At 38.5% G+C, this 72,089-nt stretch overlaps 2 protein-coding genes across 2 annotated transcripts; one reads left to right on the top strand and one right to left on the bottom strand.

Moving 5' to 3' along the window:
* Positions 1 to 13,333: 13,333 nt before the first annotated feature.
* LOC134224923 (sialin-like) lies at positions 13,334 to 71,361 on the bottom strand. The gene is made up of 5 exons (XM_062704580.1): positions 71,016 to 71,361; positions 51,854 to 51,959; positions 14,014 to 15,141; positions 13,715 to 13,956; positions 13,334 to 13,646 (listed from the first exon to the last, which is right to left on the bottom strand). Exons 2-5 carry the CDS (start codon positions 51,879 to 51,881, stop codon positions 13,452 to 13,454), a joined length of 1,593 nt encoding a protein of 530 aa, XP_062560564.1. The 5' UTR covers positions 51,882 to 51,959; positions 71,016 to 71,361; the 3' UTR covers positions 13,334 to 13,451.
* LOC134220421 (uncharacterized) lies at positions 48,770 to 51,818 on the top strand. Its single transcript, XM_062699481.1, has 5 exons — positions 48,770 to 48,931; positions 49,011 to 49,228; positions 49,292 to 49,525; positions 49,698 to 51,091; positions 51,153 to 51,818. Exons 1-5 carry the CDS (start codon positions 48,886 to 48,888, stop codon positions 51,238 to 51,240), a joined length of 1,980 nt encoding a protein of 659 aa, XP_062555465.1. The 5' UTR covers positions 48,770 to 48,885; the 3' UTR covers positions 51,241 to 51,818.
* Positions 71,362 to 72,089: the final 728 nt, after the last annotated feature.

Below are 72,089 nucleotides of genomic sequence, written 5' to 3'. Positions count from 1 at the left end.
TCATGTTAAAACGTAGTACTACGGTTTATTAAATACATCGCCGTGTCGATCACCTTCCTATTTTTTTTCTGCTGCTCTTCGCTGTTTAACATACATATATCTATACGTACTTTTCCACAGATATTGTGATTCATATAATTAGCAGGTTTATAATGTAATTTGGTTCAATATGGGGCAATCAGAGTTTTTTCCAAACAAGATTTCTTTCAGCATTTGCTAGGACGTGATTAGGAAATATTTCGATTTTTTAAGTGTGATTTGCTTTCATCTAAGAGACTGTAGTTAGTTTTGAATCATTTTCGGAATTTGTGCAACCATGATGGATGTCACTCCGTGTAATCCCACGTAAAATTTATCATAACTACTTTTTAAAGGAAAATCGTATTAAAAAAATTAGATACGGTGGACCCGAAAAAACAGTTTTAGCGTCTATTTTCTTGAATTCAAATTATTTTCAATAACTGTTTTAGCATCGCTTTACGGTCTTTGTATAGGAAATTGCATGGGTAGCTTCTTTCTCACTGCACAGAAATTTGAAAACAATGGCACTAATTGTCAAAATTGACGTTTCCTGGCTTTGTTGTTTTCTAACTTTCAAGAAGTTAGAAAGAGAAAGAGATTCGTCTGTGCAGTGGCCTATAGACTAACGCAAAATGAACTCCCCCAAGATATTATTCGCGAAGTCGAAGCAAAATTCTTCACACAAACAATGACAGTTCTTTACGGGTTTTTACAGTAGAGCAACAGAGAGGAGGAGATGGCGGCCATGTTTCACTCAAACTCTGACAGATAGCAATGAGGTTTCCCATAGGAGGGAAGAGCAGAATTTGCTTCGACTTCGCGAATGACGTTTGAGCGGGTCGCATAATGAACGCAAAATGAACTTTTTTTTCGAGAAGACAACCCGCTCAAATGTCAAAATCCATCGGGTGAGTGAATTTGATGAACTCCTGCACAGGTCTATAGCGCATCGTTTGATTATACTAGACCAGAGGTTCTCAACCTGGGGTACATGTACCCCTGGGGGTACCTTCGCCGGCCCAAGAGGATTCCTTGAAGAAGAATGCGTAATGGCGGATGTATTACAATTTACCTTATTGATAAAGTTTTGATAACTGTGCATTTTTTTCAAACGTTGTCTTGTACAGGGTGTTCAATAAGTTCGAATACACTTTCAAAAATGTTTAAAAATTGTAATTGAATTATTCCTTTTCCCGGTTACATTTCATTGAAAGTTTTGTTTATAAGGAACGTTTGTAACATTTCTTCTGGAATGACCTCTATTTTGTACTTCTTCACGAGCTTCAAACGTTTCTGAAATCCATCGCAAGCGGCACGCACGGTCTGCATGCGCATTTCGTTCCAGATTTTGAGAATTACGTCTTGAACTGGTCCAAGTTACTGACCTTGTATTCGTACAGCTTTAACATAATAAAGGACCAAACAAGAAAGTTAAGAGGGTTCAAATCCAGGAAGCTGAGAGGTCACAAAGTTTTGTCCAAAAAGTCGATGAAATTGTCCCCATATAAGGCTTAAATCGCATTTTCCGTGTATAAAGGGTTATCTTACTATTGGAACACGTAGGGCTGATCTCCGTCTTATCACCGGGTCACTGGGGGTGTCAATCGTTTTGTAGTACACCGCAATGATTTTGACCTTCAAAAAATGCTGTTTACAATGCCCCAATCCATTTTCACCGCGCGTAATAAACAAATAAATAACAAGTGACAGAATGTCAACACCACGGTATACAGAATCAAGGTAGGCTCGTAAAGAAAATGACAGTTTAAAAGTGACGTGATTGCTATCGCAGTATGAACGAGTGCAAAAGAAGGCTAAACTAAATCGTAGAGCGTTGGCTTGCTTCGTTCTTATCAGCGATAGCAGTGACGTCAATTGTTTACAGTGAAAAATTATGTTTATATACAGGTCGATAGTGCCTTGTTTTTGTATGCCGTGGTCAACATCACACACATCCGTTAGCGTATATATACCGCTAACGCTGACTCCAATACTTATACAGAATATGTACGTTGGGCTTACAAACACAATGATCAAACATTTGTATTCGAACTTATTGAACACCCTGTACATAATATGCATGGCGATTAGTAAATCGGCCAAATAGGCTTTAATTGAATCCTGCCTCCACAACAGACACAGTGTATAAAGGGCTGTGCGACAAAAAATCAAAAAGACAAGACGTTTAATGAACAAACAAAAATAAAAATAGAATGTAATCTATCTATTTGAAACAAAATATTGAATTTTGTTTTTACACGATTTTTTTTCGCTCGTATTTTTGTTCGTGTGACTTCAATTTGCCACCAAAATCTTCGCAACATGTTTAAAAAAATCCTAAATAATTCAAAGAAAAATCACATGGTAATTAATATGCGTTAAGCATTTAGGATGGGTGAAAAATTAAGAAAGTGTAAATCGTGTAAAAACAAAATCCAGTGTATTAACATCATGCTTCTGAGCAATAATCTAAAGTTTGAAGTTACGGAAGCCTCCATTTGAAAGGAATGAAGGCTTTTTTCGAAAAGCTCAGTTGCTTCGTTGCAAGAGAATTGGAAGCATCCTTCTACGCTCCGGAAGCCTCCATCCATGCAGCTCGAAGCCTCTTTTCAAGAAGTTCGGAAGCCTCCTTTCAAGAGGTTCAGCAACATCCTTCTAAAGGTTCGAATGTCTCCTTCCAAGAAGTTCGTGAGCCCCCCTTCAAGAGGCTCAGAAGCCCCTTATAGGTGGCTCGAAAGCCGCCTTTCTAGAGGCTCGGAAGCTTTCCTTTTTTTCAGTTCGGGAGTGCCACTGCGACCAGTTATTAGATCTATTGTAGCATTCCCCGTATCCTTAGTGTTTAAGTGAATGTTGAGTTACTCCATTACTATTGAGAAGCAATGAAGTATCGGTTTCGATACAGTTCTTGTTTTGTTTTCCCAAGAGTACATGACACGGTCCCGCTATTTAGACCCTTCACAGAGAGCAATTTCATTTAAGGCGCGCCTCTTATCAAATCTTTCTTCGAGAAAACAGAACAGTAATACTGTTAATTGGCCATGCATCGGAGCCCTAGCCACATCCTTGTCTTGCTTCTAGAATATCACCAGTAAAGCTACAAACCCGGGATTTAGCTCTATCTACAAGACCATTTCAATCTAGAGAAGTTGTTCAGTAACAAGAATTTCCGCGTGTTCCTCGAACTACCATTATTTACCAGTTCATGAAGAGTTAGTACATCTATAGAACCCTACCTCGAACTTTTTCCAGCAGTTAGTTCAGCTTAAGTCAATGGGCCCTGGTTTTATAACTAATTGCTAGAAAATTTGTTTCCGCTGCAGACAATTTAGCCTCAAACGAGAGGAATTTTAGTCTTTCAAGGGTAAAGTTAATTTTGTTATAATTCAAAAACTGCAATTGGTAGAGAGGACTAAATACGATAAATCCTTGAAATACTACAACTTACTGCTCTTGAATAATGGATTAAGCTAGGGCTCGGTTTGGTAGATCTTACACCGTTAAACACTACGTAAAAGTGTAGAGTAGCTCGGAAACCACTTTTCAAGAGTCGTGGAAGCCTACTTTCAAAAGCTCAGAAGCCACCATTCAGGAGACTCGGCAGCCTACCATTAAGAAGCTCGGAATTCTATGGCTTGGAAGCCTACTTTCAAGAAGCTCAGAGGCGTCCTTTCAAAATGCTTAGAAGCCTCTTTTCAAGTGGCTCTGAAGCCTCTTTTCAAAAGGTGCGGTAGCCTACTTTCAAGGCTCCTTTCAAGAGGCTCGTAAGCTTTCCTTCAAGAAGCTGGGAACTCTTCTTTAAAGAGGCTTGGAAAAGTACTTTCAAGACACTCATGAGCTTCCTTTTAAGTGGTTCGAAAGCTGCCATCCAAGAGGCCCTGAAGCCTCCCTGCAAGAAGCTCTTAAGTCTCCCTTCGAGAGGTTCGGAAGCCTTAAAGAGATTTGGAAACCCGCTTTCAAAAGGCTCCGAATTCATCTTTAAAGAGGCTTGGGAGCATACTTTCTAGAGGCTTTGAAGCCTCCCTTCGAGTAGCTCGGATGCCTCACTTCAGGAGGCTCGGAAGCCTTCCTTTGAGAGGCTCGGAAGAATCCCTTCAAGAGGCACGGAAGACTCCTTTCAAGAGGCTCGTAAGCTTCTTTTCAAGAGGCTCGGAAGTCTCTGTTGCGAATAATGGGTCCGTAGTTATTTGAACATTTTATAACTAATGATCAGATAAAAAACTTAAGAATCCCTGTTGACGCTAAATGTATGTTCTTTGTATTGAAAGCTAAAGTTGATCAAAAGTGAATCAGAATTGTGAGAAGATGGAGTGCAACAATAGAGACAAAATGTTTTCCTACTATTAATAACCGAATTTCTTTGTAGCTGATCCTATGCCAATCGATGTGTTTATCATCTGCTGGAAGATTCGGGCATTCTCTAGCCCTCCGTTCAATCGCAACAGTCTCCTTTCAAGAGGCTTGGAAGCTTCCCTTCAAAAAAGGAAGAGAAACTCTTTTCCCAAGAGGCTTGGAAGCGTACTTTCAAGAGGCTCAGAAGCCTCTTTTTGAGTGGCTCGAAGGCCGCTTTTCAAGAGGCGCGGCGCCGCTCTTCAAGAAGCTTGGAAGCCTCCCTTCAAATAGCTTGAACGGTTTCTTTAAAGAGGCTTGGAATTCTTCTTTCAAGAAGCTTAGAAGCATACTTTCAAAAATCTCAGAAGCTTCCTTTTAAGAGACTCGAAAGCATTCTTTCAAAGGGCTCTGAAGCCTCCTTTCAAGATGCTAGGAAGCCTCCTTTCACGAGGCCCTGAAGCTCCTTTCAAGGGTTCGAAAGCCTTATTTCAAGAGGCCTGGAAGGACCATCAACAAAAATTTCGTTTCCGTTGGTTGAAGGTTATGTTACGGTTTATTTTATCTTACTTGTAAGAAACAAATGTTCGAATGGAATTGTGTACGTACTATTTCTTAATGTTCTGTGTCTGATTTTTTAAATGTTTTTCAATGTGACCAAATGTCGTCGGAATACTGTCTATCACTTTATTCTACAAACCGAATAAAAAAGTTATTACAGTCGCGATTCGCTGACTGGCTCACAACCTTTTGGACACGTGCGCTTTGTCTTAATAACATCACAAATGATGCCCTCTGACGCCAAATTCTGATTTCTGTGTTTGCATTGACTTTTGTCGTACGATTGATTTTAAGGTGGGTCATGGTCCAACTAGCGAAGGCCCAACTAAAAAGGAAACCATAGTATTAAAATTCCAAAATCAGCAAATCATGAATGTACTTCCTCCGGGAAACCAAAACTCCGGTATGTTTCGGGATGGGACTAAATGAACCAAATGCAATTATTTTTTTTTTAATTTTTTCTGGGCTTAATTTGGCTTAAAATTATTACCTAACGTGTCATCCTACATGTTTGTTCATCATCGTATCCTCAAATGTTTGTTTTTGCATGTTGACTTAAATTAAAAAGTATTTCAACATCCTCGATGCGTATCACAGTCTAATTAATAACCGATTTGAATATATATGCTATATAAGATTAGAAGCGACGCATTAACAACGTTGCACATTTTTTCTCTGATATCCCACCAACACTCCACACTAATAAGGTCACTCTTATATGTACGTATCTAACATTTTTCATGAAGCGCAAAAATATCGCCCCCTACACACTCGTAATTAATACACGACCCGACTTCTACACTTTATCACAGCCCATGCTTAAATTCGCGTTTTCACGCCGATCAACGATGCGTAATAACATGATTTGTCAACACAGCTATTGGATACTGTACAGTGAGTGCTTGGCTTTTCTTAATATGTAACATTTTATCCCAAAAACAATTTATGAAGCTCCGAAATGCAATACACACAATCATATTTGCTACTTTTCCTTAAGGTTTGGGAGGATGAGGATCTGTCGCAGGAGTGGATGGAAGGTGTCGTGTGTCCCTTCTACAAAAAGGGCAATAGGCTTTATTGTAGCAACTACCGCGCAATGACGTTGCTGAACGCCGCCTACAAGGTATTCTCCCAAATGTTATGCCGCCTGCTATTCAACATCGCTTTGGAGGTAGTAATACGAAGGGCAGGGGTTGACACGAGTGGTACGATTTTCACGAAGTCCGTCCAGTTATTTGGTTTCGCCGACGACATTGATATTATGGCACGTAACTTTGAGAGGATGGAGGAAGCCTACATCAGACTGAAAAGCGAAGTTTTACGGATTGGACTAGTCATCAACACGTTCGAAGACGAAGTACATGATAGGAAGAGAGAGGACAACGTAAGCCACCCACCACGAGCTTGTATTGGTGGTGACGAAATCGAGATGGTTGAAGAATTCGTGTACTTGGGCTAACTGGTGACCTTCGATAACGATACCAGCAGATAAATTTGGAGACGCATCATGACAGGAAACCGTGCGTACTATGGACTCTGCAAAACGCTCCGATCGAATAGAGTTCGCCCCCGCACTAAACTGACTATCTTCTTCTTCTTCTTCTTCTTATTGGCATTACATCCCCACACTGGGACAGACCCGCCTCGCAGCTTAGTGTTCACTAAGCACTTTCACAGTTATTAACTGCGAGGTTTCTAAGCCAGGTTACCATTTTTGCATTCGTATATCATGAGGCTAACACGATGATACTTTTATGCCCAGGGAAGTCGAGACAATTACCAATCCGAAAAATGTCTAGACCGCCACCGGAAATCGAACCCAGCCACCATCAGCATGGTCTTGCTTTGTTGCCGCGCGTCTTACCGCACGGCTAAGGAGGGCCCCCTGTGTTATGTATGTGTTAAAATAGATAAATCACTTCCTCTTCTTTTGGATCCTGTCGGCTATTTCATTAGGTGAGTTGAATTTAAGTGGTTAAACTGTAACAAATGATATATTTTGGTTTGAAAAAGCACATGGCGCGTCTGGAAGACCGTCGAAAAATGGTTTGGGGTTTGCTAAATCACAAGACGCGTCTGGAAGAGCGTGGTTTGTGGTTTGCAACACGTCTGGAAGACCGTAGGAATTTGGTTTGTGGTGTGAAAAATCACAAAGCGCGTCTGGAAGACCGGTGGAAAATGGTTTAGAAAACCATGAGGCGTGTCTGAAAGGTGGCCGAAAAATGTTTTGCAGTCTGTAAAGCAACAATGGAAGACATATGGAAGACCAACGGAAAATGGTTTACAATCTAGAAAATCTCAAAAATCCTGCGAGCATTGATTTTGGTTAAAATAAATTTGGATTTCATGTAAGTGGCTACATGAATCGTTAGTTTACATGAATCTACCAGTTGAGCTAGATATAACGAAACCTGAGAGATCTGGAGAAATATTCTATGCTGCAAAACTGTTTGGAAAGTCAAATATATTATTTTGAAATTTATCTTGGAATGCATTGACTTAGTTGCCATAGAGGGATTATGTGTGGGATCAGATATCTTGGATTTTGCAAAATTAATAAAGTTACAGGATTTCACAAAGCTGTTATGCGAAAACTTAGTTTCGAGTTAATGGCTAGCAGTACCAGTTACACGTCTTTCATTTAGGTAAAATATCTTTTTAGATAAGCGACACATCTAGTAGAATCCCATATTGCTAACGACTCGCGTTTGATTGAAGAAATCATAATAAATTGCTTCATATCACATCATTGTATTTGCCAAAAATATCATTAATTTCTAATTTTATTTGGATTGCATTTAGATTGGGCACAGATAACAGATATTGAGGCTGGTATCCGATAAATGTGTAAACATCCGCAACCGTTAATTCAAAGGTATTTTAAATTGGGACCGCGTTTGGCAATCGATTGAAGATGGCGCAAGAATCATTGTTATTGAAAACGCAGCCCGAATGCGGCTGTCAAATGCATTGGCTGCGTCGACGGTTGTTAATCAGCTGCGTCCATATATACTGCCGCAATCAGTTGAGTAGATGGCAGTAGTGTGCCAACGTATATTAATTCAAAAGTTTACACAGGATTTTCAATAAAATTTGATCTAGCCTAAATATCTGTTATCTGTCCCTCCTTAGTCCTTAGCCGTGCGGTAAGACGCGCGGCTACAAAGCAAGACCATGCTGCGGGTGGCTGGGTTCGGTTCCCGGTGCCGGTCTAGACAATTTGCGGCTTGAAAATTGTCTCGACTTCCCTGGGCATAAAAGTATCATCGTGTTAGCCTCATGATATACAAATGCAAAAATGGTAACCTGGCTGCGAAACCTCGCAGTTAATAACTGTGGAAGTGCTTAAGTGAACACTTAGCTGCGAGGCGGCTCTGTCCCAGTGTGGGGATGTAATGCCAATAAGAAGAAGAAGAATTTGTTATCTGTGGATTGGGTTTGGATTGGATTTGGAATGTATTAGACTTTATTGGATTTGCTTAAATCTCGCATAACAAAAGAAGGCAATTGGCTTCGTAAAATTTGTTGTTCTCTAATGAACCATTCATAACTTAGATCCTGATTTAAAAGCTTGTATAGATTTTTGGGACAGAATTGGGACGAAAGTTTAAATCACCATACTCCCGCTAACCGCAAGTCGAGCACATCTGTTTATGGAGGTCCATATACAGATGTGCTCGACGTGCGGTAAGCGGCAGCATATGTTTTTCGTGACCCACCATTGCACTATGGGGAATCAGGTGGCCGAAAATCATTTTTTATCGACTTTCTCTTATTCGTAATTCAGGTTGATCTACTAAAAGCTAATGCTTCGGAGCATCAAACCCCAGAATATCAGCACTCTAAGCCATATGGTTACCGAGATATAGGCATCAGAACTGAGCACTTTTAATATTTTGAATAACCTATGGATTGTTCAACTGTTAATATCTTCGGCTACAGTAACTCTTTTCCAACTTTTAAAAGTTTCTGAAAGCTTATTTCATGGACTTTCGAATAGCGGATAACATGCGGAAAAATAGGTAGCCAATACATTAAAAGGGCCCGATGAAAAAATGAAAATTATTTCATGCAAAAAAAGTTTTTCAAAGTTTCGCCTAGGGATTACCAAATAGGTTTTAAAAAGTGGCAGGTATGAAAGATACTAAATAAAGAGTGCCTGAAAGGAAAACAGCTTATACAGAAAAGGCTTTATGATAGTTTCGGAGCCAAACCAATATGGAGCAAGATCAGATACAACTGGAAACATATGTTTACGATCGTTTTCGAATAAAAATCTGTTGAGTAAACATTAGATGTCAACGAAGAACTAAATAATACACCAGTTCTGGAACATTCTGATTGCGACAAACCGGCAAGCGACGATCAACTCTGAAAAGTTAGATAGTTATTACAAAGCAATCTACCAGTTATATTTGAAGCTGTATTGTAGGGTCGAACACGTGAGTTGAGCACAGCGATAAATTGGAAGAAAGAAAGATAGTAGGCGTTGAGAAGAGAGTCAGTTAGTTTCAGGCGTGACTACCGGCAAGTGACAATAAAATAAGTGTCGATTGAATAAGTGTATCTTATTATACAGTTCCGAATATCTCAGCATTCAACATGTATGATTGGTATAGAATTTCTGCTACAGTGCATAAAGTCCTTGCCCATGCTGGAGATTTAATAATTCATTCACCGACATCGTTTGGAATGTTTGCTGGAGAAGCAGCTGAATACCAAAACTAGCCATTAAAAAAGTCTGAGTCATCATGCCAGGAAAGCATCGAGAGAGGAAAGTTTACGTGTCGATTTCATTCGTGCAATGAACTTGTAAGATCCTTTGATAAGCTTACTCTACTTGACTTAAAAGCTAATCTAATCTGGAATATCCAGAAGATGTTTTAAGTGACTGAAAGTTCCTGCAGTACAACAGATCCGAGTAGTGATAAAAAAATAACTCTAGCAGATATTTTAATCGATCTTGAAGAGATACTTATGATTTTGTTGAAGATGTTCATGAACATAATAAATAAATAAATGTTGAAATCATGAAACCTTTTTTACATGGAGTTCATGTAGCTCTCTTAGAGCATTATATTGTATTCCCTTTACATAATTTAAGGATTAAGAGTCTGAAGCAATTTAAAAAATCTATCAAAGACATCCAAATACGGTTGTAGATGCAAAGGCCTGTATTCCTTAAAGTTCTTAGGCGGCTTAGAACATATGTACAACTCACAACAATTTGTACAACTCACAACAAAAGTAATAATGACCTGCAAAACATATATTTTACATATGTTAGCCATTAATCTTCGAAATAAGTGTAAAATATTGCAGAAATGTCCGCCCCATAGTGCATTGATCAGCCCATTACCCTCTGAAGCCTATCGCGACACACAGTGTGGGAATCCATATTTTATATTATTGTTATTGCATTAAAGCCATGATGTTGAGACAAGATTTTTTTGGTGTGTACTTTTTCAACGGAGTTAATCGGTTTCTCAAATGCAACAACCTTCGTGTTATTCAAAAACCCAGGAGAAAAACAAGCATTCCATCCTATGCTAGAAGTTTTTTTTTGCGTTTTTATTGAGAGTAGAAGGGGAAAGTGGTGTTTGATTCTGCCTTTTTCAGTTAGATCTCGGGGACGTGCACACGCATCCACGGAGAGTCGCGGTCATATAATTTCGTTCCAGCCATTAAGGGCCAAACACTCGGTAATGGCATTGTAGTTTTTTTTTAAATATTTTTTGCGTATATTTGACAGGCTCAGGCGTGTATAACACGCTAAAAGGGACATGGACCAACGTACTCGTGATGACTAGACGTTAGATTTTAAAAATTTCAAGAACGGGATGGGGTTGGGATATAGGCTTGAGTATAGATAGTAGAATGTATAGATGAGCGAAGTTCGTTGGTTGTGTTCGTTTTTTGACCGTGTACCAGGCGCATATGACATCACACCCCTTAACATTTTCATTGAAATCGTGACGTCATGCTCGTTTGGAGACACGTTTGACAGTTCGTTTGGAGACAGAGGATTTATCTTCCATCATCTATACATATATTCCACTATCTATAGGCTTGAGGTATTTCAGCTCTATAGGTATTGGTATTGACGTCATGAATTGTGTGGCGTTGACCCGATAATTTAAAGAGGCATTGTCTCATTCTTTCACTTTATTTCAGACAAACGAGTTCATTTGAAGAAGGGATTATTTATCCACTTTGCCTTGTACATAGCAAATATATTCATTTGAGGAATGCAATATCACATCCTTTCCCCTAATATCGGACGATGCTATCACCTCAAGAAGACATTATCTCATACCGGGCAGACGCGTTCATTTTAAGAAGACATTATCTTTTCCTTTTGATTGAAACCGGGAAAATGCTTTCATTATACCGAGCAAACTTATTCGAAATGCGTTCATTCTAGGAAAGCATTGCCTTCTTTCAGAGCATTGTCTTCATCTTTAATGGCTCTACATTCTATCTGAAACCTTGGCTGTTCTTCAATTTTCTACGCCTTTGCTCGCCACCATCACCGCTGCTACCCATCGCTTTGTGCTGCACTCAGAAAGAAAAGAGAAGTATTCGGGGAATTATTACTTCCGGGAAATTGTTATATTCGGGAAAATGTTACATATTCGGAGAATTGGTTTTCGGAAAATTGTTGTACAATCGGCGTAATATGTAATCTTAAGGTGATTATAGAATGAAGCCCGTGGTGAATTTCAAATTCACCACACGCTTATCTACATACATTTCCAAAAGCCCAAATCTGGCTTAATAGTTTTCGTACAGTGCCGAAACTCAAATTATGATTGTTCAGCATAACTAAGCAAACGATCTTCCATTATTTCAGCCCCATACGCGTTATTGTTCTTTCATCTCGTGCTCTTAAAAAAAATATTGGAAAAGCACGTGGTTTACAAAATGGCCGATTTCTGGCTTCATTCTATAATCACCTTAAAATCGAGGGTGTCCTCTGCAAATTTGAATGAATTTCCTCTGCAAATTCTAATGAATCATTTATAAAAGTGATTTTTCTTAATTGCTAGATTTCATCATTATGATCGACTTTGGAGTTTCCACATCCCTGTTTGTAAAACGATTGAATAGACAGAATCTTATTTGAGACAATATTCATGATAAAATTAAGCCTGTTGAATCATCTGATATTCAACAGCCTTAATTTGATCATGAATATTGTCTCAAATAAGATTCTGTCTATTCAATCGTTTTACAAACAGGGATGTACTTTTAAAAACAAAAGATATTTTAGTTACTTGATAAAGATTGTCGCTTCGGTTCGCTTTGTTCTGCTGTCCGAAACATGTGTGGTATCAAACTGATAAATCGTATGTATTTTTCCTTCATTGACATTTAGATCCCCTATCCTCGCCAGCAAAAGATGTTCCGGACAGCGATGACAGCGACAATCTTTATCTAGTAACTAAAATATCTTTTATAAAAACCCAACTTAATTCACCGAGGGGTGATACTGCCTTTCTCGCATTTAGCCAAGACACCAACCTTATATGGCGCTTATATAGTTCGATTCCATTTTCTTAATAACTTTTAAACGCAATAGTTTATCGTTATCAAATTCAATAGTGATCAACAAGGCTTTGTCCCCAGTCGAATGCAACTTGTTGCGAGAAAATCGGAAAATCGAGAACATTATTCACATTGGTAACACTGGATAAGTACCGCTAGCAAAAGATAGATGGACTAACTAGTGACAATCGATGGAACGGGGGTTCGGTAAAACCACTCAACAATGACACGAGTGGTTAGAAGTTAAAATGTGTCTCAAAAGTACCAATAGTGATGGCCGGTGACGATGATGATTGTGACCAGTACTGGAATTTCTCATTCTCAATAGAGATGTCACGCGATGTTTACATACCTCCCCCATTCAATATCTATAGACACGCGAAAGATGAATGGCATGCTACAAAAATCTCAAAAAATATTTGTCCCGTGACAGGGCATGAAAGTGTGCTTTATTTTTGTGTTTATTAACACTTTCAGTGATTTAAAGGGTTAATTTATTGACTAGTCACTATTCTTCGCATATATGTTTTAAAATAATTTAGAAATTTCAATTGTAAAATAAAGTACAACATCCTTCCATGACTGCCTTTCATGCGAAATTGATCAAAGAACTCACGATTTTTTTTCCAATTGGTCTCCTGAAGTAGAAAAAGGGGCTTTGCTTTTTGTCTTATGACGATCAAGACCTTTTGCAGTACTGATTGTGACCTTTCTCAGCAATAAGGTGATCATTATTGATTAAACTATCTATGGAATTAGGTTGAAGAACTGCTAATATTGCTGAATCCACTCTTCATTAACAATAAAGCTTAAGATTTTCATTAAAAATGCTATAAGAACATGATGAACTCTTCAATGCTACGAAAGAGACTTAGAATTTATTTTCATAGTTTATTCAAAGGAAAAACATAAAACTATTTTGACTGAAATTCAAACAAAAATACTGATTTATAGATTGTAACATCTAATAAGTTTGGCACAGATTAGAATCAATGTCACTGCTTCTTGACATTGTTGCATTCACCGTTTTTCGATGCCTTCATATCCGAAAACTCCACTGCAGAAGGCTTCTCCTCGACTTCATTCCAGCTTTGAACTTTTCCCGATCCAAACACGATGAAGGTCAGTGCAGAAACTACGTAGATGCTGGCATTGATAAAGAAGATATGTTTCCATTGCTCCATCGTATTCTATAGAGTAAAAAAAATAAAATTATTAAATGGTTTGAATGCATTAAATGTTACAATAAATGTTGTACCTGCTCCGAGGTGAAATGAGCAACCAGCATAGGCGCAATGAAACCGGCAGTAGTGCCAAGGAAGCTCATCACTCCGTACAGTGTTGCGGCGAAGTTCGGGGCCAGATCTTGTGCATTTACGAGATTTGTTATGGTGGAAGCGCCGTTAACGCCAATACAGGCTATGATGAATCCTACGCATACGAATGGATCTTGGCCGAAGAATGGAAGCGCTACCAGTATGGCACCCGGTATAAAGTGAGCTGAAATGAGAATTTTTTTTTAGGATTTGAATTTAAACTTAGGATGTAGCTTCTTACAGAACAAGCAGAATGACTTTCTGATGGCTGTTGTACTCATGACTTGTTTTTGTCGAATAAGATCACCGATGTAGCCGAAGAAAAAGCCTGAAAACATTCGTGCCAGGTATGGCAAACTGGATAAGAATCCAGCCTTGGATAGATTAAAACCAAGAACTTCGTTCATGAACTTGGGCGCCTGTGTAATGAAGAAATTCATTCCCCAGAAGTTTCCATAGTGCAACATCAGTAGAGAAAGGAATGGCAGCGAAGTGAGTACCTTGCCGAAAGGTGGCCAAGTTTTTGACCTCGAAAGTGTTCCTCCGAACGAATCTTCGATGAATTGCCTCTCGGCTTCCGTTATGGAACTGTGTTGCCCTGGCGAGTCCACAATTAGGAAAACCCAAATAAATCCAATCAATAGAACGAAAAGAGCTGAAAAGTAGAACGAACACGGCCATCCATAGCGTTCGGTTATAACACCGGATATCGGCCACGTGACTACTGTTCCGAAGGTACTTCCTCCGGCAAGACAGGCAATCACTTTTCCTCTTTCGTTTGGCGGAATCCATCGCGAAATTAGATTGTGCAGACAGGGATACACGAAACCAGCCAGTAGCCCGATTACACCTCTTGATATGATGATAGCCCACGCACCCCACTCGGCAAGAAACGGTGTTACAGCAGTTGTGATAGCGCACCCGACGAACGATACAGTTATGAGCAGTTTAGGTCCGAAGCGCTCTGCTAACAGTCCCGCTGGTAGCGATGTCAGCAAATAACCGTAGAAATACGCCCCAAGAATGTTGCCCTGAGTTTTCTGATCCCACCGGTAGCGTGGGCCAAAGTTCTGAAGATCCGGACCCTTCTTCACTTCTGTTGATTCACTGGTGAAGGTCGTCTCATTCCCTGTGAAAGCGATCGTGTCATTCAAGTCGGGCAACAGCACGTCGGTTGCGGTGGCATTTTCAACTTTTGCCGCTTGATCTATGGCGGTCGTTGAAGTGATTAGGTTGGTCGTCTGATTGACGGTCGTTGTGTGTTGTACCATTGCCAGTAAATTTATTGACATGTTGACACGCAACATGAACGATGTTAGACACGCAATAAAGATCATTCCGGCCACTATCAGTCGCTTCGGGATGGTTCCTGAAAACGAAAATACAAAGCAAATTGAAACAGACTTTAATCGGAGGCGTTCGCTGAGTTATGCGAGAATTCGAGTGCTTATCGGGTGTTCGTGATTTGTTGAATTATGTCTACTATGGTTTCTTTTTTTTGCTGGTATAATAATAATAGTCAGTATCGCTAGTTTGTGTGTTATATTGTAGCTCGAGAACGTATTGAATTATATTTGTAGTAATTATCATTCCTTCCACGAGTGGCGCGAGGAGCGGGTGGACAGGCAGACATATCATATGAACGCAATTATCTGGTCGGAACAGTCGAAATATTGCTCATCCAATGATATCTTATAGTAGCAGTTCTAAACCTGGGGTACTCCTGGGTAACATGGGGGATTAATTAATCTTAAAATTTTATTACGATTATTCTACTTTTTATTCAGTTTATTTCTTTCATATGATGTTACTACAGATTTTTTTATGTTGAGCATATCTGTTGTCGTGAATAAAGATCACAGTTCTTATGGGGTGATTTTACAATCGCTGTTCAAAGGCCAAGGTCAAAATTTATTACGCCCATTTGAAAAATAGTCCATCAATTGAGATAGTGAACATTGATTTTCAAACACAACATAACATGTTGACGAAATCATAATATCTGCCTCGTAATTTAGCAGAGCAAGTTCTATGAAGTTTGGAACAGATTCTATAATGTGCACCACGTTCTTGTGGGCAAAATGAACTGGAACTATCTTGTGACAAACTCGGCGTCCATTTTGACATTACTATTAGAAAGCAGTGGAGCGCGAGATTTTTAAAATTGAAACATCGACATATTTCGCAGGGGTTAGGGACAAAAGGTCGAAAGACATAAGGTCGAAAGGACAAAAAGTCGAAAGACAAAATGTCGAAAGACAAAAGGTCGAAGGGACAAATGGCCGAAAAGGACAAAAGGTCGAAAGGGACAAAAGGTCGAAAGACGAAAGGTCGAAATGACGAAAGGTCGAAAAGGAGAAAGGTCGAAAGAAACAAAAGATCAATAAGATCAAAATTACACAATTTTAAACAATTAATTAAAATTCATTCAGTGAGTACAATGCGCGCGCCTGCGGCGTGCCCTATTTTGACAGATCGAAGTGACATTGAGAAAACCTTGATATCCATCTATTTTTTGCACTCATTGAATGCATTTTATTTATTTGTTAAAAATAGTAAAAAATAAAAGGGCAATTTTTTTGCCAACTGTATAGGACAACTCTGTCTCGCGCAATACAATTTTTTTTCTTTTCAAAAATCAACAATCTGCTTTATCTCTAACAAAACTATCTAGACAATCATAGTATTGTTTCATAGTAATTTCTCCTTCTTTGAAAAGGGTTCATTCTTCAACTTTGATTAATGATATGAGTGTGTTATTATTTCTGCTTGAAGTTAAATGCATAGCACAAACACCCAACTTGTTATCAACTTGTTCTTGATCAAAATTTTGTCCCTTTCGACATTTTGTCCTTTTCGACCTTTTGTCCCTTTCGACCTTTTGTCTTTTTCGACCTTTTGTCATTTTTGACCTTTTGTCCTTTCGACCTTTTGTCCTTTCGACCTTCTGTCCCTTTCGACGTTTTGTCTTTCCGATCGTTTGTCCTTTCGACCTTTTGTCTTTCGAACTTTTGTCCTTTTGACCTTATGTCTATCGACTTTTTGTCATAGATTCATTTCGCAGTTTTCAAGCTCCGGAAGTTCCTCCGGGAATTCCTCCGGAAGTTTCTCCGGGAATTCCTCCGGAAGTTTCTCCGGGAATTCCTCCGGAAGTTTCTCCGGGAATTCCTCCGGAAGTTTCTCCGGGAATTCCTCCGGAAATTCCTCCGGAAGTTTCTCCGGGAATTCCTCCGGAAGTTCCTCCGGGAATTCCTCCGGAAGTTCCTCCGGAAGTTCTTCCGGGAATTCCTCCGGAAGTTCCTCCGGAAGTTCCTCCGGGAATTCCTCCGGAAGTTCCTCCGTGAATTCCTCCGGAAGTTCCTCCGTGAATTCCTCCGGAAGTTCCTCCGTGAATTCCTCCGGAAGTTCCTCCGGGAATTCCTCCGCAAGTTCCTCCGGGAATTCCTCCGGAAGTTCCTCCGGGAATTCCTCCGAAAGTTCCTCCGGGAATTCCTCCGGAAGTTCCTCCGGGAATTCCTCCGGAAGTTCCTCCGGGAATTCCTCCGGAAGTTCCTCCGGGAATTCCTCCGGAAGTTCCTCCGGGAATTCCTCCGGAAGTTCCTCCAGAAATTCCTCCGAAAGTTCCTCCAGGAATTCCTCCGGAAGTTCCTCCAGGAATTCCTCCGGAAGTTCCTCCAGGAATTCCTCCGGAAGTTCCTCCAGAAATTCCTCCGAAAGTTCCTCCAGGAATTCCTCCGGAAGTTCCTCCAGGAATTCCTCCGGAAGTTCCTCCAGGAATTCCTCCGGAAGTTCCTCCAGGAATTCCTCCGGAAGTTCCTCCAGGAATTCCTCCGGAAGTTCCTCCAGGAATTCCTCCGGAAGTTCCTCCAGGAATTCCTCCGGAAGTTCCTCCAGGAATTCCTCCGGAAGTTCCTCCAGGAATTATTCCGGAAGTTCGTCCAGTTCCTCCAGGAATTCCTCCGGAAGTTCCTTCGGAAGTTCCTCCAGGAATTCGCATTTTCGTTCGAGGTACTCCCTGGGGTCTGCGAAGGTACCCCGGGGGGTACATGTACCCCAGGTTGAAAACCGCTGGTCTAGTAGCTTAAAAACTGTACCAAATAAATATCGACTGTACCAAATAAATTTGCATTTAACCATCACCTTGCTTAATCTTGATCGATTTGCGCAGTGAAACTCATGATTTTCTTAACAATTCATAAAATGGAAAATGCTTTTAAATCTGGAAATTGGGAAAAGTGAATGGAATTGATTTCATTCGCCTAACAAATCCATTTCAATCATTACACCTGACTTACTATATATCCCCATTTATAATACTTCACAAAAGATTTCCAGAACTAAAAGTTGCGTTCGATGAGTAAAAATTCAAAAGTGCAGCCCAATCGGGTTGCACGGAAAGCTGGCCTAGAGCTCTATAGATGTGCGAGAGTTTGGTTTTTATTATAGTTTATGGGCCTATACTGAGTTGCTCGATTTTGATGTAAGTGCTAGCGATGAATGCACGGGATTGGTTGGTTTTTCGATTTCTAAACTCTTCAACAATTATGAAAATGAATTTTCTTGTTGAATCCATTAAAAAAACGACTGAGATATCAATGTTCAAAGTCTATCATATTTTCGTGACGCTTTTCGATTTTTGTAATCGCAAAGTGTACCCCGGTCATGGAAACCCAGACGTAGTCTTACGTCAAAATCCTAGTTTCTGTTGTTGTATGAGAAGAAGGTGATTCCACACTTTTATCAATACAGAGACCGTAAAGCACATGCAATGACTCATTCGGTCAAATCGATTCGTGCTAGATTTTTTGGTCAAAATTACTGGCGCTTGATTTGAATCGTGCCTGAGTTTTAAGGTTAAGGAATTTCACATGCTGTATTAGTATTACATAGATAACGGTTAGTGTTTTGGCTGAACAGATGGATAATGGATGAATCAGCACTTTTATCAATATCGATTATTTGGATAATTTTCTAAAATGTTTTTCTAACAGATTGAGCTACAAATACTGTCACTCTACATAGATCATGTGATTGAGTTGATGACGATTTGAAAGTCTGAACAATTTCTCCGCCACAGAACGCAAGTCACGCATTTCAGTAGAACATCTATTATACAATCTTCTATCATTCTTTTTCTCTCTGAAAATTTCCCTAGTCCGTTTACTTGCCTTGTAATCCACGCTCCCGATCACTACCCCTAAATATACGCCTAATAATAACTGGTCTTGTCTGTTTGGTTGCGAGTGCCACTGTTTCGTTCGATTCATCTGGATCTGCATTTTGGTCCCCGGACTCAGCGACACCACCAATCAAAGCATTATTCAGATGTCTGCTTTCTTCCAGCTCAGCTGGATCGATTTCCGCTTCCGCCATTGGTGCCCGGACCATTTTCTCCCGCTTATGCGTGATTGTCGAAACGAATTTTCACTAGCTTTGATAGGTTTGAAATTCACACCGATCAGCCCACACAAGCGTCTTTAATTAACATTAATGACTCAGCGGTCAGAAATATCACATATCACTCCCCCAATTGGGTACTTTGAAATTCTTCGATTCTTTAGCGAATCTTCAGAAAACACGGATTGCGCTTCAACTTCGGGGCTGCACTAATAAGCATGTAACCACACAATTTTCTTATATTCTTCTATAAAAAAGTTATCTTTTCACACTTCATCTTATATAATTTCTGTAGGAGCTCGTGTTGAACTACGACTCATCACATGTTGAACACCTCTGTCCAGAATTATTTCGGTAGTTTGGTATCATTTAACATATATCTGGTGATTGACAAGTAGTTTTATAGGGTAGTTTGGTAAATAAACATTAGAATTTTTCTAATTTGTATTTTACTTAACACAGCTAAGTTTCAATTTTAGAACCTGTAACCGTTAAAACTTAAATTATCTTGTAAATGCTTCTTGTCTGTTGCCACTTGCGGTGATGTGACTCCTGTTAAACGTTCATTATACTACTGGTTTTCAAATACATCGTGAATCGATCGGATCCACCTAAAATAATGTCTGTTGCTTGGCGTTTTTCAACAGTCTTTTTCCATAGTGTGATTCATTCACTTAACAAGTTTATAGGGTAATTTGCTGTTTTATGGAGTCTCGATATTTTTAGACAATATTCTCTACAGAATGTACCACTTTCGTTTAAGAGACTTAAGAGAATCTACTCTCCATTTTAGAGCGGGCTCTATATCACCCGAAATTACATACAATTCAAAGAAGGCATAGCATTAAAACTATTTTTTATATTCTTATAAATTTTTACTTTGATTCTGTTACTCCTATACCTTACTGATATGTTTATATGGAGCGCAAGAAAATCTCGACCCATACACACTTGAGGGTCCTCCCTGATCTTGTGGTAAGATGCGCAACTACAAAACAAACCTAAACTGAAGGCGGCTGAGGTTGATTTAGTCGAAGTACATCGGGTACACCTTATGAAGAATACGAATGCAAAAGTAGAAACTTGACTTAGAAACCTCACAGTTAGTAACTGTTAGTTGCGTTAGTAACCACTTAGCTACGAGGTGGCAATGTCCTAATGGGGGATGTAATATCATAAAAAGAAGAGGAATAAATACACACTCGTAATTAATACGCTACCCGACTGATACACTTTTTCACGCTCTACGCTTATATTCGCGTATTACCGCCAATTATCGCTGCGCTAAATCGTGATATTTAAACTATGGATGCTGAACACGGAACAGCAAACCAACTCGATCTCGGGAATTTTTCACTAAATTTTGCTATTTGCAGAAACTTATAGGTCGTCAGTTAGAAATAGAATACAAGGATTCCGTTCTTTTCCGTTTAAAACAGAATATTAATCATTACAATTGAATGAACAACTAATTCATTATCGAGTTGTAACGAAAGGATTGACGATGTGCGGTTCTAACTCACCCGTAGGATTTTCGTCCAATTCGCTAAAGTTAACAAAAAACTAATCGTTCATAGTTTTTTTTTGCAAATGTGTCATTTGCCACACCCCTTTTGCCATTGTACCAGGCCCATTTTCACAGGGTTAGTACGCTCTGCAAAGTTTCAAAAACTGTTTCTGAGCTTAATTTTTTGTGATGTCTATTTTATTGTAAACTTTACCCGGCTAATGTGACACTCCGTCCCAAAATTACTGGCCAAAATTAGATGCAGTGTCCCAGTGCTCCGAGCGAAACGCGATTATCTCAAATGTATAAGGGGCTCCATACACGCTCTGACATATTGTACAACTTTGACTCCGCCCCAGGAAATCTGGTTCGGTCGGAGTAAAGTCCGACTTTACTCCGACCAATCCGAATTTCCTGGGAGCGGAGTCAACTTTCTTGTATTCAATAGATTAAGCCCGTTAGCGCGCGAGCCATTTTGATGGAAATTCCGCAGACAATGTCGGAGAATGTTATTTGCCACTGCACTATGGTCCAGGATACAGATTTACGCGGAAAGATGCATTTTACGCCAAAACTGTATTTTTTAGAAAAAACTGTTGTTCTACAAAATTGTTCGAAATAGTAAGGCCATCATTATGATTCTACCGAAAAATAGGGTGGCCCATCATATAAAAAAATAAGAAAATATTTTTTTATTTCTCGGAATATTTTCTGTAGCTCTTAAGTTGGCTGATTTAGAGCAATTTTACCTAATTGGATTAGGGTGTACCTTAAAAAACAGTATTTTTGATCTACTTTTTTTGTTTTAGATTTCTCGAAAAAGTCGTGTTCAGGTGACTTTTAGAGCTCAAAAAAATGCAACTTTTGATGGGTAAATATGCTCAATATCTTTTCTCGATCAAAAGTTATAATCGTTTTTCTGCCAAATTTCATTTTTTTCATAAGTTGATATCTCCGGTTAGGGCAGACCAAAAAAATATATTTACACGGCATTTGAAAGAGAAATTAATATTCTTTATTATGTCAAAAAATTGGGGATATGTTATTTTTTTATCTCAAGTCTACTAAATCATGTTTTTTTTTCAAATAAATTAATATAACTCGCCAACGGAAAAAGATACAGACAATATAGCAAAACACGCGTTTTGAAAAGCCCCAAAAGACTTCAGAATATGACATTCGTGAGAAATGAAAAATAAAAAATCTACAGCTTTAACACTTTTTATAAGTTTTATCATTAATATCGTATTGCAAGATTTACGAGAAAAGATGCATTTTCGGTCTGAAGCATACTTTTAAGAAACAAAGTTTGTTCTACAAAGTTGTTCTGGATACTTGGACCCTTATTATAGAGTTACCGAAAAATAGGGTGGGCCATTTTATAAAAATGTGAAATTTTTATTTTTTTTATTTTGAGGAATATTGACATAAAATGTTCTACAAAGTTGTAGCGCAGCTTTTTCCAATCCACTTTGCTATATAAACTTTTTATGTAGCTCTTATGTTCACTTGTTTAGAGTAATTTTACTTACCAGGATTGGGGTGCCCCTTAAAAAACAATATTTATGATCTGCTTATTTCATTTTTCATTTTTCACGGATGTCACCTTCTGAAGACTTTGGGGGCTTTTTAAAACGCGTGTTTTGCTATAAGAATATCGTCTGTATCTTCTTCCGTTGTCGAGTTATCAATTTATTTGAAAAAACATGATTTTAGTCAAATTGGTTAAACTTGAGATAAAAAAATAACATATCCCCAATTTTTTGACACAATAAAGAATATTAATTTTTCTTTCAGATGCCGTTTGAATATATTTTTTGGTCTGCCCTAACCGGAGATATCAACTTATGAAAAAAATGTAATTTTGACAGAAAAACGATTATAACTTTTTATCGGGAAAAGATATTGAGCATATTTACCCATCAAAAGTTGCATTTTTTTGAGCTCTAAAAGTCACCTGAACACGACTTTTTCTAAAAATCTAAAATAAAAAAAGTAGATAAAAAATACTGTTTTTTAGGTACACCCTAATCCAATTAGGTAAAATTGCTCTAAATCAACCAACTCAAGAGCTACAGAAAAAGTTTTTTAAGCAAAATTGATTGGAATAAGCTGCGCTACAACTTTGTAGAACATAACATGTCAATATTCTGAGAAATAAAAAAAATATTTTCTATTTTTTCTTATATGATGGGCCACCCTATTTTTTGGTAGAACCATAATGATGGCCTTACTATTGCGAACAATTTTGTAGAACAACATTTTTTTCTAAAAAATATAGTTTTGGCGTAAAATTCATCTTTCCGCGTAAATCTGTATCCTGGACCATAGTGCACTGCCTTACAAGCGGGAAGAAATGCAACAAAAATAAATAAGAGATTTTAAAAAATTAGATTTTACGTAAAACAAATCAAATGGAAAACGCATCATAAATGAAAAAAAAAATTGTTTTGCACTTTTTCCCAAAGAAATTTTGCCAAAAATCCAAAAAAAATTCACGCTAATCACGCTATAATCTAACACATCAGATTCAAAATAATTATTATCAATGAGAAAAAGTATATCTTTGTCGTCATTTTTCAACGAATTATAACTGAAAATCCATTTTTCACTCGAAACTTACGATCTGTTCGTAAAAAGACCGTTCTCAAATTGACATTTCAATTTTTATGGCTCAAATTCATCTGAGGGATTACTAGGTAGTAAATATAGTCACTACATGGGAAATAATAAGTAGAGCACTTGTTAATAAACAGAAAAATATATAACTTGTTGATGGCAATATAATTGCCACAGCCTTATAAATGGTTAAACCGCTCTTTGCGGAATCCCGATCAAATTGGGTCACGCGCTGGAACTGCTTTCCTTCAATTGTATTCAATAAATTAAGCCCGTAAATTTAAATGGATGCAATCACTAACATAAACCAAGCTTCCACGCCAAACGCCGATGCCACCGAAACAGTCCATTTTCGCAATTAAACCTTTCTGTTCAGAAAATGCTAGTCCTAAGAAGAACCAACTTTCTTTCCTCAATACTCTTTCCCAATAATGTAATAAAAGCATCGCCAGTGGCGGCACGGGATCGCAACAGAGCTATTTTCATAGTCAACCCTTTCTTCATATAAAATGCTGACTCTATGAGGTTGAATGATCTGCAGCAACACACCGAGGACCACCACCAATGCGATGGATTTCCGTTGAAAATGTTACCAGCGCCTCCGTGATGCTATGTCCGCTACGCTGCAATCGCTTTGATGCGTCCGCTCTGCGTGAAATCTTGTTCAAACTGAGGATTAGATCGAAACCCGCAAGTGATTGATTTTTGATGTCTGTGCTAGTGATGCATGCACGTGATTGGTTAATTTACCTATTTCTAAACTTTTTATCAATTTTCGATAATAAATAGTTAAAAATCCATATTTTCATATGAATACAAAGAAGCGTTGACTCATCCTTGATCGAATGGTCTATCATATTTTCGTGACGGTCCTTGATTTTCGCAATCGTGAAGAGTACTCGAATATAGAAAACACATACGTAGTCCTACGTCAAAATGGATCGTTCGATTGTACGACAATTCCCCAAATGCAATTTTCCCGAATACAATTTCCCCGAATAACAATTCCCCGAATTTAACATTTCCCCGAAAGCCTCTCTCTTCATTTTGAGTGCAGCACAAAGCGATGGGTAGCAGCGATGGTGGCGAGTAAAGGCGTATGATTGTCGATCAAGAGGTAGTGAGTTCGAATCTCAGTTTGGCCTAGGATGCTTCTGGGTTGGAAGGATTTTTGGCTTCTTGTGCACAGTGTATCCATTGTACTTGCCAAACAAGACATTCATGCAACTGGCAGGCACGGAAAAGCTTTTAATAGATTGTACGACAATTCCCCGGAACCTAATTCCCCGAATGCAATTTGCCTGAATGTAACAATTCCCCGAAAAAAGTACCTCTTGCAAACATATCTTCGCAATCGACTGTATGCGTCCGAAAAGAGCAGCGTTCAAGAGTGTCTTATTGGACATTATCAGCCCAATATTCTTTGGTAGTATTAGATGCTCTTCATCCTCTAAGATCTCCAAGTGATTTCCAAGGATGCTTTTATTCTAAAATAGTCAAAAAACGGCTGTATTTTTAAAAGTAGAATCGAAAACAGCAATTCCGATTGAAGGCGCTTTGTAATTTTTTTTCTATCTTCGATATCAAACTTATGTCCTGGTTTTGGTCAGGCTTCCAGAGCGCACATTGCGCATCGTGAGCCACATCGAAATTTGTCGCACGCTCCCAGATGGGTCGTGTAGGTGAGACGAGACTTTTACGGTCTCTCTCTCATTCCCTTCATCGCATCTCACGTACATGGCAAATCTGCGTGCTATGCGATTTATTTACGCATCACATTCTACGAAGCGTGTGCATCATGTTACTGTTTCGTATGCGATGTATCATGATACCCAGCTCATGAGATGGTCACATGTGCTGTTTCGAGTCGTATCAGCTGTACCACCATATGGAATAGCATTGTCAATGAAAACGGAAGAGAACCAAACGAGAGCGCGATATTTATCATTTTCAGCTTCGTGGAATATGGTGGGTGTAGCAATGACTTATACTTGGGAACAATTCATTTTACTGTTATTTGAATATCATTGTAAACTTGCAACTTTGTAAGACATTTGAAGTTTTAACATATAATATAATATGAAAACGATCTTCATAAATTATTGTCGTGGAAACTAGTGCGACGGTTGTAAATGAAAAGTCTTTCGGAATAACTTTGTTTTTTCTTTTGGGCTGTAAGTCTCGCTAGTAAAGCCAAAAAAAAATGTTTTTCGAGAAAAGACAAAACATATTTTTGAAGCCACCAATTAATTGATTTTGACATCAACTAAGTAAGAATGAAGAAAACCAATACATAAGCCTTTTTATCGCCTAGAAAAGATAAACAATCGCTTCCTAACATACCGTAGAATACCGTCATCGGATGTGATAATGTGCCAAATGTGGGTAAGAATAAGCCACTGTTTCAACAACTGTCAACCTGGAAACTGATTCCCTAAAGTGACCACAACCTTATTAATTAGGAACTCTTGTAATATGGGTATTTAAATTCATGGAACATGCTTTCATAAGTAGGGTAAGACGGTATAATGTGCCCCACCTGGCCAAAACGGCCCCCTTTGATTTCTAGAAAACTGTAACTAATCAAGGCTCAAAATCAGTTGAATAAATATTTGAAAAAACATCATACTATGTAAATGTGAAAGTATTTTTGTATAACATAATGAAAATATTTGCAAAATTCAAAAAGGTACAGTTTTGATGTAACTTTCAATGTTAGTTAGCTCAACATTCTGGAGCGACGCTAGCATACTGTCCGCAAAACTTGCATTGGGAGACTCAGTTGGGCAACAAAATAACTTTTCTCAGTAATTGATATGATATAAAATTACTTAAAAAATGTAACGTTTTTCGAAAACATGTTTCACTGGTCAAACCGCCCCAGGGTAGGCAGGACGATATGCCCTTACCAACTGCACACAAGCGCGGCGAGCTTGTAGCAGTTGCTCCCAAATTATTTGGAAACTATTGAAATGTGATTCAAACCTGCTTAAATGGACTTTTGTTGGTTTTTCAATGTCAAGCACATGGGATTGATAAAATACTAATGAAGGGCTATGGAACGTCTTTGGTTAAGGTGGGGCGTATTGCCTAGGCACTTTTTGAAATCAATTTTTTCGCGACTTTTCAAAAAAGCTTTATTACGTGTTATCTGTAATATTTTTATATGACTACTCACGGGCAATGCATTTGTGACTTCCTGGACAACCAAATAACACAAAGTTTGCAAAAATTGCGTTGATAAGTAAAAAGTTATCAAATAGTTGCCTTAGGGGGGGGGGTTGGCATATTATACCGTCTCACCCTAATCGAGCAGATTATCGTTGTCTATGGGCCACACATTTATCGAAAGGGATCCTGACATTATGGGTCCCATAATTCTTGGAATTGTTTCTGCGTAGCTGGGGTGACTACAACCCGATTTGAAAACAATTAACTTTCCCGTACTTGATGTTTCCCTAGTAACATTTTAAGTTTTATAACGCTCTTGAAGACCATTAATTACTCTACAAGAGTATTATAAAACCCGTATAAAACCAAAATGTTACTAGGGTTTGTAACCCGAAGTGGTCTGTAACTTATACGTCTGTAAGTTTATACTAAGATAAGTTACTAATTTCAAAATTTTACCTTTCTTACACGATATTCTCTCCAATTCTGTTTTTTTTTTCAATATCGAGCGATGAGTACACATCGACAGTATATCCTGAATTAGTTAGTTGAACATACAGGACAGGTTGACAGGGGAGGAGGTTCGGTTGTGGGCACCCTTTTGTCTTTGATCCACAACTTTAGCCCTAGTTAATCTTATGCCGACATTTGTATACCAATAGAAAGCTAGACTAATAACCTAACTACTAGTGAGAAAATAGTTTGATTTCATCGGTTTGAAAAAATATTGGCAATTTTGCAAATTTGACATTTTTGGACATTTCAATTTTGTGGTTCGGTTGTTGGTACCCTGTGTAAAACCAGAAACAAATAACCATGAATAGAAACCACCCAGATTTAAAGAAAAAGGAATAATTTATTCATTATAAAAGCCAGGACGCACTAAAAAAATCAGATCAATCCACCTAGCAGTGATGATGCCTTCATCGGTGCATTAGGGAGGATATTGAAAAAAATCACATAAGAAGAGTCTAAAATAGCACTTTATGTAAATGGGTTTCAATTTTTCATTGATTTACGTTTTATTGATATACCTCACAGTATAGTATTTGTTCCGATTTTTACTTAAAATTGAGATAATATGAAGCTTTGATTTTGGACTAAAATATTTTTTATTGTGGATTAGAACGGTAATGTCCCAGTGGGGGATGTAGTGCCAATAAAAAGATGAGAAGAAGAAGAACGGATGTGGCTCTAGAATCAGACGATATTCAGGTGCGGTATATCTTGGGGTTTGATCTGGACACTAATGACACAGACCACATTACTCCAAGTAAAATACTAATTGCATTAGTAAAAATGAGAGCTAGGAATATTTTTTAAGTTTTTTTGGCACACATTTGAAATTGTTCTAATTCTCGTCCGATTAAGAAAATTGTTTTGAGCTTACAATTAAGGTACAATCACAGACATACAGACGTAACTCTTCATACAAACTGTTCAAAAAATTATCGTCATTCACTTTTCAGAAAACACTACTGCCATCTGTTGTCAGAACCGCGTGAAACACAGTTGGCCATGATTATTTCCAATTTGACGTTTGCTACTAATGCATACATCTATATCAATAATCATCATCATCATCATCATCATCAACACAGAAAACATTCAGCAGCATATACACTAATCAAATGTCAAAGCGATTGAACACTAGTGACTTTCTTGGCACAATCGCGTATCACAGATGTATTTCAAATCAACCGTTGAACACGTGAACGATGTTGAAATGAGAAGTGTTACGTCTGTTTGTCTGTGGTACAGTTAAGTGGTGGAATTATATGGGATTGTACAAACTCGTCTTATGACGAGTGTCTCGTCCGATACCAAATATTAAATTTTTAAAATCTATAATAATGCTTGTTAAGCTAGTATAGTAACCAGAAAGAATGGATTAAGTATAAATATTGATGATTTTTTTAGTAATACATAGCTGAAAAACAAAGCCTTGAGCTATTGTGAAGCAAAATTATAGTCATCTGAAAAAAATGGGCAAATTCCAAAATTCATGTAAAACCGCAAAAACACGACCTACCCTTAGAATATTAGATCAAAAGCTCAAACCATGCCTCCCAGCTCATTTTTAATCAAAGAATGTTATTGGTATGCATTTTGTTCGCAAACGATAATTTCCGCCGGAAATAATAATTATTATATGTAAATTTCACATATAATGCACTTAAATAACTTCAAATGCAATGATATGAGAATGCTTATATCATCTACCAAACGAAAGCGAAAGTACAGATTTGATAGTTCCGTTAGGATATGGCAGGCAGGGAGGTTTTATAAAGAAATAGATATGAAAGCGAGCGGAGGGCAATTTTTGTGATGATATAAAACTCACAACCATATCATTACAAAAAGCTAAAAGCATTCAACTTCTCGCGGAAGTAGTACAATCCTCTCATTTACTTCATGTGACTGATAACTCTATTTTTTTTAGTTAAAAGGCCAAATTTGAACTCAATCTTATCGAATTTTCCTTTCTCAAATATGTCCATTTTGTATAAAAATCAATGCCTGACGATGAACTCATGAATTTCAATATAGCAAGACCGAGCCTATGTCGTCATTAAAAAACAATATTTAAAAAAAAATAGTACCCGGGACATCCTGGCTACGATCTGGCGATGGGCTAAACAATAGGATATAAGTAGCCTGAGCAAGACAGTACAAGCTTAAGCTTATACAAACAAACCAACTGATTCCCTACTTATACGTGATTGATGTACGAACATTCTCTCACACATCGTTGTAGTATCTTCGCAAATAATAAAACGTCGAAGCACATGAGCTATCTCGATGCGCTATTGCACATGAGCTTGTCTCACAGGCATCTCAAAAATAAGTACAGTGAGTAGGAGATGCGATGAGATTTTGCTTCATGTGGCACATCGTAAAACGAAGTGCATGCGACAAGGCACACACGTTTAACTAAAATTGTGTATGCTCTGTTGTTGCGTCTCTCCGAAACCAAAAATAAATGAGCCGAGCTGTCGCACCGCTCACGGTCGCATCCATGTATGCGTGAGATTTTTGGAAGCCTGAAAGTTTTGGTTTTAGTGGGTCGGGTGCTCTTATACAAACACTACCTGAGTTTACTTACTCAGGTGTCTGTTTGTAGGTTCCCGTTTACCCTTGCACAAGAAGAAAAAACATTTTGTCTCTACTCTGGGGTCAATATGACCCAAGGCCACTTTGAAAGGCTGCCATTTTTTTAGTTTTTAATTGATTCTCATAATTTTAAATCTTGAAAATAAGCGCTACAGTGTATTTTTATCAAAAAACTTACGTTGTCTGTGCTCTGGGGTCATATCGACCCAAAATGAAATGGTTATAATTTTTTTTTGGTTTTGCCAATTTTTGAGTTTTTTGGGCTGTTTCGAAAGATAGGCGGCTAAAAATAAGCGGAGGAGGAAGTAAGCTACGATGGTGGAAAGACGTGATTTTTCTTCCGTCAGAAAAAAAATCGAAGAATAGAAATACCTAAGGTTTGAGAAAATTTTATAATGTGGAAACTCTGGAAGTTACCTGCCGCCCCGTGTTGAAGCTGAGGAGACTGGCACAGTGAACGACGTAAGGATTTTTCGCGGCCGGAGCTCGAACAGTGAAAAAGGAATTGGATGCGGCAATTATATTTCTCAACGGAAGATGACGACGATATTGACTACCTTCAGTAATGTGCAATGGGAAATGTCTAGGATGCATCATCAACTTAGAAATACCAATCTTTCAAAGTGTTCAGGAAGGAAGAATATACGGCCGCAGCTAGGTATCACATTATCAAACTTTTTCTTACTAGATGTATTACTGAAGTTGGATTATTTACAACGGTAAGTTTTTCTTATTCACAACTTAATTTTTACTAATTTTGTGGCACAACTCAATGATACTTTTTCGTGCGTGACTTCGAGAGTGTGGATTCAGGCGTCGATTTGTCAATTTTGGTAGCGCACCTTCCGGCATCACAGACAGATAAGTTGAGTTTAGAGTGGGCAAATGTTCAACTTTTATACATTTTGAATAGAGATAGTTAGACGTTCAATTCGCGTTCATACAGGTTCGACTCACTTGCCCTGTCGAAACGTAACAGCGAGGGCTACGACGGGTCGAGGTTTGAGTCTTCTTCGTTTGCGGGATCACATACCATGCTGTGCCCTTGTTCTATTATGAGAATTCAATAATTACATTGAGGCTAAATACACACCAGCATGACCACAGAAAAGGACAGATACAATTCCCTATCGGAGTTTTTCACCTTAGCGTTAACGTAATTTTGACTAGACCCTCAAATTTTGACCTGAAACTACCACAACAATATATCTGTACAAAATTATTCTTATTGCTATCTTGTCCAAACTGAATTTTTACTCAGGGTTCTTCAGTCAACTTACCTTACATACCATACAGACAACGAATGGGTAATGCGTTATAATGCTACCTGTTACATCTTGAAATGCAGCTGTATTTGAAATTTAGAATAATTGTCTATTTTAAAACGCTTGATTATTATGACAGATGTTCTTAGCAAGTGAGTTGAAGAGAACGGTAAAAATGATGGCAGCCATCCAGTCCAACAAAATGTGTTTAAATTTTCGCTGTCAATCGCTAAAAATGATGTTACTTTTCATTTAAATTCATGCGTATAAAACCATAGAAAAGTTCAAGAATATTTATCGGTTATTTTCAAACATATACTCTTTATTATCTATTATTGTATCTTGCGTGAACTGAATTAGGCACTGATTGGAATAGGGTAATGTGACCAGACGCTGCATTTTTCAACTTCGTTTTACAATTTTATTACAATTCATACAGCTTTACAAATACTTTTCCAATTTTTTTGGGCCAAAATCTATGCGAAATGCACTTTCGGAGGATCCTTTTGCAAGCCAGTGACGCAATCCAGATAGGCGTCCCGCGTTTCGCAGGACGCTTGCTGGTCACATTAGAATAGGGGCACAGCTTGGTATATCGTTTTGAAAATGTAGCTGCAAACTGATGTTTACTGCACTGTCGCTGACTGTACTAGAAAGCTAAACAGAAGCAAGATTTTTCTTGCGTCGTTCTATGCACATTTGTCCCATACAGTTTTTCTCTTTTGCGGGTCTCGTAGTTAAGAGTGCGCGTCCGTACTTATCTCCTCAAGGACGCAGAACGCTCACGCGATCATCGGAGTACTTTATTCTGCGTTGTGCGGGTGAGTAAATTAGTTAGCAAGCAAAAAGTTAGTACGCGTCCGATCGTGTGTCCTTTATCACGCAAAACGATCGCGTGATCATTGAAATATTTAGCTCTGCTATGTGCGATCGGTAAGTCAAAAGTCAAGTAATTGGTGCTCGTTCGATTGTGTTTTTGTTTAACGTCGATCAAACTACACGCTACACACGGAAAACCGTTTACCAAAACGAACCCTGCCACACGCCCTACCCCATATATCCAACATCCCAGTGATTCCTCGTGGAAGTGCAGATGACTCGTCGGCTTCTATCAAAGCGAGTATCACGTCAACAATTCCCTACCTATTCCTTAATTGACCTGCATTCGGACACGGCCGGCGATGGTATTGCTTAATGTTGGGTCACCTGTTCTTACGCATTGAAGATGATGTTAGTCTGGGACGGGACAAGCAAAGACGCTGCTTCTTTTCCCTTGTTTTGACACTTGTTCTTCTTTTTATCACAGTTGATCAACGGTTCTCAACTGTTTCCTTGACTGTTTCACCTAAGCCCCGAGTGGACTCTTCTGAGCACAATAAAATTGTTTGCAATTTGCGGATTTGTAAACTTGTTTTCGTAATGATTTCTATATCGGGAATAAAACACATATTCATAATTGCTCAATAATGAGCTGTCCGGCTATTTTAGAATACTTTTCAAAGTGAAAAAGTACTCGTAAAACAAAATCACACGAAATACTTTATGAGGGATACCAATACTTTCACACAAAAAGGTGCTGGTTGCACCTGACAGTTCGTGATTGCCGATTGCCTGGAAGCAGATGAAGTTACATTTTTTCCTCTTTGCAAGTCCCGTCCCAGATGTTAGTCCCTCCGTGTAATTACAGCTGACCTGGCAATAACGGAGTAGCAACCGTGGGCGGTCAATCATGCTCATGCTCATGCTCATGCTTTTTGGGCTGTTTCGAAAGATAATTTAATCATCTCTCAGAACGTTACCTAAGATTGATCATATGCGGGTGGGTACCCCCCGGGGAGGGTTTTTGTAAATAAGGGTACAAAAACAAGGATTTTTCATGCTTATTTCACTTATATCTGAAAGTCATACCCATTTTGAACTGTAGCTTTTCAAAAAGGTTATGCAAGAAGGCGTGTATTTTGACATGAGGCATTGGCTAGTTTAGAACTTGGCTGCTAGATGGTGGTATATATGAAATCATTATTTTAGACTAACTCAAGATTTTCCGATATATGGAATTTTTCACATTGCAAATATTCTTATTATTGTAAACTATCGTTGATTTCTAGACTACAAATCTACAGCTGCAAAAGTAGCTATTTGGTCACTCTGAGTTTCTGAATGTCTTAGAACATATGAATTATAGCTCCTGGAAGGTGAATATACATCGTAAAATAGTCTGCAAGTTCCTTTAGGCAATTTTCCAGAATATTCTGAAGAATTCTCCCAGGGAATCGACTAGGAGTTCTTTCGGCAGTTCCTCCAGGAATTGCTTAGGAAGATCTTTAAAGAGTTTCCATTCCAAAAATACTTCCAAAAATTCATCCTGTAATTTCAATGAAAATTCAATTAGGAATCCAACTAGGAAATGATCTGCATTTTTTGGAAGTTCCTTCGGGAATGTTCCTGCTCCTGCAAATTCCTAAAGAAATTTCTTCGGCAAATTGCTTTTTCAAGAAGAATTTAGATGGAATTTAGTGGTTTAAAAAGGGTTTCTGAATGCTCTTATAATAGGTTTATAGTGGTTATCTGGAGAGGGCCACTTGGCAATATCTTACTCTTATAGTGGTCATCAGAAGGTTGCCGTGTATTATTCAGTTTTATTCAGAAAAATATATTAAGCTCGTTCAGTGGAATGTATTAAACCGTCTAAGACGAATTAAGTACTGTCCATTTAATTCCACCAGTTAATTTTCGTTATCTTTGCAGATACGTATTTCGACCAGTTTTATTGTTAGATCTTATAAATAAATCTTGAAAACCATTCCTAGAGCATGAGCATGAGCATGATTGACCGCCCACGGTTGCTCCTCCGTTATTGCCAGGTCAGCTGCAATTACACAGAGAACCAATAGATGAAGTTTGGGACTAACATCATCTTCAATGTGTAAGAACTGGTGACCAAAAATTAAGCAATACCAGCGCCGGCCGTGTCCGAATGCAGGTCAATTAAGGAATGGGTAGGAAGATGTTGACGTGATACTCGCTTTGATGGAAGCCGACGAGTCATCTGCACTTCCACGAGAAATCACAGGGATGTTGGATATATGGGGTAGGTATTGTAGCAGGGTTCGTTTTGGTAAACGGAATGCGGGGTGTAGCGTGTAGTTTGATCAACGTTAAAAAAATACAAACGAACGCGCACTAATTAATTGACCTACCGACCGCACAAAGCAGAACCAAATATTTCGATGAACGCGCGATCGTTCTGCGTGGTCAGCACAACACGGTAGGACGCGTCCTGATTTTTATTTGATAAATGATAAACTCACCCGCACAAGGCAGAACAAAGTATTTCGATGATCGCGCGATCGTTCTGCGTGGTCAACCAAACACGTTTACGAGACGAGCCAGCCTTGGGCTGAAAGTCGAGATATATAAAGAAACAAAACACGATAGGACGCGCAATCACTTTTATCAGTTTTCCGATTATCTTCTAGAAAAAAAAACTGCAGAATTAGACACAGATCACTTTTTAATAACGGTGGCGTAGTCTAAGCCAAAAGTGTAATGAAAAATAAAACACAAATCGGTCTATGTTGAAATTTGACGCGAGAAAACAAAACATATCATTATTGAAACGCGGTACATTTCGATCATCCATTTAGACACGTATTCACTTATAAAACACATAAAAGAATAGACAAGAATGATGACAGGGATTTACTTTTTGTCTCAAACATAATCAGAGTAATATTATCAAGGAAAATGAAACTAATAAAACTAATTTCACAAAAAAAAACACCATTTGCTTCACAAAACTAATTAGTAAAAGCAATGGAAGCAGCACACAAAATTTCTTGGAGGTTATCCACATTATACACTATCGCGCAACGTAATGCTCATTGTTGCTGGAAATGGCCAATTTTTTGAAAATGTTTTAATTGATTCTACCATGTGGGATTTTCACATCGCACAGCATCTTCTCTAAAACATGTAGTATCCACCCGCTAATTCGACGATTTGTTAGTCCGGATCACGCTCATTCAGAATTTTCCGGATTAAAAGTATCAACAAGTTTTTTTCAAGTTTGTGTTGTGATTTTGTTTTGGTAAGTTGTAGAAGAAAAACTTTCATTATATTAATTCTTCGTTATAAAATGGGCCCGCAAACCTAATGTCCCCAAATGTCCCCTCATCTGTAAATGGGGGATTGAAATATAATCCTAGTATATTTATTTCCTAGCTATAGTATACTATAATCCTAGTATATTTTATATATTTCTTGAAAATTGTGATTTTTGTTCTCTTTATCTCGTAATGATTAGAAAATGAACATTATTACTAGAAATATGGTTGTTTGCCTGCTGTATTGGAAACAAACAAAAATAAAAATCCCCCCCAAAAAAAAAAAGAATGGAAAAATGGAGAATTACTTTTAGATTTTATTTCAGAGAAGACATTGATGAGCGGAGACGAGCCAGCCTCGGGCTGAAAGTCTCCTTAATAAAGACACAAAAAAAAAAAAAAAAAGAAGACATTGATGATAAACCGAGTCCTCTTCTCTGGCCTCTTATGTAATTGTTTTCACCGTTCTTACCATAATTTAAAATATTTTTTGGAATTGTTTACGTGTGTTTTTTATCTCGATCCTATCCTTTACTAATGACACACCGGTGGTACAAGTACTATGATACAAGAATCTTGAAATTAGTACCGTATCGATTACTGTCTTTATTAAAGATAGTCTTGGAATAATTTTCTTGTCAGTTATACTGACAAGTACTGGTACAAGTACCACAGGCGTGTCCTTAGTATATCTGATAACCATTGAATACTACAGCAACTTGGAGCAAATCTTTTAATAGATTTTTGCTAAGCAATTGTTATAAAATATAAGAACATACCTGGTCCGTGATACCGCGGCAAACTTATTACCAAAATAATTACCACATTCAATATCAGAACTCTGCAAAACTTCCCTTAAGGATTTCTGCTTGTCACCGGGAAATTGCAAACGATGCCGTCTTAACCCTCGCAAATTGATGACCACCATGCTTGAACTGCTGACCATGATATTTCCCTATATATCCGGGATGTAGCCACTGTGGATCTTCGAGAACTGATAGATTCAACACGCAAGAATAACTTTCAAAATCTTCGGTTTTAAGTTTTGAACAAATAAAAAATCAGCGTAAAAAAATTGCAGCTCCAAAAAAACGTGACTGTTCTCTTGAAAACCATTCTTAGAGCGGAAAAAAACTTGAAATGTTACTTGGGACTTGTGGTAGGTGGAGTCAAATGTTGTACAACCAAGTTGCATTGTGTGTGGTGTTGTTGTACAACACTACTGTTTTCAATTCTTTTGGTGGAATATCCAGGAGCAGAAAGTGATTTTTGCGGAAATACAGAAAATAAGATAATATGCGATAATAATAATTATAATAATAATAATAGAATAACAATAAGATAATATTAGACCTGTACGCCGCCACCGCCGTATGAAAATTGACGCCGCCGCTTGGCTTCTTGTTATACAGCGTATGCTCGGTCAAACATATTATGTTCTAAAACCGATTGACAATTTAATTGAGCATGAGCATGAGCATGAGCATTATGACCGCACAATTCGTAGTTGCTACTCCGTGATTGACTGAACTTGCGAAATTGTACAGAGAACACAATGAATGGGGCTTAGGATTAGCTACCCATTCTCAATGTACACGTTTCGGGAGCTCAAATATTTAATGTCAATAACGGCGCCGGCCACGTCCTTACGGTCATATAGGAATGGAAGGATTGTTAGTCCGACTCTCGTTGCTACTAGAGACCGAGTACACCTCTGCATCTCCACGATTGTCTTGGGATAGGATATCGTTTTAGTTACAAAGGGTAATTTATCTGGATTCACTTCGGTAAGTGATGCGATCTATGGGATGGGAAATAACACTAATACGAGTTAAAAGTTAAAACATGCACGCCCGGTGGCATATGAAAACTGAGGAGATTCGCGTTTTGGACGACCGCACGGAAGCGCAGCACTCTGTACTCACTTGCTCGATGGCTACAGCAAATTATTAAATAAGGCGCTTTTTTCGACAGCGTGCGACATGCGCATGAGCCACCGAACCCCGAACACAATAAAGATATTTTATTTCTTTCCCGACGACTAAAACACGCACTGCACTTAATTATTCGATAGCTATTCTTATTACCGGTCGCGCAATGCAGAACACAATTATTCGGCCGATCGCGCGATCGCTCTGCTGTCCGAAACAAGTGAAATCACGCACTGAACTGATTTTTATTACCGGCCTCGCAATGCAGAACACAATTATTCGGCCGATCGCGCGATCGTTCTGCTGTCCGAAACAAGAGAAATCACGCACTGAACTGATTTTTATTACCGGCCTCGCAATGCAGAACACAATTATTCGGCCGATCGCGCGATCGTTCTGCTGTCCGAAACAAGAGAAATCACGCACTGAACTGATTTTTATTACCGGCCGCGCAATGCAGAACACAATTATTCGGCCGATCGCGCGATCGCTCTGCGGTCCGAAACAAGCGGAATCTCGCACTGAACTGATTAATTTTATTACCGGCCGCGCAATGCAGAACACAATTATTCGACCGATCGCGCGATCGTTCTGCTGTCCGAAACAAGAGAAATCACGCACTCATTATGTTCTAAAACCGACTGACAATTTAATTATTCAAAAACGTCTTACATTTTTCTTCGGGAATTTATGGAAATGCTCCTATAAGGCCAATAGATATTCCTTCAAGAATTTCTGAGTCAGAGATTTTATGAAAAATTCTATATGAACTTCATTTGAAAATACCTCCACTATCTGGAACTATCTGGAGATTTTTTTTGGGAAATTCTGTGATTAAGTAGGTAATGTGTGTTGAGTTGGAGAAGTAATTTAAAAATAGTTTCAAGGGATTTTCGGGAGGAACTCCAGTGAGAACTTTTAAAGAACTTCTCAGAGGCATTGATTGCGGAATTACTGATAGAATTTTCGAGGGAGCACATCTTAAAAAATCTGGAGAAATTTTCTGAAAAATTCACGCTTGAAATTTTGAAGCATCTTTTAGTAGAATTCATTGACAGATTCTAAGAAAAATTTCTAAAGAAATTTTGAAGGATTTCCTATGAGAAATCCACAGATTGAAAGGGAAAAAACTTTCGAAAAAAATCAGGAGGAATACATTAAGGACTTTCAAAAGAAACTCAAGCCTCCTTTGAAGAATTTCCGTAGAAATTCTTTGAGGAACTTCCGGAGGAATTTTCTGTGAAATTTCTGGAGCAACTTCTGGGGTAATTCTGGAAGGAACTACGGAAAAATTTACTAGGGAATTCCTGGAGGAATTTCCGGAGAAATTCCTGGAAGAACTTGAGGAATAGTTCCTGGATGAATTTCTGAAAGAATTCCAGGAGGAACTTCCGGAGGATTTCATGGAAAGAATTTCCGGAGGAATTCCTGGAAGAACTGCTGGAGAAGCTTGTGGAGGAATTCCTGAAGGAACTTCCTAAGGAATTCCAGGAGGAACTTCCTGAGGAATTCCTGGAAGAATTTCTTGAGAAATTCCGGGAGGAACTTCGGAATTCCGGGAGGAACTTCTGGAGAAACCTGTAAGAGAATTCCTGGAGGAACTTCCGGAAGATTTCAAAGAGGAATTTCCGAAGGAACTTCCGGAGTAATTCCGGGAGGAATTTCCGGAGGAACTCCGGGAGGAACATCCGGAGGAACTTCCGATTGAATTCCGGGTTGAACTTCCGGAGCAATTCCTGGAGAAGCTTCCTGAGGAATTCCGGGAGGAACCTTCTGAGAAATTCCTGGAGGAACTTCCGGAGGAATTCCCGGAGGATTTCCCGGAGGAACTCCGGGAGGAATTTCCGAAAGAACTCCGGGAGGAATTTCCAAAGGAACTCAGGGAGGATCATCCAGAGGAATTCCGCAAAGAACATCTGGAGGAACTTCCGGAACAATTCCTGGAGAAGCTTCCTGAGGAATTCCGTGAGGAACTTTCTGAGGAATTCATGGAGGAACTTCCGGAGGAAGTCTGGGAGGAACTTCGGAATTCCTGGAAGAACTTCGTAATTCGAAGACGAACTTCGGAATTCGGGGAGGAACTTCCGGAGAAACTCGTAATGGAACTTCCGGAGAAATTCCTGGAGGGACTTCCAGAGGATTTCCTTGAGGAATTTCCGGCAAGAACTTTCGGAGAAACTTCCAGAGGAATGTCCGGAGGAACTTCCGGAGTAATTCTTGGAGGAACTTAGGGTGGAATTCTGGGAGGAATTTCCAGAGGAATTCCGTAAGCGACTTCCGGAGGAAATCCGCGAAGATCTTTCGGAGGAATTCTGGGAGGAACTTGAATTTGGAACTTTGGAGGAATTCCAGTAGGCACTTCAGTTGGAATTCCGGGAGGAACTTCCTGAGGAATTCTAGGAGGAACTTCCGCAGGAATTCCAGGAGGAACTTACGGTTAAATTCCGGGTGGAGCTTCCGGAACAATTCTAGGAGGAACTTCCGGTAGAATTCCGGGAAGAACTTACGGAGAAATTCCGAGTGGAACTTCCGAAGGAATTTCCAGTGGAATCCCGGGAGAAACTTCCGGAGGAATGCCGGGAAAAACTTCTGGAGGAATCCCAAAAAGGACTTCCGGTGAAGGCATTCCTGGAGAAACTTCCGGAGGAAATCCCGGAGAAACTTCCTGAGGAGCTTCCGGAGGAATTCTTGGAGGAACTTGAACTTGGAACAATCCAATTCTATTTTTTGGAGGAACTTCCGGAGGAATTCCGGGAGGAGCTTCCAGATGAATTCTGGGAGGAACTTATGGAGGAATTGAGGGAAAGCTTTCGGAGGAATTCTGGGAAGAAATTTCGGAAGGAACTTCCGGAGGAATTCCGGAAGGAACTACCTGACGGAACTTTCAGACAAATTCCGGAAGTAACTTCTGGGGGAATTCCAGAATAAACTTCCGGAGGAACTCTGAGAGATACTTTTGGAAGAACTTCCGGAGAAACTTCCGGAGAAAATCCGGGTGGAGCATCCGGAGGAATTCCTGTATGGACTGTGAAAATCCGATTCCAATGCAATTCAAATCCACTTCCAATCCAATCACAATCAAATACAATTCCAACTCTAAGCAAATTTCAATCGCATTCCAATCCATCATCACTAAAATTCCAATAACATGCCATTCACGTTCCAATAAAATTCAATTCAATCCACAACCTATCTAATTCTAATACCATTCCAATTCAAATCCAATCTAATTACACTCCAATCCAATTCCATTCCAATCCAATTCATCCAATTCAGTATTCGTGAAAAAGCACCAAATACATCAGCATATACAGAAAAAAATGTCTAAATATTATGTTTTTTGGAGTTTTGGTTGTACCAACTGTTCGTCAGACGGTTGTACAAACTGAATTGGTCCCACAAACTTAGGGGCGGAGTCAAAGTTGTACAACATGTCGGGGCGTGTATGGGGCCCCTTACATATTCGGATTGGATTGGATCGAGTCATATGAGAGCCGATGCAATCAAAACATTCAGAATTGCACTATTATTACTAGAGCTGTGCGCCGCCGCGCCGCGCCGCGGCCGCCGACGAATTTTATGCGCCGCCGCCGCCACCGTTTTTGACCGGCGCGCCGCTGTAATTTTTTGACCGCGCCGCCGGTGAATTTTGAGCGAGCCGTTTGTGAATTAATCCTCCTCTCCAATTTATTAGAAGAAAAATTCCGTTCAAACCCTTACACATTCGAAAAATTTCGGCTGCGCCGCTGAAAAGAAGATGTAAACTCAACCATCTTATTATGTCACTTTGTTGTTAGGATGCAAAATGATTTTTTGTTTAGATTACTTGTTTTTCATTTTATTGATCTTCGAATTCTTTTAAATATGATACATGGCAATCCGCGGACCCAAATTGAATTGATTAATTAACTATGTTATCGCCAGGTTCGTTTCAGGTCTTCAAATAATTTCCTGGAGGGATCTCCACGCGTAAACTAATATCTTACGGTCTATATATCAATATTCTTAGTGATTTATTAATCAAATTGGACATACATTCAACAGGTGACAGGACATACATCCATGACAGGTAACCCAAGAATTCCACGACCTTAAGGTCTATGGGGTAATGTAAGGGTAATGAAAGATCTATTATCCTTCTTGAAATTTGACCTCTTGTTTAAGGGTTATCCAATTTGGTTATTTGGATCACATAGAACATGAACCGTTTTTGGACATATCTAAGATCCAATAAGGCGTAAACTCAAGGAAATTCTCGGAAGCCTGGAATAAAATATTTTTTGAGCGGATATCCAATTTGGAACTATGGAATACAAAGCGCACCAATTTTCAAGATTTCCCCTAAGACGCTCAATACTAAATAAGCATCCATTTTGAAAAGGAGATAATAGACTTTTGGGTACGCGAGCAGACCTTCATGCCTAAGCTACAGAGAATTCTTGGATGAACTTGGATGGAAAACTCTCATCAAATTCAATAGACCACAGTCAGCATAAACGAATAAAAATAAAACTAGCAGCCCTCAAGGAGTTCAAGGCCTATACTTCAGACAATTCTTGTATGAACTGGGTTGCATATTTTGTCAATATCGGTAGGGATGAGTTTTTGCTAATTATAATAAAAATTGGAAAACGATCCGTTGCGCTTAAAATTTTATTTGCTAAAGAGAAGCTTAGAAAATGAAAAGATTCTGATTCAATGTATTTGAAAGACGTGGGACACAAAGTCGAGCAGAAACATAATTCCTAGAATCGACATAATAAACCTAGAAAAGAACATAATCGAACGCAATTTTAGAAAATATGATGTTGTAACTGATGACAGGAATGATGTAATATGCCATCAAATGGTTCGATACGGTGAACAGCCTAGCATTTCTGACAATGACAAAATCATCGTTGAGCCATTTTGTACATAAAAGAGCTAGAAATATTTTTGAGCATCTTTTTTACATATCTCATATGGCTACCATTTCTTCCTTATACGCAGAAGGTCGTGGGTTCAGTCCCAGGCTTGTTCCATTCCTCCTACTTTGTATCTTTTCATATATATCTCATGTTCTAGCCATCTCTAGAACTGGAAATGGGCTTTCATACCGTTTCCATCTTCTATCCCTACACCTACAACTTGACTAGCAGTTAACTGTCAGAATTCTAAATGAGTGAAAAAAAGCTCGTTTCGGCATCCAATTAGACTATTCCACCCCGCCCCCCACCCCCACATTGGCAACCCGTTTAAAAAAACGATCAATGGGTAATGTTTTCAACATAACCGCGAGTAGACGTAGGACTTGTATAAACGTAACGTATTTACATATTTCAACTTCTAACTTTGGAGTTTGATTATAGTATTGATATTGGAAATGACAACTTCCATGCTGTGTACAAGTATTAGCAATTTGTTTATTCAAAACTTCTGGAAATAAAACTAATAATTAAATACATAATTAGAATTGCTTTGTTTCTAACTATTAAGCCCTTATTTACTCAAGCAAATGTAGAGCATTTATAGATTTCTTATTGATGATAGTACTTGAAGTTTTAAAATTTTGATTTATAAAATTTGTAGGCTTGGGTAAAATGTGCTATTTTAGGAAAACTGTCTCGTTTTCCAAACAAAGAAATGCAGCACCAATTTCGTTGCTTCTATTTGCTAACATGCGTGCTTACTGATGAAAAAATCACAACAATAAGAAACAAGTCAAGGAGCAGTAACCCTATTAAAATAGAGGAGGTATGTACTGTTAATACATCAACGAAAAATTATTTTATGTTTTGATTCCAAACTCCGAGTCTACGTCAAGTTTAATAATATAATTTCTCAGAAAATGAAAAACAAAGAATAAGATAGTGTATTTAAATATTCTTCTGGATATTACTTTTTGCGGACTTTTTTTAAAACATGCTGTATTACATATACAGCGAAATTTTCTAATCTAAAATGGATATTAACACTATTGCTGATTGTGTATCTTTAATTGCTAATGCCTTCTACAAATAAATGAAAGTAATAATTTTAATCAAATTTTTATTTTCATCAGTGTAGTTGATTTTTTTGCTGGGGAATAAGAAATGTTATAGTATAACCATGTTTTAATGTACGTGTCGTTTGTACCAAGCACAACTTAACATATGGTCAGTCATATGACATGACTCGTACCCACCGGGATCATGTGAATTATGAAACCAATCACCTGGATGAGCAGACCAAATCTCTCTAATTTTATTCTTCTTCATCCACCACCGCTGCCCTCGCTGCCTCAGCCATCATCGGCCTCTAGTCGTTATCTCCGAGCGATGCGATGGGCGATTGCATCCATCACAACCGACACCAGAATGACAAAAAAATGCGCCCACTTCTTTCATGCATATTCGCAGACCCACCGGCAGTTCTACCGCTGGTGACTGCATGCTGTCGCTGTGTAGGTAAACACAGCGAACGAACGAACGAAACGAAAAATGCGCGAGCAAAAAGCACGTCAGTACGCGCTGCTGTCACAAATTAAAATGACTTTCACACGGCAGGCACTGCTTCTTTTATACACAAAGAAAGTCTTCCGGTAGACCCGAAGGCCCGTGACATACCGAATTCTGATGTCCATGTTAGGAATGCACGGGATTGGTTACATATGAAATTTTTACTGGCTTTGACAAGAATTGAAATTTTCAATAGCTTATCGGTAATAATCTTAAGTTTCAATGAAATAGACAATAGGTGGAAAGTATCCGAGTCGATTGATATATAAATCTTAAAAATCCATCGAAAGATAAAGGCGCTAGTAGCCTTCAAAATCTTCCCTTCCAGCGTAACGCTCTCGATTTCCAAAAATCTAAATGACACCCAGTATAGTAAAGAAAGACGTAAGTCCTACGTCAAAAAGAAACTTTGCCATACAACCTAACCCCTAGATTCCAATAAAATTCCACAGGAACCCATGCCGAATGCAGAGGTGTTCTCAGCTTGCAGTGGGCGAGTGATTGCATCATCAATTCCTTCTCATCTCCGATAAACCGTGAGAATGTGGCGTTATCGACCATTCAGAAAAAGAGAGCCCTCGGACTGTGCACATTGAGGTTAAAGAGCAAATTCCATGCTTCCATCCATTGGTTCCTTGTGCAATTGCGATTGCTCTGGTCAACCACGGAGTAGCAACTACGAAATGCACGGCCATCATGCTCGTGCTTTTAACATAACTGGTAGCTAACCCTTCCTAGGAAATTTCTTCTCCCGGAACTCTGGAATATTCATTTCTGGGATTCTGAAATTTCGGGAACTCCGCCACCAGCAATTCTTTCTTCAGAAGTTCTGGGGATTCAAGACTCCTCCAAGAAGTCGGAAGTTCCCACACTGAGAGTTTTGAGGAATTGCTCTGTTAAAAATTTTGTTAAAAATTCAGAGAAATTCTGTTCCCAGAAAATTTTCAAGATTCTTTCTTTAGCAATTCTGGGAAACTGGTATTTCAAGAATACAGAGTTATACCTTCTGTAGAAGTTCTTGAGAACTCCTACCCAGGAGTTCTGACCTTTTTTTTGCTTCAGAAATCATAGAGAATTCTACCTCCAAGGATTTCAGTACTTTGGACCCTGCAGACTGTTATTTTGAAGGGGAAGGGTCGTTTTGCTGAAACTTATTCGGCCGAAAGCCATTTGGCCGAATGCCACCAGGCCGAAAGTTGTTTGCCCGAAAGGGTCGTTTGGCCCAATGGGTCATTTGGCCGAAAGGATCATTGGACCGAAAGGGTCATTTGCCGAAGGGGTAATTTGGCCGAAGAGGTCATTTGGCCGAAAGGGTCATTTGGCCAAATTGTACAGACAAAAAATTTAGCTGAATAGGTCATTTGAAAAGTGACAAATTAGGAGTAGGAAGATAGACGTCTCAATTCTCATTCTTCATTTCTAACTTCTCACTGTAAAAAAATGAGAAGCGCGAAGTGAGGAATGAGAATTGAGACGTCTATCTTCTTACTCCTCAGTTCTCACTACATACTTTAAAAAAGAGAAGCGCGAAGTGAGTAGTGAGACGTCTCACAACTTACTTCACGCTCCTCACTCATTTCGCGCTTCTCACTTTTTACAGTGAGAAAAGAAAAATGAAGAGTGAGAAGCGAGACGTCACTTTTCTTATTCCTAATTTCTCACTTTTCAAATTACCCTTTCGGCCAAACGATCCTTTCGGCCAAATGACCCTTTCGGCCAAACGACCCTTTCGGCCAAGCGATTCTTTCGGCCAGATGGGTTTCAGCCTAATGGCATTCGGCCAAATGGCTTTCGGCCGAGTGGGTTTCGGCCAAACAACCCTTCCCCGTTATTTTTTTAAAATTTTGAACGATTTCTCTATGACTCTAGGAAATTCCTGCTCCTTGAATTCTGGGAAACTGATTTTCCAATCATTCTTGATTCTTCCATCTCAGGTGGTCTGAGAACTTGTCCATTCAGAAATTATGCGGAATAAATCCACCAAAAAATCTAAATAAATGCAATACCATCTCCTCTCTCACTGGAAATCTCCCCCAGCTATTTTGGAGAAATTCTCCTCCAAGAATTCTAGGAACTAAGGAACTCTAAAATTAGTATTTTTAGAGAACTCCTTTTTCAGAAGCTCTGGGATATTACAATTCTAATGCAGTGTTTCATCTCTTTGATTTTAATTCATCCCCAGCTATTCTACAACGACTTTTTGCAGCACACTTTTGAGGCACAAATTAACACAAAAATTGAAGATTGATATGTCCTGTTTATTTGTATTGATGTGTTTCTTATGAATTCTGATTGTTGTATTATGAGCATATTTGTTTGTACATAAATAATTAGATTTGAGGGACATTTTTATCCTTATTACATAAGAAATAAAAAAAATAAATAAATAAACAAATATTTCTCCTACAATAATTCCTTCTACAGAAATTCTCCTAAATACATATTTAGGAATTTTGCCCCTCCAAAGGCTAGGGCAATTTCTCTCGCACGAATTTTGTGGAATCCCTCCCCCAGAAATTAATATGAATTCCTCTTTAAGGAATTTGGAGGAATTTATCCTCCGAGGATACCGGCGGATTATTCACCTCATTCTAACTCTGGGGAATTCCTCCCTCACGAATTATGAATATCTTCTCCTATGAATTAAAGGAAATTTCTTCTCCTTGTATTCTGGGGAATTCTTTCGATAGGGTGGGCCCTTTTAATTCACTCCAAGAATTCCATATCTATGAGTTTTAGGAATTCCCTTGTCCAGAAGTTCCAAGGAATGAATAATACGTGTTCCAGAATTTCTGTATGGGGAACTAATGGAAAATTTCCATCATGAGTTTCTGTATATTTTTGTAGGGTTTTCTGACCTTCAGGAATTTTCTCATTTGATTTTTTTTTGTTTACATTACATCCTCCATTTGAAAATGTCTGTATCGCAGCTTGGTGTTCATCAAGCACTTCCACAGTTTCTAACTGCGAGGTTTCTAAGTAGATTCACTTTTTTTACATTCCTGTGTCTAAACACTAACACGAGGATGCTCATAGGTATAAGGAAGAACCAAAAAAAACTTACACTGTACCATGAAATGGATCCAGTCACCTTCTGTATGGCCTTGCTTTGTGGCAGCCAGGCTAAAGAATTAAGGGTTTTTGGTAGTATTTTCACTAGGAATTAAGATTTATGAAGAGATCTCAAGAAGAATTTCTGGAGAGAAGGTAATGAAATTCCTAAAGTTTTTTTAAAGGAATCTCAGGTGCATTTTCTTATTATATTCCTGAAGGATTATTTAACAGCGTACAATATAAATTATGCTTATTGCCATTGCTATGCAAATAATATTCCAAAAAACAACATCGAAGAAATTTTGAATCGCGCCGATCCGAGCCGCCGCCGCCGCCGCCGAGAGCAACCGTGGCGTGACGCCGGCTAAGCCGCCGCCGCCGATAGAAAATTGCGTTCACGCCGCCGCCGGTTCAAAGTGGATCGGCGCACAGGTCTAATTATTACTAACTCGTCTGATGACAAGTGTAGGCATTCCACTAAAAAGCTCCAAATAATTTATTAAATCGTTGGATATTAAATGTTGTAAGAACTTAGTGGGTGACATAGTCGTATAATCATTTTATCAATAGAATACTGACTTTCGAAGTTTTTTCATCGAGTCGTAAACTGTTACGAAAATAAAAACCTATCTACCGTTGTCCGAATTTGTTCAGTTTTATCGTGAGTAATGTTCCTCTTTTTACACAACATTTAAAATGTGCGAACATCGTGACCAAATGCTTGTTTCAGTATCTCCAGCGTACACAAAAAACGCATGTTAGATTATTAAGCGCCTAAGTGCCGCTATTCATACACTTATCTTTCCTTTTTCTAACTTTGAATTCAGGCTTCTTTCAAAACATGCAGATATTTTTTCCTTTGAAAATAAATAAATAAAATGTACTTGGTACCAGTTAATTTTGCAAAATTAGAAAATAATAAAAATTTCTTAAAAAAATCATATAAGCCTTTTCTTTAAAGATTGTAACATTAGGTGAGAATTATTTTTATTTAAATAAAGAAAGCTATGTTGTAATCATTTGAAAGCAATGAAATATTGTCAAAAAAATGAAAATTAAAAAAAAAATGCAAGAACATTTTTACGCTTTGAACTCTTTGCAGTTGTAATTTTATTAAAATTAGTGTGTTTTGTGGCTGTGTAGTTAGTGTAGACAGACATTCATTTGCATTTTGCTGCGGGGTTTGGGTTAGATTTTCACCTCAGTCGCAAAACTTTTTGTAAAAAAAAGTGCTAGACAGAGCCAATGGACGTTGCATGCTGGTCCGTTGTCTACTGTGGTGCTTGCTTCAAAGAGCGAAAATGCTCTGGAAGCAACTAACGTGTAGCGTTTTCATGAAAAAATGGTAAATGTTTTAATTTAATAAATTTAATAAATGAATAACATGTTTTAAAACTTTTCATGAAATTATAATTTGAAATGGAATAGAATTTTTTGTTCGCTCTAGACGACTATGGACATTGGAGACTTGTTTCGTCGAAAACTGTTTCGAAAAATTTTGTATTCAATTAAAATCGTTAAAGGAAATTTCGATTGTATGTAATTATTATAAGCCTTTTGAGCTCAATGGTAGAGCAGAGCGTGCCTGTGATTGAATCTTGATCTGCTTTAAAAAGTTTAGAAAATTTGTCAAGGAATTAAGTCGTTCTGGGGATGTGTGTAGCATAAGGTTTAAAAAAAGATTCTTCGTATCATAATTGAATCCATTAAAAAATCAGATGCAAATACACCCATTCATTGTTCCTTATAATTTTGGGACTGTAAAATTTGCATTAGAATCACAATGTTAAACATAAGAATTCATCGAACAGCGAGACAATTAACATTTCTATACATTCTCCACATTGCTCTACATTAGTTCGAAACTTAATTGAGAGGTGAGATTTGAACCCGCCTATCGAATCATTAGTTCGACGCCATACCCATTAGGCCAAACTGAAAACCTATACCAACCTCGAGTGACAAACAAAGGTCACCCAAAATATCTTCCTCTTGTCGTTGCGAACGTGCCTTCCCCCGTTTGGTAAAATGTTCCGCAACAGTTGCTTATTTCAATTGCTGAAATTCTACCGTATACAAAATAGTTTATCCGCAAACATCCAACTGTTCACCGTTCTCTTCGACGGCGCTATCCACATCGAAGAAAGCTAGAAGCGTGCTGCAACCGAAAACAATGTGCTAAGTTCGACCACTCCGCACCATTAATATAAAAGCCTTACGTTGCCTGCGGGCACAGTTTCCTCAAATTGGTAGGGTGAAGCTCCTCTGTTGCTGGAAAGTATCGAGTTTCGATAAGATGAAGCGGTTTCGCGCGTGGCTTTGCGTACGGATCATTCTGGTGGGGTTTTTGTGTGTTATCGAGGGTGAAGGTACGAGTCGAGAACCAAAACTATTTCTTACGGTGCGCAGCGCCAGTTTGCCTACGTTGAACCTACCGGAAGTGGACAGTGCGTATTTGATTGTGACCGACCTGATGATCAGTCCCGAGGGACAACCGTTACCGTTTCTCAGTGGTGAACGTGAGTTGATGTGGACTGTTTTGGTGGGGACTGATTTTGTGAAGCTAATTTACTTGTTTTGTTTTATGATTATGCGAAGTGGATCAATCGTATTTCAAGAGGTTGCAGAAAGAAAGACCCGGTGTGCAGTTCTTGGCCTCGTTCGGCGGGACGTCCGTTCCAGCTGAGCTTTTCTCCCATCTATCTGAAGACGAAAGCAGACTGTTGAAGTTTGTACAGCAATTGGTGCGCTTCACGAAACAAACTGGATTCAATGGGTTGGACATTGCTTGGATGTACCCAATTCAGGCGGATAATGTAACGATAGTTGAACTAGAATGAGAAATATTGTTATCTCTACCTTTGGTGAATCATTTTCAGGGAAGCTACTCGCTTCTTCTGAGGCAGTTACGAGCTGCATGTGATCGGGAGAACTTGATATTGACCGTGACCGTTCCGAGCAATCCTGCGGCTATTGGGAAGAGCTACCCAGTGAAGGAAATTGAGAATTCAGCGCATTACGTGATATTGAGTACGAATGAGTTTCGAAAGTTGAAGAAAACTTCTCTTATTGCACCGTTGTACTCCATCAATGCGGGATCATCGAATAGTGTGGTATGTTTGAAAGATATTGTGTTTAGTGAGTTTAATAAAAAATTATAGACATCAAATTAGTGCATATTTTAAAACTTCAACATCTGCATATGCTTAAAAAATATTCAAAATTTGTTTAATGAAGAATTAATGAATGGATCATCTAAAAATTAATTCTTTTTTGCTGGTTTAGGATTTTCACGTCAACGCTTGGAAGTTGGCGGGTATAACCCGCGAAAAGATCGTAATAATCATACAACCCACATCGCTGACCTACAAACTGTTTCAACCGAAAGAGTATCAGTTGGGCACGCCGGTTGTCAGGTTGAAGGTGAGACCATTTTTCAAAATCTGCCACAAGCTGTACAGTGGATCGTTGGAGATATACGAAGAAAGAGCTCGCTGTCCGTACGCCTTCCGGGAATTGAGTTGGTATTCGTACGAAAATAGACAATCGATCAAGGAGAAGGTGGAGTATGTTGTGAATCATCAGCTAGGAGGGATTTCTGTGGCTTTCTATGATGACGATGATCCTACGAATCTGTGTGGTGATGGCCGACACCCCTTAACAGGGATAGTGTTGAGTTCCCTAAACGGTACGGAGGCAAAGGAGTATAAGTCTTCTGGTGGTGCTAGACGAAGTAGAGATAATGGCGATGAAGATTCTTACGAAGATTTCGTCAATATACATGTGGTAGACCCAGGGGATTCTTATGTACGAGAAGCTGCTGTTCCTTTGCAAGATAAAAATCAATTCTCACCTGTCGAGAATGAAGGTGATCATAGTCGCAAATCTGCGGTTGTACTTCGACAAATTCCCTCTGCGACGGATTCACTGTGCTCCAAATGTAAGCCAAAATTTCCGAATCCAACAACCACCACTGCTGCACCGCTCTGTAAAACCAAGAAATTGCGAAAAGACTGCGATCGTTCGTATGATATACCATACCAATGTCCAGAATCAGGAGAAGACGACGATCACTGGCACCATGTGGCATCGGATGGCAGTTGTACTAAGTGCGTAGAAAAAACAACCGAAACTTCGATGGTTCTCGTCGATTCTGATAAAGCGTTTGCTGAGCTGACTAAAAAGTCTGGACAAAACAAGGATAGTTTATTGTTTTCCGAGCAAAGTGTCTCCTGTTCCGGAGTAGGCACGAACCCATTATTTACAGAGCCGAAAACTAGATACGTGGTGAAGCCACCCCCTCCTGCAGCGCAGTATGATCCCGCGAAGTCTCGGTTGGGTATCATAGCGACCTGTAAGAACGGTAATCCTCCGCCCAAGTCAAACTGCATGAGATGCAACACCAATTCGGAAGGCCTAAAATGTTGCCCATGTGCTCATCCAAGCCAGCCGCCTTGTTGGCCGAACATTATGACAACAGGAGCGGTTCAATCTACGACGCCATGCCCCCAGGCTGCGCTCATGGAATTGTTGTCCAAAGTACAGAGTTTAGCACGAGTGAACCGGAATGTTGAGACAAAGGCCGTTGACAGTCCGGTGTTGTTTACGACTTGTCCGTATGATGGAATAATCGCCGATCCACGTGATCCTCGGCAGTACTATCTTTGCCGTCAGGGACTGTGAGTAGCATTGAATCGTCAGAAGTTTTATAACGAGCAATATAAATAATTTCTTTTGCAGACCATTGAACGACGAAAATAGATTTAGCTGCGCTGATGGATATGTTTATGATTCAGCTAATCAGAAATGCGTTCCCGAACAGAACTGATTGCACACCTACCTCGATAATGATGCTATTGAATTTCATTCTATATTTCGCAATTAGGGATGTCTAATATTCTATCGATTTCCGAAATACTGTGCTTAATAACTATAACGTAGCTTAACTGATTCAAACTTTCTCAATATTAGGAAAAAGTTGCATATTTTTGAAAATCGACATATTTTAAACTTTCGGCATCCCTATTTATATGGTTTTATTTAATTACTATCTACTTGTTTGCAATAATGTTTATTAAAATACCTCTACCCTCTTCTTTCGCCATCTCCAAAGCTGAGCTATGGGATAACGATCGCCAGTGATTGACCGTCATCGCATTATTTGTTTTGTTTCGTTCGTGCTGCAGCCGAATTGATAGTCCGTAGGATATGTAGCTATAGTCGAGCTAACTCATACAGGGGCCCTTGGATATGAGTAATAATTTGTGCACAATAAAACTAGGATGGAATTGCTACTAAACCGTCACTATCGTGATGCTTCGGTAGTCGTGTTAATAATTATATTCATAGATTTTCAATTTGTTCTAGTTGTTGTGATCGTAAATAAACGCTAAGATATTTAACGAATCGTTTTACTGTCAATCAGAGTTGAACAAACTTACCCTTGAATATATTTGGAATCACCAACATGATGTTTCACTGGGTTTGGATGTCGCTACTGGGTGAATTGCTGCTAAGGAATATGCCAAGCTGGTGAATGTGAATATCCTGTTCGAAGAATAAGAAATAAGAGTTGATTAGCAAGCGAAAAAAAGCATCTTGACTAATCATCCCAATAATTAGTAATCGATTTTCATATAGGTAGGATGCAAATCTTTAGTCATGATTTTTAAACTTCTTTGACGGCATCACTGAAACATGCAGCGTAACATAGTAGCCTGATTTTGTCTGTGCTATCTTTCGCGCCAGGAGCAGCATTGTTACCTAATGAGTAGTTATGCAATTAGCTCCAGAAAACTACGATATAGATTAAATTCGATTAATAATTATTGGAACGATTAATTAAGAGTGGTTTTCGTTAAGTCAAAGCTCTTTAGTATTCCTGTTAGCTAAGTAGGTTTTCTTTCAAACCTGCGCTTAATGGAGAAGCGTCATAATCATAATGCAGAACTCGAGAACTAATCCGAGAATAAATCAATTTTAGGCGAAATGAAGTTCGTCGGGTCTGCTAGTGAAAAAATAAATATCCCCATACTAATTTGCATGTAAACTTGAAACGGTTTGTGCTAAATCAGTTTTTATCCAAATCAGCTCAAATTTTTGGAGGACACTCAGAACATGGTACAAAATCAGATGAGCGTTGAGGACTTACGACTTTGTTTTTGAGAATAATTGATTAATGTTTCGCTTTTATGTCCTTTACTATGCTTAACCGCAGTTCAGCATCACTTATCCGAGATCCTTTTGATCGTACGTTAGCTTCAGCACGGACTGTATGTCAATGATTCATGCTATTGGATCACTCCAATGAATCCGATTTTCTAACATGCTGGGAAGACGTTTTTCCTACGCACTTCAAATAATACTTGTCATAAGCCTACAGTCCATAATGAACCAAGACCACAAGACTATTTTCGCCTTTTTCATTGGCAGCATGTCGAGAAAAATAAGTTAAAGGCACCCGGGAATTGCTCTAGTTCATAATCGCCAATACCAAGATTCATGAATTTAATTGATTTAATACCAATAACTTGACGGCTCGGTTATCTAAAGAATCTTAAGCCTTCCAAATGTAATACTGTTTTAAACATGCTCTTCAATTTTGAAATCATTTTAGGCGTAGAATTTTGCATATGGAATCATGGTTCTGACGTCGTGGTACCATATGAGCCTTGGCAATAATGTTTTAGTACATCATAGATAAATTCTGAAACTAAAACAAAAACAAACATCTGAGATTTTTAAACACAAATTACAATATAGGCTACGCTTTCCAACAATGTATCAACTTTTGAAATCAGTGGTTGTAAACCTGGCGAAAAAAATGTTTTTTACAATAATTCCAAGATGGTGACCGAATTCTATATGACCGTTTTCATTTTTTTTTATAGTTGCACATTGAGGTCACTTTCTTCCTTATTCCGACGATATGTTGATCAATAAAATCGAGTTATAAGAGTTAAAGTGAATCAAGAATTGATAAAAATCGTGGGCCTTATAAAAATGATTTCGTGCATAACTAACAAGGGGTCCAACTTTCTGAAGAATTTAATACGGATCCTTCATATACTCGCTTGAAGTATTCGAATGAACATAGGTAGTTAGACATTTTGAGAACCTCTTGCAAATAGTAGCCCGCAGTCTCAGCGAAAATTACTCAATTATTAATAACATTTTTTATTGTTGTTTGAACTATGAATAGGATTAAATTAACCATACGCGATAGTTTATTCAACTTTAAAAGTAGTTTGTGCAACTAGTTGCGAATCTGTGTCAAAAGCTCGAAGGTCAAAAGGTCGACGGACAAAAGGTCGAAAGGGTAAAATGTCGAGAGGACAAAAGGTCGAAACGGCAAAATGTCAAGAGGACGGAAGGTCGAAAGGACAAAAGGTCGAAGGGACAAAGCTAAAATGATATATTTTGAATGATCATTTTGATGAAAATGAGTGAAGAACTATTTTCAGGAATTACAATTAAAGTCAATAAAGCCTAGCAATACTTTTCAGGTGTTTTATGTGGTAATCTCGAAAGGGGTCTCCAGTAGCCTTAGTCGAGTTAGAAACATTTTTGACACCCTGGGTATAGTGTATCCATTGTACTTGCCACACAAGATATATACTCATGCAATGGCGGGCATAGAAAAGCTTTCAACTGCAAACTGAGGACATAATAATAGAATACTAAGTTGAAAAGCAGGACAAGTTGGCACTGGAACTTAGGCACTGGAATAGAAGAAGAAGAAGAATCTCGAAACAATGGCCTATGACTAAAAGAAGGAAAAAATCAACAATGAAATATTATCGGGTAAAACATAAATAAACATAAATGTGCAAAAGAATGGTTGACGTTTTGCCTTATTTTTTTGACCTTTTGATCTTCGACCTTTTGGCCTTCGACCTTTTGTTCAACAACCGCAATTTCTATCATTTCTTTTGTCATAAGACGAGTTTGTACAATCCCATTGAATTCCACCACTTAATTGTATCTTGACAGATACGTATTTCGACCTCAACAGTAAGGCCGTCTTCAGTGTCTCGTACTTGACTCGACTTGAAGAAAATGATCGCTACTTACACTATTTATACTATGCGTAGGTATAATAATTTATCTATACCTACGCATAGTATAAATAGTGTTAGCTGCGATCATTTTCTTCAATTCTAGTCAAGTACGAGACACTGAAGACGGCCTTACTGTTGAGGTCGAAATACGTATATGTCAAGATACAATTAAGTGGTGGAATTTAATGGGATTGTACAAACTCGATCTTTTGTCCTTCGACGATTTTACTTACGACCTTTTGTCCTGAAACCTTTTGTTCCTCGATCTTTTTTTTCGACGTTTTGTCCCTTCGACCTTTCGACCTTTTGTCCTTTCGACCTTCGACCTGTTGACCTTCGACTTTTTGTCCTTCGACCTTTTGGCTCAGATTTTTTGTTTCGACTTTTGTCCCTTCGACCCTTCGACTTTGTCCTTACGACCTTTTGACTCAAACCTTCTGTCCCTTCGACCTTCCTTTACGAATTCCTCCCGAAATTCCTCCAGGAATTCCTCCAGGAATTCCTCCGGAAGTTCCTCCTGGAATTCCTACGGAAGTTTCTCCAGGAATTCTTCCGGAAGTTCCTCCAGAAGTTCCTCTCGGAATTCCTCCGGAAGTTCCTCCAGAAGTTACTCTAGGAATTCCTCAAGGAATTCCTCCGGAAGTTCCTCTAGGAATTTCTCCGGAAGTTCCTCTAGGAATTCCTCCGGAAGTTCCTCTAGGAATTCCACCGGAAGTTCCTCTAGGAATTCCTCCGAAAGTTCCTTTAGGAATTCCAGCGGAAGTTCCTCTAGGAATTCCTCCGGAAACTCCTCTAGGAATTCCTCCGGAAGTTCCTCTAGGAATTCCTCCGGAAGTTCCTCTAGGAATTCCTCCGGAAGTTCCTCTAGGAATTCCTCCGGAAGTTCCTCTAGGAATTTCTCCGAAGGTTCCTCTAAGAATTCCTCCGGAAGTTCCGCCAGGAGTTCCTCCGAAAGTTCCTCTAGGAATTCCTCCGAAAGTTCCTCTAGGAATTCTTCCGAAAGTTCCTCTAGGAATTCCACCGGAAGTTCCTCTAGGAATTCCTCCGGAAATTCCTCTAGGAATTCCTCCGGAAATTCCTCGCGGAATTCCTCCGGAAGTTCCTCCGAAAGTTCCTCCGAAAGTTCCTCTAGGAATTCCTCCGGAAGTTCCTCTAGGAATTTCTCCGGAAGTTCCTCTAAGAATTCCTCCGGAAGTTCCGCCAGGAGTTCCTCCGGAAGTTCCGCCAGGAATTCCTCGGGAAGTTCCTCCGGAAGTTCCGCCAGGAATTCCGCCGGAAGTTCCGCCAGGAATTCCTCCGGAAGTTCCGCCAGGAATTCCTCCGGAAGTTCCGCCAGGTATTCCTCCGGAAGTTCCGCCAGGTATTCCTCCGGAAGTTCCGCCAGGAATACTTCCGGAAGTTCCGCCAGGAATTACTCCGGAAGTTCCGCCAGAAATTCCTCCGGAAGTTCCGCCAGAAATTCCTCCGGAAGTTCTGCCAGGAATTCCTCCGGAAGTTCCTCCAGGAATTCCTCCGGAAGTTCCTCCAGGAATTCCTCCGCAAGTTCCTCCAGGAATTCCTCCGCAAGTTCCTCCAGGAATTCCTCCGGAAGTTCCTCCAGGAATTCCTCCGGAAGTTCCTCCAGGAATTCCTCCTGAAGTTCCTCCAGGAATTCCTCCGGAAGTTCCTCCAGGAATTCCTCCGGAAGTTCCTCCAGGAATTCCTCCGGAAGTTCCTCCAGGAATTCCTCCGGAAGTTCCTCCAGGAATTCCTCCGGAAGTTCCTCCAGGAATTTCTCCCGAAGTTCCCCCAAGAATTCCTCCGGAAGTTCCTCCAGGAATTTCCCCCAGGAATTCCTCCGGAAGTTCCTCCAGGAATTCCTCCGGAAGTTCCTCCAGGAATTCCTCCGGAAGTTCCTCCAGGAATTCCTCCAGGAAGTTCCTCCAGGAATTCCTCCGGAAGTTCCTCCAGGAATTCCTCCGGAAGTTCCTCCAGGAATTCCTCCGGAAGTTCCTCCAGGAATTCCTCCGGAAGTTCCTCCAGGAATTCCTCCGGAAGTTCCTCCAGGAATTCCTCCGGAAGTTCCCCCAGGAATTCCTCCGGAAGTTCCTCCAGGAATTCCTCCGGAAGTTCCTCCAGGAATTCCTCCGGAAGTTCCCCCAGGAATTCCTCCGGAAGTTCCCCCAGGAATTCCTCCGGAAGTTCCCCCAGGAATTCCTCCGGAAGTTCCTCCAGGAATTCCTCCGGAAGTTCTTCCAGGAATAGCTCCGGAAGTTTTTCGAGGAATAGCTCCGGATCTTCCTCCAGGGATTTCTTCAGGGATTTCTCCGGAAGTTCCTCCAGGAATTCCTTAGAAAGTTTCTCCCGGAATTCTTCTGGAAAATCCTCCGAAGTTCCTTCAGAAATTTCTCAAGAAAAACCTACAGGAATTCTTCCGGAAGTTCTTTAAGAAATTCCTCAAGAAATTCCTCAAGGAACTCCTCCGCAAGTTCTTCAAGGAATTCTTCCGAAGAACTTTTTTAGAAATTTCCTCCAGGAATTCCTTCGCAAAATCCTTCTGAAATTCCACCGGTAGTTCCTCCAAGAATTCCTCCGAAGTTCTTTCAGGACTTCTTCAGGACTTCCGCAAGATTCTTTAGAAATTGCTCAACAAATTTCTAAAAAATAAAATAAAGAAAAAAATTTCCGGAAGTTCTTGCAGAAATCCCTTTGTTATTTTTTTCAGCAATTTTTCTTTAACTACTGTAGAGTTCAGAGATATCACTACGAGTTACTCCAGAAATTTCCCCGTAAATTCAACTCCGTTGGATTTTTAACTCCATTGGAACTCCATTGGATTTTTAAAAGATGCTTCCCCAAAAACTTCACCAGTAATTCCGAGATTCACAAAGTATTCATCAAGAGTTTCTGCAAATTCATTCAGAACTTCTTCTAGAAATTCCTATGGAATTTCAAATAAATAAATAAATAAACAAATAAGTAAATAAATAAACAAATAAGTAAATAAATAAACAAATAAGTAAATAAATAAATGAATAAATAAATTAATTAACAAATAAATAAAAAAATAAACAAATAAATAAATAAATAAATAAATAAATAAATAAATAAATAAATAAATAAATAAATAAATAAATAAATAAATAAATAAATAAATAAATAAATAAATAAATAAATAAATAAATAAATAAATAAATAAATAAATAAATAAATAAATAAATAAATAAATAAATAAATAAATAAATAAATAAATAAATAAATAAATAAATAAATAAATAAATAAATAAATAAATAAATAAATAAATAAATAAATAAATAAATAAATAAATAAATAAATAAATAAATAAATAAATAAATAAATAAATAAATAAATAAATAAATAAATAAATAAATAAATAAATAAATAAATAAATAAATAAATAAATAAATAAATAAATAAATAAATAAATAAATAAATAAATAAATAAATAAATAAATAAATAAATAAATAAATAAATAAATAAATAAATAAATAAATAAATAAATAAATAAATAAATAAATAAATAAATAAATAAAAAAATAAATAAATAAATAAATAAACAAATAAATAAATAAATAAATTAATTAATAAATAAATAAGTTAATAAATAAATAAATAAATAAATAAATAAATAAATAAATCAATAAATAAATAAATAAATAAATAAATAAATAAATAAAAAAATACATATATAAATAAATAAACGAACTCCTAGACACAATTTACTCGCACCCCAATGAACAGTTTGGTTGCAACAACTTTAATGTAACTCAATTTAGTCGCCTACGAGTTATAGAAACTTGTCAATGACAAGTGTGGTACTCTAGCAGAAACTTTTTCAGAAAATATCCGATAATCCTACAAGTAGTTTCACATTTTCTCCAAGAATTTCTCCGAAAAATTGTTCACGAATTCTATGGAAATATCCATTTGATTTCAATGGGAATTGGCATTGCCGAAGGTGTGCTGTGGGAATATTTGTGTGTTATCGTGTTATCAGAAATGCTAAAAGTAAAATCTCGAGGAGAATATTCCGTTACCTTGCAATCGGGTTTTGATTATTTTCGAAAAAAAAACAATTTATTCCGTGACATTAGATTTAAACAGTTTTCATATCATTAGCATTAGCATTAGCATTGAGCAATTCGCACAAATTCGTAGGTGGTACAAGCCAAGACTTTTGTATGAGAGTAACATTACTTTCATCCGTTACCACAGATATTGATTTGGGACTAACCACTATCTCTTAGAAGGAAGCAATGTACTTTCCAATAGTCGAGATCTGTCCTGGCCACGTCCTTGCGAATGCTGAGGAAGGAAAAGGATGGTTTGTTGGACACCTGCTTAAGAAAGATGGAGAGAACTCTACGACCTCTCATAGATGCCACGGGAGGTTTTTTTTTGGGTTTGTGTGGAAGGTTATAACAGTAGAAATCGTTTTGGTAGAACGTGAAACACAGAAAGAACTAAGATAGAAATACAAAGTAGGAAAGGGACGAGTCTGGAATTGAACCAACGACCTCCTGCTTATAAGGCAGAAGCGGTTGTCATTAGACCACCGAGCTCGTCTATAGATTTAAACAGTTTCCATATCAGTAGATATTTTTTTTATTCATTTCTTTATTTGGTAGGCACTCTGTGTTTCTTAACCGCTACTGTGCCGTGATCTACTGTGGTATTCTGCTGTACAGAATCCACACAGAATCTATTTTTAGACATTCGTTGTTGTTATCATTGCCGGGTCCATCTCATCGTGAGTCCATTGTGTCCTTTTGTCCGTATCGTGTATCCAATTGCTCGTTGCATTGTTCGGTTGCCGTTTATCCGGGTACGTTGGAGGAATGCCTCCGAGAAGAACAATTTGTCAGTCGTCATCGGGCAGCCGTGTCGGTAAGACGCGCACCCCAAAACGCCACCGTTTGGGCTGCACCTCAGGCGACTGACAAGGGCTTGGTAGAGGGGCTGGGAATCGAACCTATGATCGTCCGCTCATAGGGCGAACGTGTAGCCAACTACGCTACGGGACCCCCTTTCAGTAGATAGGGGAAGTGGGGGTAGCACGCCCATAGGGGTTAAAACGCGCCACCCCTGAATAAGGTTAAATATCCCCATTTTGATTATTTTCAATAGTCTATACGATAAAGCAATGAAAAATATTGCCATTGGATACATATATTTCATGATTTTTCTCTAGTTATACATGAAAAACTCGAAAAAACGATTTTTGCGTGTTTTGATGCAATTCTAGCTCGGTGGAATTTAGTCTTTCTGTCGCTGTTATACATTGATAAATTAATAATTGAGCCATGAGCCATGCTGCTTACTGTGTTCTTTATGTTCCACACGAAATCGTCGTCAAAAATGGTTTTAAAACGATTTTATGGGCCTTCAAACTTCTGAGGTCGGTGTGGGGCATTACGCCCATGCTCATTTCGTATGACCGAAACAGCTGAAACATTCGGTTAATTGCCTTAATGTAGGCAATTAAAATAAAAATCAGTACGATAAGCACATGCGCGTTTTAACCCATCCACTGGCGCATCTCACCCCGCATGGTTTCAAAATCATTTTTTTTCGGGTGCTTTTTAAAAATCAAATTTCTGTGCAATAAAATGGACAATTAGATATCTGTTATCGGTAGTCAGTCGCAGATATGCTGTTCTTCAGTATGCGCTGATGAAAACTGGCTGAAATGGTGGTTTTCATTGATAAAAATGGCATTTTCCTTAACGTGGGCGTCCTACCCCAGTTCCCCTATATTTAGATCAATTCAATCGAAATATAGATATACGATATACGGTCTCCCCTTACTCGTGCGGTAAGATGCGCGCATACAAAGCAAGGCCATGCTGAGGATGGCTGGGATCGATCCCCGGTTGGTCTTGGACATTTTTGGGTAGTAAATTGCGTCGACTTAAAGTATCATCGTGTTTGGTTCATGATATTCGAATGCAAAAATTGTAACTTGGTTTAGAAACCTCACAGTTAATAATTGTGAAAGCACATTCAATAAGCTGCGAGGCGACAATGTCCCAGTCGGGGATGTAATGCCAATGAAGAAGAATAAGATACACGCTTGCCAACAGCGAACTCCTACCCATCATTCCCAAAGAATGAGTTGCAAATCATTCGAGTTATGAAAGTGTAATTTGTTCCGATCATCCGATCCATCAGTCGGCCACCACTGAGATTGTTGTAGGGTAACGGTAGCAATAGTGGAGGTATTAGTAGATCCACAAAAGAAAATATTTTTTTTTAAATTGATAATTATGGGAAATTTACAGCTTTAATATCTTAGCCAATAGATAAACTAATAAATTCTATAACAAAAATGAGATATATGTCATTTTACATCAACAATTAACAAATAATGCTTGCAGCACTATGGGTAGACTGTTCCTTTAGTGGCGGTAAAAATTAATTTTGGTTCCTATAGTGGTGCTATCCATTGGTTTCTTATGAGACTCGCCACTATTGGTACAGTTGCACCACTATAGGTGCAAGGGAGTCAATTTTGTAATGGAAAGGAAAATTATTGTTTTCAATAGATTTTCGAGCGAAATCTTAAGATAAGTTGCATTAAACATTATATATTTATAGCACGATGGATATTTAAAGCACGATGCATCAACTGAAACCATCTTAAAGTATATAAATATGATAAATCTCATTAAAACTCCACTACCTCCACTATTGGTGCCTCCTCCACTAAGGGTACAGTTACCCTAGTTCATTGGCGTCGTTCCGTGTTTCGCATGATGTGACATCGAGTCGCGCGAATTGCCGGTATTGCGTGCTGCTGTCTAAAGTGATCGTAATTGAAAGGCTACTCCAGTTATCGATTCGGGCAGCACACTAATTGGCGTTCTACTGCGGAATTGTTTTGTTCGTAAGAGAATAATATATTATTTATCAATTCAGAACAACGTTAGTATAATGAATTATTAGGTCCAGTTATCGTAATGGATATCTGTGCTGTATTAGATAATAAGTGGAATATTAAAAGATAGTCGGCATAGAAACTACGTATGAACATGTGCTCGCGTATGATCAAGAACAACAAAAAAAAGTTGCTAGGCAGTACATATTCGAAGATGCACTTTGCGCTTAAAACATGCCACATATAAGTACTATAATTATGATGATAAAACAAAATCTGAACAAGTCCTATTGAACGCAACAATTTGTTTCTCGAACGATACACTAATTGCCTGAGTAACTTTTGGGGAATTTCAATGATGAAGAGGTTTTTTCATACTAATTTAAAAAAAAGTTCGATTTGGAGCTATACAAAACGTGAAACATTATCCGTCATCCAGGTTGAAATTGAAACTGTTAAAATTCTCCCCTACAATGATTGCCAGATTGAAACAATTATCACACTGAACATTGGTCGCGTGTCAATATCACGTTCCAACTCCTTGCTTAGCGGCCGTAAGCATATAAAATGTTGGGAAACCTGCTTTTTATAAACAAAAAAACAAGCGAACGGATAAACAAACATTAGCCAATGAACTAATAAACCGATAATAACGATCGCCGATACCAGCGGCACACGCGGACACATGTCACCAACCCAGACCTAAACGAGAAAGTTGTTCATCACCATCGTCATCTCTTTGAAGCTGCACTGCCTATCATTCCCGGAGCAAAAAATAGCACAGCCAACAGCATGCCACAAACATGGACCGCGCGACAAACAGATGAGATAGGTTCTTCGCAAGTGTCATTGCCACTAGTTCCATAGCAAGACTTGGAAATTTCTTTGCATCTGATCATGGCATTGCAACTTCTGATCAGCCTGCGTTCTACACGCTTAAAATTGTAAATACATGCACTCGGATCGTGGAGAACAAGTTCGGTCTAGTCGCAGACTAGCAGCGTGCTTATCGTCCGGTCATGAACCACATGCAACCGACCTTTTCCACTGAGTGAAACATGTGGATGCTGTTAGTTTAGCGGTTTGCGAAGGCGATTGTTCGCATTGGCAGAGGTTTAATAAATTAACTTGCATTTTCACACGGCATTCCCGATCGGTTGGATTTGATGGAGGGAGTCGTCTATTAGCACTATCGTTATCTACTGTCTACCGATAGATCAGGCCCACTTACTATTGCACCCGAGAAGAGTATGAGTATCAGTGCCTTTTGCAAGAAGATGGAGTGCGATTTCTCGCACTTTTACTTTTATTGAGGCTACGACTGAAGCATTCGAGTACATTCTACGCCTAAACTCTTTGTTTCTAGTAATAATTGATGTCTCATCCGTCTGTTAGATGTCTGGCTGAAAATAACAAATATTTGAGTTTTATCAAACAGTGTAATGTAGCCTTAACACAATAACACAAAGGCATGTCGTCAGGGTTATAAGGTAAACGACGCTCCTCGTGGTCAGCTTTTTGGCTTAATTAATCGTGATAATATGTTTGGTTCTTTGACTTCGAAGGATTGTACTTACTGATAAGGAAGGACAAAGTTATCTCTTGTAGTAGTAATAATAACAGAAAATAATTACAAACCAAAATATTTAAATGATCTATTATGAGTTAGATAAAACATTTACTCGAAACAAATGACAGTTACTAAATTATATCAACAGCTGTTATTTGTATCTGAAGTTGTTATAAGTTTGATATAATTTTGTTTTGTCGTCCGGACCGGACCGAGAATCGAACTTGCCATCTCCGGATTGACAATCCTACGCCTTTGCTGGGGGGAATTCAGAATGAACTCCGGAGGGAATTTAGAAAGAATTCCGGGGGGAATTCTGAATGAATTCCAGAGGGAATTAAGAATGAATTCCTGGGGGAATTCAGAATGAATTCCCGGGGTAATTCAGAATGAATTCCTGGATGATTTCAGAATGAATTTAGAATAAATTCCTTGGGGAACTTAGAATGAATTCCTGGAGGAATTCAGAATGAATTTCTGGGGAAATTCACAATGAATTCCTGGGGGAATTCATAATGAATTCCTGGGGTAATTCAGAACGAATTCCTGGGGTAATTCAGAACGAATTCCTGGGGTAATTCAGAACGAATTCCTGGGGGAAATCAGAATGCATTCCTGGGGGAATTTAAAATAAATTCCTGGGGGAATTTAGAATGAATTTCTGGGTGAATGCAAAATGAATTCCAGGGGGAAATCAGAATGAATTCCAGGGGGAATTCAGAATGAATTCCTGGGGGAATTCAGAATGAATTCCTGGGGGAATTCAGAATGATTTCCGGGGGAATTCAGAATGAATTCCTGGGGGAATTCAGAATGAATTCCTGGGGGAATTCAGAATGAATTCCTGGGGGAATTCAGAATGAATTCCTGGGGGAATTCAGAATGAATTCCTGGGGGAATTCAGAATGAATTCCTGGGGGAATTCAGAATGAATTCCTGGGGTAATTCAGAATGAATTCCTGGGGTAATTCAGAATGAATTCCTGGGGTAATTCAGAATGAATTCCTGGATGATTTCAGAATCAATTCAGAAAAAAATTCCTGGGGGAACTTAGAATGAATTCCTGGAGGAATTCAGAACGAATTCCTGGGGGAAATCAGAATGCATTCCTGGGGGAATTTAAAATGAATTCCTGGAGGAATTTAGAATGAATTCCTGGGGGAACTGGAGGAATGATTTCCGGGGTAACTCAAAATGAATATCAGGGGGAATTCAGAATGAATTCATGTGGGACTTCAAAAATAATTCCTGTTGGAATTCAGATTTAATTCCTGGGGGACTTCAGAGTGAATTCCTGGGGAAAGGAGAATGAATTCCTGGGGGGAATTCAGAATTATTTCCTGGTGGAATTCAGAAATAATTCCTGGGGGAATTCAGAATAAATTCCTGGGGGAATTCAGAATAAATTCCTGGGGGAATTTATAATGAATTCCTGGGGGAACTTAGAATGAATTCAGAATGAATTCCTGGGGGAATTTAGAATGAATTCAGAATGAATTCCTGGGGATTTCAGAATAAATTCCTGCGGTAATTCAGAATTAATTCCTGAGGGAGCTCAGAATGTATTCCTGGGGGAATTCAGAATTAATTCCTGGTGGAATTCAGAATTAATTCATAGGGGAATTCAGAATGAATTCCACGGAAAATTCAGAATGAATTCTTGGGGGAACTCAGAATGAATTCCTGGGGGAACTCAGAATGATTTCCGGGGGAACTCAGAATGAATTCCAGGGGGAATTCAGAATGAATTCCTGGGTTACTTCAGAATTAATTCCTGGGAGAATTTTAGAATGAATTCATGGGGGAATGCAGAATTAATTCCTGGGGGAATTCAAAATGAATTCCTGGGGTAATTTAGAATGAATTCCTGGGGGGATGCAGAGTGAATTTCTGAGAGAGTTCAGATGAATTCCTGAAGGAATTCAAAATTTATTTAATTTTAAAATTTCTGAGAGAGTTCTGATGAATTCCTGAAGGAATTTATTCCTGGATAAATTCAGAATAAATTTCTGGGGGAATTCAGAATGAATACCTAGTGAGAAGTGAGAAATTCAAAGTCAGAAGTGAAAAGTGAGAATATATGGAAAGTGAAAAGTTAGAAATGAAAAGTGAGAAGTTGGAACTGATAAGTGAGAAGTGAAAAGTGAAAGAAATTAGAAATAAATGGAGAGAAATGAGAAGTGTGAAGTGAAAAGTGAGAAGTGCAAAGTAAGAAGTGAGAATTCAGTAGTGGGAAGTGAGAAATTAGAAGTAAGAAGTTAGAAGTGCGAAGTGGTAGTGCAAAGTAAAAAGTTACAAGTGCAAAGCGATAAATGAGAAATGAGATATAAGAATTTATAAGTGAGGAGAGAGAAGTGAAAAGTGAAAAATGAGAAGTGAGAATTGCGAAGTGATAAATGATATGGGTGAAGTGAGAAGTGAGAAGTTTGGAATGACAAGAGAGTAGTGGGAAGAGGGAGGTGAGAAGCGAGATGTGCGAAGAGAAAAGAAAGAAGTGAGAGATGAGAAGTGAGTTGTGAGAAGGGAGTAGGAAGAAGTGTGGATCGGGGAACGAGAAGTAAAAGCAAGATTCTCTTTCCCCTTTTCTGTTCTTATATATTTCTTCTTTTTTCTGTCTTATATCTCTCCACTCACTTCTCACTACTTAACATCTCGTTTCTCACTTCTCAATTATCATCTCTCATTTCTCGCTCCTTGCTTCTGTTAATGTTACGACTCACATCCTACTTCTCACTTCACAACTATCACTTCTCACTTTTTACTACTGACTTCTCACTTCTCATTTCTCACTTTCCACTACTTACATCTCACTAATCAATACTCACTTCCGTTTTTCAGCACTCACTTCTCATTACTCTGTACTTATTTCGAATATATCATTTCTCACTTCTCAGTTCTCGCTGTTCACTATTCACTTCGAAAATCTCACTTCTTACTTCACTTAATAAGGAAACAAACAGGGCTGGCATACTCCTCAGAGTAGTCGAAATGTGCGTGTCTTTTGCACTCCTCAAAAAGACCGGAGAGAGTGTGTTTCGATTATCGCTCATTTTTTCTCTTCCTCAACGCAGTCAGGCCTCTTTGTGTTTTTACTCTGCAGCGAATGCATTTGTCAGACACGAAGAGTTGAGGATAAATGATGAAATAAACACACCGTGTTCCTCAATGAGTTTTGATATAACGGTGAATCGAACAGAATAAAAGTAAACATTGCTAAAGTTTAACGAAGCTGTTAATACTTTTCATGCGTAATAAGATGTTTTTGTTTTGCTTGCTTTTTGGATGTCTGTTGGCAAAACTATTCAGAAGCCTTTGTATTGCCAACATTATTACGCCACCTTACGTCGCTTTGAAATGTGTTACTAACAATTTCTAAATACAATTTCCGTCAGGTAATCTCAGGTAAGGCCGGTCGCAATGCTGTTGGGCTTTGTATAGCGTGTTTGGAAATCAAACTGAAACTGAAACTACCAGTTCGCAACGCAGAGTTGTAGTTTTATTTTTCGAGCACTTTTTGAAACTGATTTGCAACTGCTCGACTGGTTTGTTGTAAATATGACCTGATTTGAAACTGAAATGCAACTGAGTTTTAAATTTAATTAATAGTGTTTGTGTGTCTCAGATGATAGACAAACTCATTGTTTTTCGTTTGCGAGAGAAAAACTACCGCGGAAAATGTTAGTTTGTTTTGTTTTTGCGTTTTGAACAAATAATAGTTTTATTTTGTTTACAACTGTGCGTTGCGGGCACCAAGTTGTAGTTTTATTTTGACAGCTATAAATATTATAACTTCAAGCAGTACCAAACTGAAACTGCAACTTCAGCATTGGGACCAGCCTAATGAAATCGAAACAAAAACGGAAAGCATGGAACTTATATAAAGTCACATTATTTCATTTTAGTGCTAAATTTTTTCTTGATGCATTAGCATTAGCATTGAGCATTTCGCACAAATTCGTAGGTGGTACAAGCCAAGACTATTGTATGAGAGTAGCAACACATTCATCCGTTACCACAGATATTGATTTGGGACTAATCGCTATCTCTTAGATGTAAGCAATGCACTCTCCAATAGTCGAGATCTGTCCTGGCCACGTCCTTGCGAATGCTGAGGAAGGGGAAGGATGGTTAGTTGGACACCTACTTATGAAAGATGCAGAGAACTCTACGACCTCCCATAGGTGCCACGGGAGGTTTTTTTTGGATTGTTAGTGTTGAAGGTTTAACAGTAGGAATCGTTCTGGTAGAACGTGAAACACAGAAATAACTAAGATAGAAATACAAAGTAGGAAAGGGACGAGCCTGGAATTGAACCCACGACCTCCTGCTTATAAGGCAGAAGCGGTAGTCACTAGACCACCGAGCTCATCTGCTAAATTTTTTCTTGATGCATTATGCCCAAAATACTCCTGCTCTGATAACGGGTTTTTGTGTGTTCGCCGTCGAAGTATTGATTCACCCTCATTATTTGAACGTCACCTTAGGTGAACGACCCCTAACCGCTTTTATCTAAATAGCTTCTAGAATTATTGAGAAGCGTTTTCAAAATTCCACCGTTTGCTTTCCCGTGCCATTCCTTTCGAATATCATATTTTGGCATCTTCTTCTTCTTCTTCTTCTTCTTTGTGCAACCCTTATTTACCAATGTTATACTTTTTAGCATGGAACACCAGACTTCATTGAAACCCTGCCGAAATATGTTTGTGTTCCAAAGTATTTCTGCGAGCATCATGGAAAACAATATCATTTTAAAGAATATTGCACCAAGTGGCACAACTTTGTGTTGGCCCAAGCCCAACTCTCACCAGAATAATTCTCTCACTCTTCGTCTTCGTCCTCACTCATCGTGTTGGCTTTGTTACACGATGAGGATCAGCGTCACTCTCTGTGGTGTGTATTAAAATCTCCTCATTGTGCACAGTGTGTGAGGAAATGCTAGCTCTGGAAACAAATTTTAACTACTCGGCCTAACGGTATTCGACCAAATATAAATGTGTTCCCAATCTCGATGTGTATACCCCGTTAGGCATAAGTACGTTAGGCATAAAGGCGTAAGGCATAAGTACGTTAGGCATAATGGAAGTTAGGCATAAAATGACCCAAAGAACAGATCAGGCCATAAAGAAGGCAGAATTATGCCAATCGTCCATTATGCCTAAGTCCATTATGTTTAACGTCCATTATGTCTAACGTCCATTATGTCTAACGTACTTATGCCTAACGTTCTTATGCCTAACGTCGCGGACCCATCTCGATAACTCCCTAACTCGATGGTCCCTTGTGTTGTGTGTTGTGCGTCTTGCCAAAAACTGCGCAGCGGCGCACTTCTCTAATCGCAATCTTAAATTGAAACCATATTCAAGCATGCAAAAAGTTATTTGAAATAATATTTAAGTTGTAAAGATTGAAAAGTCCTACACTTTTCACGTGGATCGATTTTATCAATTTCTCTGTCCACCTCAATTTCCACATCTTTTTTAATACTATCGGATCGTTCTTCTAATTTTAGGTGATTTTTTCATGAGGTAAATTCTACGGTTCATAAGATTAAATTTTAAGGCTAGAAACAAGCAAGACAAACCGCGTGAAAAGCGTCCACAGTGCATACGATATGGAACTAATCGACAGTTCTGATTTTAAAATATTTAATATAGGGAGCGTCGGGGTAATTTGGACACCCTAAGGAAAATATGATTTTAATCAATACAATAATATACTGCTTCTAATGGAATTTCAAATTCAATGTGTAAGAATTCATATGTCCTCGAGTACGGTAGAGTAACATTACATTTTATATTCATTTTATACAAATTAAAAATATCGATTTTTTGACCAAACTAAAAGCTGATGGGGTAATTTGAGCACCCCATAATGGGGGTAAAATGAGCAGTTGTTGTTTTATTACAAATTAAGAGAGTTTCTACTTTCAGTTTTTTCCAAACGTGCCTCCGATGAAATTAAAATACTTTTATATTCATATTACATCATTCCGGTTCACCCAATCGAGTTCTTTGTTGAGTCCTTACACTTTTGCCATTTATGTGGGCACTGACGGCCTCAAAGTCAGCATTCTGCTTTGCGATTGAACTGATGCCAGCTACGATTTTTTTCTGCTAAGTAAGTGCATAAAGTGCGCTTGTCTATTTCCAATAAGCGGTGTTGAACTTAATCTGTAGATTAAAAAAACACTTTAATGAAGATTAAAAAAAATCTATATTTCCAATGAGTATCGCATAAGTTCTAAGGCCGGGAAAACAGGGTATTGATCAGCCCCATAGTTTTACAAATATCTTGTTCCAGAAACTTCAAGTACCGGTTCAGAGTTTGGCGTAGTACACGATATTCAGTTGCAGATCTGTTTTTCGGAGATCCATGTTAGTGTACTGTTGTTATTGCTGCCAGAGAATTTGTCTGCGGCCACTGTTTAGATATGACTTGCTCATTTTATGCCCGATTGAGAAGCATTTTTCCATTTGTGTTATTTTTGTAAAAAAAAGTATTTAACCATTATTCACCACTTTATATGATCGAAATACTATGTTATATTAATGCTGTAATCTAAACTATACTGCAAGTATATGTTTTTATAATACCCTACATTTTATAATAATTTGACCGTTTTTGGAACGAGTCTTCAAAAGTCACTTTATTAGCAATAAAAACGTTTTTTTTTGGAATAGCTTTCTAAAATTGAGTAACATTGTAAAAGTAATATAGTGTAAACTTCAATTGTAAAAACTTGAACATTATCAATGAAAATAAGCAGTTGGTCAAATTACCCCGACGCCCACTAATGCAGTCTATTAAATGCGAAATTCATTGTGGGCGTGTCATTTTTTCAGTTTGTTGTCTAAAAAAATTGTACCATGCATTGCACAACACTTCTTTGACGTAATACTTGGCTATTTGTTTAACACCTAGCGATTAATTCAATTCATCAAAGATGTTGTTTAAACCATTCAAATTTGTTTAGCTTATTCATGTTCCATAATCACATCTATTAAGATCGTAGCCATTAGGAGTGATCACAGGCTTTGACAGGTTTATTTTTGTTATTAGTAATGTGTTGTTGCTCAAACGTCTAAACATTTCCTTGTATATGAACCCGAGAGATTTAGCATACTCCCTAGAAACTCTTCTGAAACAAAACAAAAATTAGCAGTTTTGGTTTTTGATTCATGTAGGTTCGGTCATAATATGAGAAAAATCACTGTTAATTTAGACAACATTGGATTGTTTATTAAGACAATTCAGCCTCAAACAAATTGTGGTTCTTAAAAAACAAATTGGTGCCTCACTCACACTTCTAAAGATGTCACGGATTTGATCGATTTGCACCCACCTCTGGTATCTTAACTGTATCATGTGACTCCAACGTCTATCGAATGTTTTCATTGTGCCATGTGGTCCCAAATCTGTACAGCTATTGATGACCTAGACAGCTTAGGCAGTAATCGCATATCTGTTCCATATGAGTAGAAAATCCAGCAAAGATGGAACAGATATGCGATTATATGCAATAAACACGTAGTAAATTGGCTATATTTAGATTATCCAAGTGTTCACATAAAAATATGTATTGATATAGAAGAAAAAAGGCCTACATATTTAAATTATTAAAATATAAATGTTCCAAAGTCAAACCATCAGTGCCATCTTTCTTCATTTAACATAAAAAAATACTTCAAAATCTTTCTATTTTGACTGTTAATAAGTCATAATAACGGTATTTCAACGATTTGAACTATTTCTAGTTATATTCTATTAGGACAGTTTTTCAATAATCTGCTGTACGGGTGTATAACTCGTATACAGTGGATGTTTTTATAGCTTAGAAGAGTAACTTTGTTAGTTTTAGTTTTAGAATGTGTAGCAAAAAATTGTAACTTGTATTCAGTGAATAATAAATCAACGTGATTAGGATTTCTCGCTTCCCCACGGTACACAAACATAAACAACGAACACTAAGAGAAGGCACATATCACTGAAGGTAAAATAGTTCACTTTTCATACACATGCACAGATCGAGTAATTTTGGAGGCGGATATTGGAGACCTGTTCCCATGACGCTCCCACTATTCCCATGATACGTACTTGTTTGCTTTTAATAACAGTGCATCGTTGCGCGTCACAGCCAAACATAAATAAATCGAATTCCGCGATGATCACTCGAAACACGATCGCTCTACTGACCGGACCGGACCGGAGCAACAACAGCAAACAACGGGATGCGTTCGTACGTGGCGACTGATCGGATTGCACTACAACTGCCCGTTCCGGACCGGGGCGAGTGCCTTCGGGTCAGTCCACTCTGCTCTGCTCACGTCGCAACGCACTAGTGTTGTTGATTCGAGTTAAGTTCTGCATTCGATCGCAATTTAGTGTGGACGATCGCGGCGGCGCCCGTGTTAACTAGCGTTAACTGATTGGCGAGCGCGCGCCAACTGATCGATGATCAGGCGGTTGTTGTTGTTGTTCATCATTAGAGGGTGCGACGACGGCGGCGGTCAGAGGCATGACCAGCAGCCAACGGGTTTCCTTCCTATGTGGTAAGGTGATAGCAATAGCATATATGATTGAATGGGGACATAAATTGAGTGGCTACGTGACACGAGCTATTCGCGAAATTTGCGGATTGTTTGGGGTTCATCGAGATCAACAAGAGCAATAATGGCGTGATTTTTAGCATTGTTCGTTTGGAATGGTTTACAGACATGCGATTGAGAAATGGCTTGGGATTTGGATACCTTATTTGTTGACATGTTGTACATTCGAGGTATTTAAATACTGGATAAGGCATACACACCCGATATCGGTACATAAACAGTTACAGTTCTGACGAATTGTGGACATGTGCGCTGGTATTCACCCATAGTCTTGTAACGAAGCGTTAGAAAAGAGCATACATTTAGGCGCTATTCTATCTACCACGGTAGATGCGTTGTACAGTAGAAGAGCGATTTTCACCAAATTATTCTTTAACCTTCCTAGTGTCTAGGGTCTGTTTTGGCTCACAGATGGTTTAAAAACGTTGTATTTTTGTAACTAGATAGATAGTGAAATTTTCAGACTTTTCCTAGGTTCTCGATGGTGAGCATATTTCAGCGACATCTAGGAACGGTACGACAAAAAAGTGATACATTGCGTAATAGCGAATCAAAAATGACT

Source organism: Armigeres subalbatus, chromosome 3 (genome assembly GCF_024139115.2).
Source record: "Armigeres subalbatus isolate Guangzhou_Male chromosome 3, GZ_Asu_2, whole genome shotgun sequence".
NCBI lineage: Eukaryota > Metazoa > Arthropoda > Insecta > Diptera > Culicidae > Armigeres > Armigeres subalbatus.
The sequence above is the reverse complement of the archived record's forward strand: the minus strand, read 5'-3'. Positions and strand labels throughout refer to the sequence as shown.

Excerpts from the sequence above, each read along its gene's own strand:
- LOC134220421 (XM_062699481.1), top strand. The coding sequence starts at position 48,886 with ATGATCAGTCCCGAGGGACAACCGTTACCGTTTCTCAGTGGTGAAC. Across the intron at positions 48,932-49,010 it reads ACCGTTTCTCAGTGGTGAAC|TGGATCAATCGTATTTCAAG; the intron begins GTGAGTTGATGT and ends GATTATGCGAAG. Across the intron at positions 49,526-49,697 it reads CGGGATCATCGAATAGTGTG|GATTTTCACGTCAACGCTTG; the intron begins GTATGTTTGAAA and ends TTGCTGGTTTAG.
- LOC134224923 (XM_062704580.1), bottom strand. The coding sequence starts at position 51,881 with ATGTTGGTGATTCCAAATATATTCAAGG. Across the intron at positions 13,957-14,013 it reads AAAGTCATTCTGCTTGTTCT|CTCACTTTATACCGGGTGCC; the intron begins GTAAGAAGCTAC and ends TTCTCATTTCAG. Across the intron at positions 13,647-13,714 it reads CTCATTTCACCTCGGAGCAG|AATACGATGGAGCAATGGAA; the intron begins GTACAACATTTA and ends TTTACTCTATAG.